This window comes from Halichoerus grypus, chromosome 4 (genome assembly GCF_964656455.1).
Source record: "Halichoerus grypus chromosome 4, mHalGry1.hap1.1, whole genome shotgun sequence".
Lineage (NCBI taxonomy): Eukaryota > Metazoa > Chordata > Mammalia > Carnivora > Phocidae > Halichoerus > Halichoerus grypus.
In genome coordinates, this window is record NC_135715.1 from 144,302,512 (window position 1) to 144,371,651 (window position 69,140).

The 69,140-nt window shown below is 39.6% G+C and overlaps 1 protein-coding gene across 1 annotated transcript; it reads right to left on the bottom strand.

Annotated features, from left to right (window-relative positions):
- Positions 1-562: 562 nt before the first annotated feature.
- Positions 563-33,804, bottom strand: FRZB (frizzled related protein). The gene is made up of 7 exons (XM_036072858.2): positions 33,669-33,804; positions 32,171-32,933; positions 25,913-25,960; positions 10,083-10,148; positions 5,565-5,769; positions 5,109-5,172; positions 563-1,800 (listed from the first exon to the last, which is right to left on the bottom strand). The coding sequence occupies exons 2-7, from the start codon at positions 32,646-32,648 to the stop codon at positions 1,684-1,686; spliced, it is 978 nt and encodes a 325-aa protein (XP_035928751.1). The 5' UTR covers positions 32,649-32,933; positions 33,669-33,804; the 3' UTR covers positions 563-1,683.
- Between the last annotated feature and the right edge of the window lie 35,336 nt (positions 33,805-69,140).

Here is a 69,140-nt window from a genome sequence, read left to right on the forward strand (position 1 = left end):
ACTTCACAACTACCCTGTGACACCCAAACTCACCATTTTAAGGCTATGACAGCAGCATCTAGAAAGAGATGCACCTGCTCTAGCCATTTGAGAATAAAGCCCAAAGGGCATGTGGCCAAATTATCCAATAACAACCATCGGGCAGCTCAAAAGAGCATGCAGTCTTCACGGAGGCAAAGGTGGGAACTCTTCTGGAATTCCAGAAACCGTAAGGGCTTGGGCATCAGCTGGAAAGTCAGGATGTTCTTTTACCTTCAGAAGGGAGAATTTAGAGGAATTATTTACTACTGGGGAAATGTTTGTTCCAGAATGAATTTCATTCTGGCACGATTGCCCTTGTAGAAGGAAGCACAGCACCATTTTGCTTCATAAATGTTTTATTTTCAGCATACCATAGCTTAGAAATTTGATTCTCCTCATATCAAATATGTAAATTGAAGGGAAGAACCCCTCTGGAGGAAGGAAGGCAGGAAAAGTATCCGTTGTTCCCCAAGGTCCCTGGGGATACTGCAGCTTGGCTAGTGAGATTGTGCATTTGGTTCAAAAGTCAGAAAAACCTCTCTCCTGACAACCAGAATTCCTTTTATTAGGCATATTTTACTGAGCATTAAACAGCATAAATCCAAATGATAAAGTACAGGCCTGTAATTCAGTACAGCTTGGGTGTGAGTGCACACACACACACACACATGCACACCCTCACACATTTTACCATCCTGCAAACTACAGCAATTTATAGAGCTATGTATCTTTTAAAAATAACACCCCGGTGCACATGCATACATACTTTCTTTCCCTGGTCAATGCAGCAAGTCAAGATTTATTTTAAAAGATGGGGAAAAAAAGACTTACACCAATGGGTTTATTTAAAGGGAAGCAAATTTAACAGAGCCACACTGATAACAGCAGATGTCTAGTTATAATTCACTTCCCTAATGCTGATTAATATTTCATAAACAAATCAAATGTATTGCCCAAAGAAAAATGCTACTGTTTACACCCCAAAAGCCACTGGTTTCAGTGGTGCTTCTCAATCAGGCGAAATGTTCTTTCCCCAGCTCCTACCACTATTTATTTTGCTTCCTGCCAATCTTGCAAATAATTAATCTTGTGTGTCGTTTCCTCATAAATGCTTCCTGGTGCTTGATTGCTTTGCCTGTGTGGCATTTGATTTCAAACTGCCATTTTACCTTTATAAACATTCAGAACTTTTAAGCATGAAGAGAATGCCCAAAAGGCATGTGAAAATGAGGCAATGGTAATTAGATGAGCAGACTATGTTTTACGGCATATCTAGCTTTCTGTGGATACCAGAAAGCTCTCTTTGCATCCAATATTGCATTCCCAATCTGGGTGCAGAACAGCAAATTAACATTTACTCCAGCAAAGAGGCCCTGGTATCAACATGTTTAATTTATTACTATTGCAAAGAACAGTTTTCCCAGGATTAGTGAAACAGAATGAATATATTTAAGGATCTGCCCTCAGACCACAAAAAAAGGAGGTGGGGGGAGGGAAGAGAAAAACAGAAAACAAGAGAGAAAATAGAAGTAATATCAGTTACCACATGATTTTTGTGGTAAAAAATAGAATATGGCGTGCAATAGTGCAATTTTCCTTTGCTGGTCCAGCAACGCAAGTCTTAATAGGAAGTCCACTGATGTTCTTTCTGCATTTCAGGATTTAGTTGCGTGCTTGCCGGGGGCTGGAGTTCCGGCCAGACTTCTGACTCTGAGTGGAATCGCTATGGCTAGAATCACTTTTATTCAGTCCAAGATGACGGAGCTTCATATCCCAGCGCTGTGAAATTTAAAACAGAAAATGGTCGCATGCGCATATCGCCAGGGTCATCATTTCTATTATTCTAACAACTTAGTGAGACCGCAAAGTCAGATCTCAAAAGCATTTTCCAAAAGTATAACATTTTGTTATCCTGTGATGCTATATGGACATAATTCTCTGATCATAAAAAAAGTATAAAATTTTGTCATCAGATTATGTTTATATGGACATAATTCTCTGATCATAAAAAGCACAACAGTGGCCACCTAGAATATGTCTGTCATGTTTTCATAACAAACCTTAAACTTAAAATTTCCATGTCTAATGGTGACACAAATATCTACCCAAATCTGTGGGTATTTCTGGAGGTAACATACACAGTCTGGCACGCCCCTGGTGATCAACAAATGGAAGATTTACACACAGAATTCAAAGGGCTATTTTTCATTTTCTTCTCCGACGACACATCAGAACACAGCCTTTTAAAACATATGTGATTTAAGCAGCGAAAAAAAATGGAAATCTGGGGGGCAAATAGGATCTCTTAAAAATATATTTCCAAGTAATCTCTACCAAGTGCAACAATCACAACAGACAAGGTTCTGCACTCAAAGTTGGACAAAGCAGACATTACCAATGTTTCTAATAACCACAATCAAGTTCACTAATATTTCATATTAACAATGCCAAGAGTGTCTACATGTAAAATAATAAATTAAAAGGAAGTTCTATCTCAGGTATTATAGGTAGTGAATAAGGACTACAGCAGTACTTCTCAAATTTCAATAAAGATAGAAATAACCGGGAGATACTGTTAAAATTGCAGATTCTCATTCAGTAGGTCTGGGATGGGGCCCAAGATTTTCATACTTAGTAAGCTTCCCTGTGATGCCAGTGTTGCTGGTCCAGAGACCACACTTCGAGCAGCAAGGAACTAAGGTCAGATGGCCCAAGTTCAAATTCTAATTCCATCAGTTACTGTGCAAAGTTTCTTGAACTTATTAAACCTCATTTTCATCATTAACACATTGGAATTAATAATAGAACATACTTACAAGACTGTTCTGAAGATAAATAAAAATACATAAAGGGCTTAGTACATAATAAATTATCATTTTTCTATTACTGCAAATAATTCTTCATTTTAGCATACTTTACTCCACAATCTTACTGTTTTTCCTATTACAAAATAGTCTGATTCTCCGCTGCCCAAGGCAGACCAAATATTTTGATTTGAACAACCTGCTGTCTCAAGAGACTTAGGTAAGCAACCATTTGTATGGCAAAACCGTAAGAAGGTCTTTATTTAATTCTTATTCTATTCACTGAGCAAAAAGAAAAAAAATCAGCTGAAAAGGGCAATTTTCATTTGAAAAACAAAACAAAATAAAACTGGTATCCTCCATAAAACTCTTTTTTACATCCTCAAATTGACTGGAAAACTAAAGTAAGAACCTCAATAATTCTAGCCTAAAGAGATTTTCTATCCAAGATCTTTAGCCATGAGTATCTGCATATGAATTAAAAATTGTTCACGTTATTGGTTTAATTCTTCCCTTTAGCATGTTTAAATCCAGACTGAGAATATAAAAGATTTCACAGTAACTCTGTGAGTCTCCTGTAGAAAGCAATGGAAAATATGTTTGCCTAAGAAATAGGATAAACAAGCCGTGTGTCCTGGGTCTTTACATGATGGTCATTGTTTTGGTACCAAAAGAGAAGCAGCAAGCCTCGTTACATGCTTTGCAGCAGGGATGTTGAAAGCTCTTCCAACTGGTACAGGAATTTAGGACAAATTCCTGTTCTGCATTAGCAAGCAGAAAACCAAATTAAAAGGACAGTAAGAGATTCCAATTTCCTGAAGAAGAGACACTCTTTAATAAACACCAAAGTAATTGAAAAGAGATACAAATGGAGAATTCCCACAAGTCTGAACTTGAAATACATCTCACTTTTGACAAATATACTGGGGGAAAAAAGAACTTACCAAAGGGTAGTTTCTCCCTGCAAAATAATGCCCTTTACATTTTTGTAGGTCACTTAAACTCAAATGTGTCTGCTCTGTCAAGTGCCAGATGTAGAAGATAAACTGCCCAGGGGTATTTAACTTACCCTGTAAATGTTTCCCAAGCCTTCAAACTCACAGAAGGAAGGGGATGTATTATGTTTGGTACAATTCCCACTCTTTCTTTCTCCCTCCCTGCCCACTACACACACACACACACCTTTTTCAATTCTATGCATACATTCCTTTCTTTGAAACAGATTTGTTTAGTATAGTAAGAAGAAATGAAACCTTCTAACTTTCTATAATAAGGTCATTTACTGTGCTTTTTGAAAATGCAACATTTCCAGAATCTAAGAATCATTGGCTTAAAAATAAAGCTCCATTACTGCTCTAAAGGACCTGATTCGGTCAGATCTCTTACCTACAGATGAATGTGGCTTCATCTTGTACAGAGGAATTGGTGTCTCTGAATTGGGACATTGGTAGTTTTCTGCCCATCATTTATTCTCCCTTCTTTGACTCACAGAACTACAATTAGTTCAAGGAAGCAACATGTCCAGCTAAAAAACTATATTTGTCAGCTTCTCTTACAGCTAGGGATGGATGGGAGACTAAAACCTACATGTAAATTGCCAGATGAGGCACTTGGAAAGCCCTTTTCTTTTTAAAGATTTTTATTTATTTTTGACAGAGAGCACGCACAAACAGGGGAAGCAGTAGGCAGGGGGAGAGGGAGAAGCAGGCTTCCCGCGGAGCAGGGAGCCCGATGTGGGGCTCGATCCCAGGACCCTGGGATCATGACCTGAGCCGAAGGCAGACGCTTAACCATCTAAGCCACCCAGGCGCCCCTTGGAAAGCCCTTTTTACCTCCCTTTCTTTCTCCCTGAAATATAGGTGTGATGCTGGAGGTAGGCAGCCATCTTGTGACCTCCAGGTGAACATGAGCACTGAAGCAGTACCCTTAAAAATGGCAGAACAGGAAGCTAGGAGGATCCTGGAGCCCTAATGATAATGTGGAGCCACCCAACCAGGACCGGACTAACCACAGCCAGATTTCTCATTGTGTGAAGTGAGGCAACTATGGCTAAATCTCTGATGCACTTACAGAGAATTCACTCCTTAAATTAAATTGACATTAAAAACAATCTCCGTCCTTAGAATTTGAGACACAGACACAGACAGACAGTCAGACAGACACACACATCTCAGGTTTCAGTATTTCTCATGCCCTTAAGGGCAACTCTTTGTTTAAATGACAAATGGCTGGTTTCCTACTTTTATTTTTATGTATCACTTTGAACATAAAATACAGGCTTACCTTAACTTTTTTACCAAGTCGATCCTTCCATTTCTCAGCAATAGAACCTTCCACCAACAGTAATCTGTATTTTTTAAAGAAGCAACCATTTTTGAAAAATTAAAATATATTACTGAAAAAACACAAGGAATCGTTGTCAAGAAAGATTTACTATTTACTCTAGACTAGCACAGCCAAGTTTTAGAACAGTAATTCTTAATAATTGGGGAGTCATGGACTCATTTAAGAAGAAATGATGTTATGATCCCTCTCCCCAGAAAAATGCATGCCCACAAATTGCACACAGACACTTTTCTATCCAATACACGATATTGAGGGACCCAGAAAAACCTAGCTATAAGCCCATAGAAGGTAGACAGAGCCCCAGGTAAGAAACCCAGAGTGAGAGGTCTAGAGAAATGCAATAAAGAAAGGATAGACACAGCAATTGTTCTGAATCCTTAGGGAGTGAATTACCTGGAACGTTCCTCATCTTCATAGCCCATGATGATATACTCCTCGTTAACATTAAGTGGAGGACACAGGCAGCCAGAGCTGGTATAAAGGTTAATGGTGTCCCGTGGAATGTTTACCAGAGAAGACTTTAAAATCTCCTTCACCTCAACTATTACAGTCACATCATGGCACTTGGTCTTTACTTCTTTAACTTTAGCCCGAATGACTGGATAAAAGAAAATAAAGTTGATGTGGTAATATGAAACACAATAGACGCCCCATTCAAAAAAGACAAGTAGGCTCCTTTCTAGTCAAGTCATAAAAGTCAACCAGATACTTTTGCCTTAGATGGTAGTGAATGACACACTACACAACACACCTGCCCTTTACTCTTCAGCCCTGATCCCCTTCCAATTCGTGTATACACACATATTTGTGTATGTGTATGTGTATGCACACATGTGTGCATGTGAGAAATCCACTTAATCAAAGGCTGAGTGAATCTGATGTGATTTTCCTCCAAAATTTTATTTTGAATGTGTACATATGTGGTTTCAGTTATTAATTTCACTCTATGTAAAGACCTGGTATTTAATATGCTTTGTTTCTATCAGATGTATTAATGGATTTTCTAAAGAGTCGGGGCCTCTTCAGTGTTTTAAAGTCTCTTCTACAGTGTTCCCCAGCTGCTTCTGCGATCTTTCCACCTTGCTCATCTTAGGGACTGTTCAGACAACAGCTCCTTTCTTCCTTCGTTTCAGTACAAATTACCTTTTATACTCTCCTATAGGTATACTACATTTTCTTCTTGAATAAGAACTGCTGGGGCACCTGGGTGGCTCCAGCTCAGTCATTAAGTGTCTGCCTTCGGCTCAGGTCGTGGTCCCAGGGTCCTGGGATCGAGCCCCACATTGGGCTCCCTGCTCAGCGGGAAGCCTGCTTCTCCCTCTCCCACTCCCCCTGCTTGTGCTCTCTCTCTCTCTCGCTGTGTCTCTCTCTGTCAAATAAATAAATAAAATCTTAAAAAAAAAAAAAAAACTGCTACCATGAGACCTTGTTTCCTCCATGTGCTTTGAAGTCAGACCCTCCAACATTCCCTCCGCTCATGTGCTATGGAACATGGTTTACTATGTTCGTTGTATGATGTACCTCTCTCAGTGGAAATACTGGCATGCAATGTAGCTCACAAAAGCCAGCTTCACTTCTCAGTATGAAGATGAACTGCCTTAAAGTAACCAATTCAGCTGCAAAGTCAAAGTATTTGACTCAGAATCTACAAAGTACAGTTCTGCTTCTAATCTGTATGTTCTGTCCTCTGGAAGAGCCACATGTTTTAGATTCCTCCTTCTGATAAATGAGCTTTTCTTTTTTTTTTTTTCTTTCTTTCTTTTAAGGAGGGGTTTGAAAAAGCCTGCAAAGCAAAGAAGTAAAAATGTCAATTAGCAAGAAGCCAGTGGCTTTTGGCCCAGCTCCCTAGTCCAATATCCAGGGATGTTAGAGAGGAAGACACAACGTATCCAAATGAATCCACTTTTTCAAAGCCTCTTAGGCACATATCTGCAAACCACTTTGGTCTGAGTTCCTTCCCATGGATTTTAGGGTTTTTTGGACTACAAAGGAATAGAAAAAAGTAATCCATGAAAACATAAAGCCAGCTAATAAACCATTCCTCCTATCAATGCACCAACTTCATATAGAAACGAGAAACGTTAACATTCCACCAGTAGGTTGGGGCGCCTGGGTGGCTCAGTCGGTTAAGCAGCTGCCTTCGGCTCAGGTCATGATCCCAGGGTCCTGGGATTGAGCCCTGCATCGGGCTTCTTGCTCAGCGGAGAGCCTGCTTCTCCCTCTCCCTCTGCCTGCCTGCCGCTCCCCCTGCTTGTGCTCTCTCTCCCTCTGTGTCAAATAAATAAAATCTTAAAAAAAAAAAAAAAAAAAAATTCCACCAGTAGGACATATGGATGATAGAAATTAAGTTGCTTGTTCTAAAAACTTTAGGACAAAACCTCATTTTTGCTCCACGGGTATTTCAATTTCCGGAGAAAGTGTGAGGACTACCGTGAATGAAAGAGAACTACCCAGCTGTCCCTGCTTGGTGCAACTTGTGAGCAAAGGAATCCCTTCTTCATGTTCTCTCAAGTCTGTATTTTAACAAAAAATAAGATTGCCTTTTTGAAATGTCGTTTGGGAGATTCAGATGATAAATTGACAAGCCCGGCTAGCAGACATTTTTTTGTGTCCTGGTTTATGTAAATGTGCCTCAGAGCATCCATCAACTCTTAGAGATCAGCAAACTGTGCAAATGTTCTCAAATTAATGATTTATCCAGTGTGTCCACTACTTTCATTAGAAATTTTTAGCACATGTACCCACTCCAAAATAAATATCTCTCTACAAGACTTACTTTATTATTCAAGTAATTTTGTTAAAGCTCAAGAGCTTTTACTGAATTAATCTGAATGAAGCAGAGGTTGTCTGAATTATCATTTACTCTCACCCCCACTCCCACTTTGTTTTCTCATGAGACACAGGCAGAGACTAGTGATAAAAATCAACATATTTTAGAATTTAAATTGCATTTTCCTTTCAGAATTCTTCCTTCTATTTAATCATTTGAGTGCCTGCTTTCTCCCCAGAGAAGCTCTAAGTAGACTACAGATACATGAAAATCCTTCAACTATGGGCAACCTGGTTATTGTTTGGCTATGAGGAAGAAATGATCTCCTTCCCACTAATTGTGACCTGTATTCCATTTTACGTTATAATATTCACTCGGACTTGTAACCACTTGTATTTTAACTCTTAACCAAAATAGCAGCACCAACCGTCGCAGCACTAAAAAAGTGTGATAAAGTAAAAATTGATTATAAGAGAAGTAAAATAAATACGAAGTCAACTAAATTCCTCGAAATAACAATTTTTATTATGATTTTGTTTTTAGTATACCTATACTTAAAAGTTCACATAACATTTTTCACTCTTGAAAAACCTAATCTCCTCAAAATCAAGACCTCCATTTCCCTGTGATTTTTCACATCAGTTTTTAGAGGAATGGGTTCTCAGATGAGCAGCCAGGCATTTGACTTCTCAGAAAAACATGACCTTTCAACCTTAGAAAGTGCATCCACCACTGGCTAAGAGAAATTAGATTCCTCTTAAGATGAGTTTTAAGCAAAAAAATAAAAATTGATTCCATTGAAGAAAAACTTGGGAAACTAGTATATTTATTTCAAAAAGATTGATTTACACTGAGAATTTTCTACTTTATACCTTCTAATACACAGTATTTTCATAGATATCAAAGATTACTCTTAGAGTCTTACCAATTTCTCTCCTTCCAATTCCCAACAGTATAGAAATAAAAATAAATCTGTGCTATATGTCCTCTGTCCTCTAAAATAAGGCACAAAAATTCAATAATAAAATTCTCATTTTAATAATAAAGTTTCCTTTAAAAATCTATTTGTCATGTTTTTATTCATTGACTCAGCATCAACAATTTTCTTCAGAGATAGTCACACGACCTTTATTAATCTCACAGATGCTAGGGAAAAAAAATCACAATAAAATGCCTATGGATTACAACAGATGTTGATTTGTCCCTTATTTTATCAGCTCGAAAATTCTAACTGAGCCTTCCAAATATAATAGTAATTGATATCTGTGACTCTCAAGCATGCCAGTACCCAAAAATACATTTTAAATAATTTAAGAAAGGACAATCTGGGTTCAATAACCGCTGATAAAAATAGCACAACAATACATCTCCTGGGGCAGTTGAGAAAACTATAAAAGAGAGTGTATAGGAACCACCCAGCACAGTACCTGGTACAGACAGGAGGCTTTTCCTCCTGCAGTTAAGTCTGCCAGCTACATTTGGAGTGGTGGTTCTTCAATTAATACTTTAACAGAATGTCACTTTTCTTGGTCAAGCTAGACAAAAAACATTTCCTTAATTGAATTACTAACAACTTCTGTCAGTGTTATCTTCCAACTCTGCCAATGTGTTCCATGAGATGGACTGATTGGAGAAACCAAGCTGTACTCTATTACCCATCCCTCTCTGATGCATCAAAGCACTCCTCCGTTTACCCCAGTGAAGGGGACTTTGAAGCACGACTGAAAACCCGTGCAGCTCCAAACACTCAAGCTCAAACCCTCTTTAGCACGTCAGGGAAGGAAGAGTCCCTCCCATCTCCTTTGAAACGCAGCTCTGGGTACTTACTTGATTACAGAGTGCTAAGACAGCAGGAGTGCTGCCCGAGATGCTGCAAAACCAAGCATTTGTTAAGAGTTCTGCCCATGAGAAAAAAGAAAAAAAGAATTTTGCCCATGAGACATTTTAACTGTTCGGGAGGAACAGGGCACTTGTGCTTAAAAGTTGTCCTTGTTTGGTTTTAAGCCTTATTTTTAAACTGCTCTACGAATTCACACGTGCATGGGCGCGTGCGCGCACACACGCATGCACACACACACACACACACACACACCCCTTTCTTAGCAAAGCAGTTTATAGGTCAACCATGAAGTTATCCTTACCATAGTTGTAATTGTTTCGGAAATAGGTCTTCTGTGTAGCTCTAATAGGCTTACATTTGCAGCGTTCTGAAAAATACAACATTTTAGCTATAATAAAAATTCAACATGAGCTTTCTTTTATTCGTTCACATTTGTTGATAAGATTCGATCCAAATTTGGTGGTGAGGTGGCTCTTCATAATTCTGTGTCTGATCTCTTTCTCCTGGGATACATTCATGTTTATTCTATTTACCCAGCCTCTTATTTAATGTCAATATGCTCATAAGCTCCTAGTCTTCAACAAACCACCTGAATCCTGAGGAAACCCTGTTCACCACCACGCATGAAGAGGGCATCAACCCCAAATCCTGAAAGAGGCATGTTTAGTGCCTATGGAAGTAGAATCAATGCCTACTGAAAGGCAATTTCCTGCTGATGCTCAGGTAACTGGTTTACCTCTGTGGGGTACCACCTGCATTCATATATGCCTTACAGATCACATGACACTTTTCCAAATCCTAGTTCCTGATCTAAAAGAAGCAACTCAATGAGATAAGCAGGTATGATTACAACCCGGTGAACTTAATGAAGTTCTTAAGAGCAGCCACAAATCCCACCTAGAGGCCGAATAACCATTATTTAACTCAATGGTATTTTTAAATTTATTGGAAGAAATTACTAATACATAATTTGAAATGAGAAGTTCCATGCTTTTCAAATCTGGTGAGTAGTGACAAGAATACATTTTTACATATAAGACAGGTATATGTAATTAAAATTTGAATTGTCTCAAAATGTTTCATATATAGGATAAATCACTTAACATCTTGGAAAGTGGATTACTATACTGTTCATAGATTACTTAGCTAACAAATATAGGTCATATATGCATCATAACTGTAAGTTGTTAGTCATTAAAGCCAATATAAAAATAGAAAATAATACACAATTATCTCAGGAGGCATTTTAGTTCATGTAAAGATTTCTTTAAACTAGTGTCCCTGAGAATGCTTCATTAAGGATAAATGGCATCTGTTTATGCTTTGACACAGAAAAAGGAAAAAAGAACACATGAATCACAGAAAGAAAGCCAATAGAAGTATTTTAAGAAATGTTTTATGTTAGCATAGACCAATAAAAGGCAGAAGCTTTTGATGACCAGCTGATGTTTTCTAATCAAAATAAATTTTACTTCCAGTTGAACTTATGGATAACATGCTTTAAAGTAGCAGTCCCAAGAAGAGTAGCAAGCACCCTTCCTAGCAGCATTTAAGTTCTAGAAATCACCATTACTGGGGATCGGTGCTATTCTACAAAGCAATAGTGGCAACATTATTCTCATCCATGAGAGAGGTGAGGATTTTCTCACACTACACACAGCACTTCCCTTGTTCTGCAGATAATTTTTAACACACAATTTCCGTGGAATAAAGATCTCAAATCAATACATTATGGGTAATTTCAGTGTTGGTTGCTATTCTAAAGAAGCCCACTCCAATAATAACTTTCTTTCTTTTTTTTTTTTTTAGATTTTATTTATTTATTTGACAGAGAGAGAGAATAGCGAGAGCAGGAACACAAGCAGGGGGAGTGGGAGAGGGAGAAGCAGGCTTCCCGCCGAGCAGGGAGCCCGATGTGGGGCTCAATCCCAGGACCCTGGGATCATGACCTGAGCCGAAGGCAGACGCTTAACGACTGAGCCACCCAGGCGCCCCTCCAATAATAACTTTCTTATTCGCAAAACATTTATATTCCTATTTGTCAAAAAAGGAAAGTTATCTAGTTCTATTGTATAGTTGCTTTATTTTGTACTGAAATGTTACAAATTTTTTTAAGGAGATAATTCTTTTTTTGCTGAAATATAGTTGACACAGAATGTTACATTAGTTGCAGGAGTACAACACAGTAATTCAACAAGTCTATACATTATGCCATGCTCACCAAAATTGTGGCTACCATCTGTCCCCATACATCACTATTAGAATACCATATTCCCTATGTTATGCCTTTTATCCCTGTATTATGTTGGGATATGTTGACCATATTCCCTATGTTGTGCCTTGTATCCCTGTGACTTACTCTCCCATAACTGGAAGCCGATACCTCCTACTCCCCTTCATTCCTTTTGCCCATCCTGCCCATCCCATCCCCTCTGGCAATAATCAGTTTGTTATCTGTATTTATGGATCCATTTCTGCTTTGTTTGTTCATTTGTTTTGTTTTTTAGATTCCACATTTAAGTGAAATCGTATGGTATTTGTCTTTCTCAGTTTGACTTATTTCACTTAGCATAATACCCCCTAGGTCCATTCATGTTGTCACAAATGGCAAGATCGCATTCTTCTTTTGACCCAGTAATATTCCAGTGTGTGTGTGTGTGTCTGTACACACCACATCTTTATCCATTCCTCTATCAATGGACACTTAGGTTGCCTCCTTATTTGGCTGTTATGAATAATGCTGCAATAAACAAAGGGGTGCATATATCTTTTTGAATTAGTGTATTTGTTTTCTTTGGGTAAATACCCAGTAATGGAATTACTGGATCATATGGGGTTTCTATTTTTAATTTTTTTTTTTAAGTAAGCTCTACACCCAATGTGGGGCTTGAACTCACTACCTTGAGATTAGGAGTTGCATGTTATATTGACTGAGCCAGCCAGGCTCCCCTCTATTTTTAATTTTTTGAGGAGCCTCCATACTATTTTCCACAGTGGTTACGCCAATTTACTTTCCCATGAACAGTTCACAAGGTTTCCTTTTTAAGGAGAGATATTCTTTTTTTTTTTTTTTTTTAAGATTTTATTTATTTATTTGACAGAGAGAGACACAGAGAAAGAGGGAACACAAGCAGGGGGAGTGGGAGAGGGAGAAGCAGGCTTCCTGCCAAGCAGGGAGCCTGATGTGGGGCTCGATCCCAGGACCCTGGGACCATGACCTAAGCTGAAGGCAGACGCTTAACGACTGAGCCACCCAGGCGCCCCAAGGAGAGATATTCTCGAGATGAGACCATTTCTGAAGAAATAACTGCTATGCTCTGATTTACAAATTATCCTCACTGATATACACATAGGGATTTGTGCTTTTCTAGCATTTAAAAATAGATATTTCTCAAACATAATGCATCTACATAAATTATCTACATATTTGTAATTCTTTAGAAATTTGCTCATACTCTAATAATAATTCTTGGCAAAACTATACCAACCATCACTGAATTGAGTCTAATAGGATGTTGTTACCATACAACTTTGCTTGAAGCATAAACAAATAGATCCCATAACCTTCCCAAGCAGAGATTTTTCAAAAATTAAGTCATAAAGTGATTTAGGAAGATTTCAAGTAGGTATTTACATACCTATATATACACAACTACATATACATAGCTAGACCATTTCCTAATAGCTAAGGAGCAAAGCAGTTTATTCTTGGGACTAGATTTGATTCATCTAGAGTGCACTTATCTCTGCTAGCCTCAGAGTTGGCAAGGCCATGCCATAAATGTGACCCTTGTCATGCTTCAGTTTGTAGCTCTTGCTACAAACAAACATCTGCCTAGTTGAACTAATAACTCAATAAAATAACAGAATAAAAGGAGAAGTGGAAATTTGTATCTATAAGTCTCAAATATGGAAGGACTTCCTTTCACTTATTTATGCTAACTCAAACCAAACATATTCATATGAGAGTGTATTCATGAAAAATATATCTTAGATCGATTCTTCTTCCTCTAAAGTACTTTTACTCACATCTACATATATATCCCTGAAAGCCCAGGAACTGAGAAATTGCAAAGAATCATGGAGGGATATAGTACATGCATTATTCAGTATGTTTTTTTTACCTGCCACCCTAAATCAGAGTAGCAGCCTCCTTTTTTTTTCTTCTTTTACTATAAATAGTTGATTTCTCAGACTTTTTATGGAGCCAGTAATATTATCATCATTTCTACTTTAATTTGCTAATAATGTTGCTAGTAGTGTCCCTCTCTCAGCTTCCCAACTGCACAAGGTTCTTAAATTTTGGTTTCTACAGTGGCAAAATAAAATCTATTATTTACTGAGCTTTGCACAAAAACCATTAGATATTGATTTGGTTGCATTCCAAAAACCATTAGATATTGATTTGGTTGAGAAGAAAAGGTTGTAAAGGAACTGCCTTGATGTTTTTATCTCAGGAAAAAAAATACACGAACAAGTTAAAGGAGCTGGCTGCAACAAAAATAAGTGACAAAAGAATTCTTCAAATGTGGGGAAGGTTTTATCTTAATAATTCATTCGCCTCAACATCTAGGATCGAATATAACATCCTGAATTGCAGAACAGCATGGCGTCCTATATCCCACAAGCATTCATGGGCCTCCATCATGAAACCACCTCTGGCAGCTCTCCCTCACGTTTTTGCTTGGTTCTCTCAGGCACTCTCCTAGAATCAATGATTTCCTACTTCTCTGCTAATGAAACTGAAGATTGTTTATCATCCTCATACAAACATGAGTTTATCACCCTCATGCAAACATTAGTTTGCAAAATTAACATGCCTGAGCTCCACAGAATCTGGTTTGCAACTCAGAGGAGATACCCCCCCGTTCCCCACACCCACCATGCACTGTCTCAACAACAAGGCTTCTTATAAAGATAGTTCAGAGAGGAAAGTAATCACATCCTCCTTTATTCGAATTTTTGTTCATAAAAATGGGCTCATTTATTGAAAACAGTGATAATAGTATTTTTAGAGTCATATGGTTTCATAAGATCTAAAGAATTATAAGTACCTGATAAAACTATGAAATTTGATTCTCAGTGGACCTTCACTACTTAATGCAATCTGTTCAAGTTCATGCTTAAGGGTGATACAATTTTCTATTCTTGACCTTTGCTTGAGATTCACTACTGCTGGGCCCCATCCAGAGCCATAAGACTATAACTGACTTCCTCTGCTGGATTCTAAAACCCCTATAGCTTTTCAGGTACCATGACTTTGGAATACTACTATCTATGAATTAGTATTTTTCTGCGTTTTCTAGGAGAAGACATCTTATATCTGTGTGCAGGATCTATTGTCAAAAAGTATGTGGGGATTAAAGAAAATATAATTCTATTTGTTTTACAATTTCTACTGTAATTCTTTCAAGATTGACTCATTCTAATCAGATTAGAGTTTAAGTAATTTTAGTTTGTACCAAATGTATTATATGTTTTATATCTTGGCATTTGACCCTACAAGCCCACTTGCCCTCTTCCCTCCATTTTAAGAAACAGGAGCAAACCACAAATTTTAAAACAGGCATAAAAAATAAATTTTTACAATTTGAACCTCTATATTCTTAACTATGACTTCCTTACTGAGATCCAGCTCTCACCTATAAGAGGTGTCAATAAGTATGCCCTTAGGTAATTTCAGACTTACCTTTTACAGAATTACTGGGAGAAATAAATGAGGGAAGACACATAAAATACTTATCACAGTACCTGGTATACCTGCCTCATAAATGTCAGATTTAATCAAGATTCACTGGGATTTTTAATCCATTATATATAAAGACCACCTAATGAATAAGAGAAGGACTATTTGTCCAAGGTTCCTTGCCACCTACAGAACTGTGGTGCCCACCAAAATTAAGCAATCAGGCTTTTCAACAGTACCAGATTCTGCTATTTTGATTCAGGTAGACCAAGCTAATTTCTGTCCTGATGTAAGGAGTCCATTTGAATTGTCATGTACATATTCAAAATTGGAAGGATCAAACTTAGCAAGCCAAAATGATCACATATGTAACCATTCTAATAAGTATTAGCATGCAAGAGAATATGACAAAATGATTAAGGGCACATGGGTTTGAATCCCAGCTCCATTCCTTCCCAGTTGTGTGACCTTGGGCAAGTTACCTTTGGCAAAACCTATTTCTAAACTAATACTGTCTACCTCATAGGGTTATTGTTAAGAATTTAAAGAATAATTCACTTAAAGAATTGGGCACAAAGCCTATTACTTAGTAAATCATCCACTGAATGTTAGCTCTTAGCAGTAGTAGTAATATATAAACAAAAAGATCTGAAGATATTTTATGCAAATTCAAGAGCAGATGATGAAACAGAAGAGATGATTTTCTAACCAAAATCATCTGCAAGTTGATTTAAAAATTAAAGTTTAAAGTTTATACTTAAAAGTTTAAGTTTAAAGGGGTGCCTGGGTGGCTCAGTCATTGAGCGTCTGCCTTCGGCTCAGGTCATGATCTCAGGGTTCTGGGATCAAGCCCCGTGTCAGGCTCCCTGCTCAGCGGAAAGCCTGCTTCTCCCTCTCCCACTCCCCCCTGCTTGTGGTCCCTCTCTAGCTGTGTCTCTCTCTGTCAAATAAATAAATAAATAATCTTTAAAAAAAAAAAAAAAACTTTAAAAGTTTAAGTTTAAAGATAAAAATTTACTAAATTTTTTCCTAGAGATAGAAACTTTTATATGTATTACATTTAGTTTGGGGGGGAACTATATAAAAAAAACAGCATTGAGAAATCACATCGGTATTATGCTCCCACAAGGGTTTACTATTCCACAAAAAAGAATGAAATGATACACAGAAGTGGATAAATCTCAAAAACGTTACACAAAAACAAAAGTAGCCAGTCACAAAAGAATATTGTACTATATGATTCCATTTACATGAATCTGAAAAACAGACATTAATCTATGGTGATAAAAATAACATCTGTGCTTGCCTCACAGTGGGGTGGGTGACTGGGCCCAAGGGAATTCTCAGGGGTGATGGAAATGTCTTTATTTTGATCTGGGTGATAGCTACATAGATGTATACATTTGCCAAAATTCAGTGTGGCATACACTTAATTATGCGTTTTACTGTAAGTGAATTATACATCGATAAAGTACCAATAACATAAAAATTCATGAGACATTCCTTTCATTTTTCCATAAACTGAACTGTGCCATGACTTAGCAGCTGTTCATTACATGTTTAAAATAATATTTATTTCCCAATCATAAGCATAAGGCAAAGAATCTATTAGATTTTATTTTGGATAAGAGCAGTATGTGGAAAATGCAATGCAGTTGATTGGTGAACATAGGTAATAAGGCTTTAAAAAGCAAAAATAACATTTGCTCAGTTTAAGTTAAAAAACAAACCTCAAATATTGTAATAAAGGTCTCTATTCATAGTAATTTGTACTTTGTAAAAGGGAACTGTTTAAGATTGAGAGGACTAACACTGTATTAATAAGAAAAGGAAATTTAGTTTATTCCTTTAGGATTTAGGTCTTTGGAAATTTTTAAATAAACTGTCCTTCACAACATTTCTGGATCCAAGGGTCATTCAGGATATACAAAATATAATCAATGAGATTTGCCCATTTTCTCCTGTGAGAGCTGAAGTATTATGTTCAGCGATATACCCTAAAGAGCTCAATTAACAAAAACATAAAGTGGGCTTCACAGTCTTTTAGAACATCATATATCAGGGTGCCTGGGTGGCTCAGCCGGTTAAGCGTCTGCCTTCAGCTCAGGTCATGATCCCAGGGTCCTGGGATCCCAGGGTCCTGGGATCTCAGGGTCCTGGGATGGAGCCCTGCGTCTGGGCTCCCTGCTCAGTGGGGAGCCTGCTTCTCCCTGGCACCTTTCCCTGCCCCTCCCCCACCTGGGCTCTCTGGCATGCTCGCTCTCTCTCTTGAATAAATAAAATCTTAAAAAAAAAAAAAAAAAAAAAAGAACATCAGGTATCTATCTAGCCCTCTCAAGCACATAGAAAAGAGGGCAGAAAAGGGAGGTGCGGTCACTGCTCACTCCCTCACCCCATGTCCCGGGTATACAGTATGCCTGGCAAGAGGAGGCGGCCATGACATTTCTAAGGAACAGTGGGGTGGATGGACCAATTAGCGGACTATGAAGTTTTGATACTGGGGACCTGAGAAAACAACGGTGCCACATACTAAAAAAGAAAGTTGCAAGGAAGAAATCTGTGATACAAAGATAACTTTAATTATTAACTAGGTTGTATTTGAAGTACAACTAGGTGGCCCGGGTAGAAGTGTTTACTGAAGGAGAAATGTGGTGCTCTCCCCGTGGCAGTGATAAGACCTGGAGTCACGAGAGTGATAACTAAGCCCATGGAGCTGGCTGCACTCCAGTGGGAAGAAACCACTGCAGAGAGATAGGGGCAGAGACCAAGCACAGAGCCTCAGGGAATGCCCACTTGCTGGGGGGGCAGGAGAAGCACCAGCAGATTTGGGTAACAGCTCGAGGAGGAGAATGCTTATGAATAAAAATGAGTCAAAAGTGTCAAATATCGCAAAGTAATAAAATAAAGGATGCATATACTTGTAGGCTACTGTAAAATTGTAAATATACTACTTTTTATCTACCCTAATTTTTTTCCAGCAAAGGGCAGAAGTTGCCCCCAGGTTAATTCAGCTGCTATTGTCAATAAACATTTGCACCAAAGGAAAAAAAAACAAATTCCTTCTCTAAATTAGGAGGAAGTCAAAGGGGAAGAAAGAAGTTTGGAGAAGGAGAGAGAGAGAGAATGAATCTATACTACCCAAGCCAGGCCTAGGCCATCCCCAAAAGAGGGGTAGCCGGGGCAGACCTGGCAGGTGCAGGCAATCAGGAATCCAGTTACTCAGCAGCTGCCCCTCAGCCCCCCAGAAGAGTTTCTCTGAAGCACCTTTGAGATAGGGGCAGGAAGATGTTAGTGAAAACTTTGTAGAGCACCCAACTTACACTGGGGATACTGCTAACGTTTCCGTGATTCGAAAATACATCCGATGGAAACTCAGAGGTCAATACAGCCTGATTTTGTATTTGGAAACAAATCAGAAAAGTAATTTGGTTACGCTTCTATAAGAGAACAGAGAAAAGAGAGAAAAAAGAAAAGAATTCTTAAACTTCCAGACAAAGGATAAATTAACTGGAGTTTCTTTTCCAAGTTCCAGGCAGAAATAGCTTGACACTTTTGAAAGTGAGGTTATGTGGGTTACAGTGTTTTTGTACCTTCCTCATTCCCTGTTTTATCAACCTCGGCTGCTCCATTTTTCCAAAGCATAAAATTTTGAGGGTGAATAATTTATATTTTTTTTACAGAACATGTGACTACGTCAGTGCATTTTTTTGCAAGCAGAATGATCTTGGTTTTGCCTGTTTGTTGGTTGGTTTTCATCGTTCCCATTATACCAGGAAACAGGGAAACATTTGTAAAAGAGGAACAGTAAACACTAAACCCAGGAAATGACATTCATTCCAGGTTGTTTTACACATTGAACTGTTTTTGTATATTATTTATAGTATTGTTTATGCCATCTTCTCTTGTTGACACATTGAAGTGCTATGTTATTCTAACCATAACTTCTGGACAATTTGATAGCACATGCCTGCACTTGGCCAAAAATGTTGACTTACCAATTATACTATACAAGTGAGCCTTGTGGTTTGTTTTGATCAAATATAAAGTAGGAGTGATCATTAAAACAGAACCAAGGCTAGACACCGGTAATTTCCAGCTGATTTTACGACACTGCCAAAACATTCTCAATTGCATCAAGAAGGTAATGAAATAATTCTAAATAAGTCATTTTCATTCACTTACGTTTTTTCACAAGATACATGTTTGTTGGGCACCTTTGGCAGACATTGCCTCTGGCCAAACCCTTGTCACTCTGACAAGATTCAATGGAAATCAACAGTGAAAACTGCTGCAGTCTAATGAAAATTCATATCTTGAACTTATTTACAACTCAATAAAATAAATATTCCACTTCCACATATAAGTCACCTTACAAGGCAGAGGCACCTGGGTGGCTCAGTCGGTTAAGCATCCGACTCTTGATTTTGGCTCAGGTCATGATCTCAGGTCGTTTCAGTGGAATAATTCTTATAGAGGATGAGCAGGTAAATTAACAACTAAAGTAATTCTTTTGGTATCAATAGTTTGTTTTGTTCTGACATTAATAGTTTAAAGATACAGGATTCTCAATAGAAAAGGAATGGTATTTTCCCTCTAAGTTTCCATTTTCCCTTGAATTTGGAGAGAAGTATAGAGTTAATAGTATTTAACAAAGTCAGGAAGAAAGTTGAAATTCAAAGTTGAATGTTGACTGATTATCACAAATAAAACCAGATTGGCTACTTTCTACTGAGAAGTCCCGTTTCCCATTCTTAGACCTTCCCTTAAGCCTTCCCACCACCAGCATCCTCCACAGCCAAGAAAGAAAATCTAATTCCTCCTGCTTTTTTTTTCATTAAATATTGTTATTATGACAGAGATTCAACACATTGAAAGACAACTAAAGCTGGGTTTTTTTCTGGGGGGGGTGGGTAAAGTGCAACCGTTATTTGTTGTTTCTACTTTGAATGGTGGATGTTGAGAACTCAAGGAGCTATAAAGAAGGAAAGGATGTGCTCAGGGAAGCTTGTCCAGTCCAAAAGGAAAGAATGTGTCGACTGTGGAGGCTAAATCAGAAATGAAAGCAAATATAAAAGAATTTCCCACTAATCTCAAGGCTGTGGAGGGGAATGACACCTCTCTCTCTCTCTCTCTCTCTCTCTCAAATAAAAAAATAAAAAATCTTTTAAAAATAAAGAAAAGACACCTTACAAGGCAGGACACACAGACCCAAATCAGTGCGAATTCCTAGAGGAGAGTGAAATAGAAAAGGTATACAGTAACTAATTGTAGTTATAATGTTCTTGTAAGAGCAAATACAGCATTAATCATAGAAATAAAAACTAGAAACAACCCAAATATCCAAGAACATTAGAATAATGTGTGGTATATTCATATGATAAAATACTACACAGCAATGAAAATTCAGAAGTACTACTATACACAGCATAATAAGGAGCAGAGGAAGCCACACACACACACACACTATATATATATATTCATAAAAGATCAAAATTAGGCAAAATTAATATATGCTACTGGAATTTCTGCTAGTAGTTACCTTTGGAAAGAAGGGTGGAAGGAGCAATTTGGAAGAGGCACAAGGAGGCTTCTGAAGCGCTGGTAATGGTATACATCCTAATCCGTGCAGTGGTTACACAGAGTGTTTACTTTGTGACAAGTCACTGAGCTGCATGCTTATGATTTGTGGGGTTTTTTTTCACATACATCATACTTCATTTGAAAGCTTATTTTATAGTAAGATGGAGTAACTAGACTCCACCCTGTCTCTCCCACTGAACACAGTTACAGAATGTATGAAGCAACTACTTAAGGACTCCAAAAAGTAAATAGTAGCAGGAAGATTGGGAAAGAAGACCAATACTATCAAACTGGTAGTAGGATCATCAATTTTTCCCCTCTGGTACCCTCCAGCCTAGTTTCAACACAGCCCATAGCCTGTAAGTGGGCATTAGGCAGACAGAATTCTTCAGGAGAAGCCCTCTAGTTCTGACTCAAGAAGTCGGAAAGGGTCTTCTAACACTCCATTCTCTTGTATCCCTCAAGAAATCCTGGGGCAGTACTGACAATAGCTGCACCAAGGGAGGCCCTCAGAAGCCTAAACTGCTGATGTTAGAGAACCTTTTTTTCTGATTGAACATGTAGTGTCAAGAGATTGGGGCAAAGTCCCATTGCTTTGTCCTCCCACCATCTGGCCTCGATGCAGAGTCAGTCACAGGAAGTACATCAGAGAGTGGGATAAATAAAGCTCCAGCTTTCTGGCCAAAAGCCCAAAGCTGGGGAGCCCCCAACAAACTGAAAAGTACTGAGACGACCACAGAGAGGGAGGAACTTAGAAAAAATTCCATAAAATTGTTTATGAACTGGTAGGTTCACCTGTGGGTATATATGAATCTGACACTAAGCAGTATACCATAGACTTTGAAAACTAAATTATGGGATAGATATTGCCCTGATCTCACACTGGCCACTGGGTAGGATACACATGGAATGGATCTGAAAGGCATTGCAAAGACTGACAATTAAACGGATACTGAAAGCACAACCCACAGAAGACAAGTCAGAATTTGCTACTTTAACCCAGCAAGATTGACTCCTGCTAAAATAAAAATATCAACATTTTTCATAGAACTTTAAATAAGACCCAAATTCTTAGAACATAATAATCAAAATGACCAGGATGCAATAAATTACTCCACAGATGAAGAACCAGAAAAATCTCAATATGTACAGGAAAAAAAATCAGATGACACAAATGTTAAAGTTATCCAACAATAATTTCAAGGCAGCTTTTATAAAAATTCCCCAAAAAGTAATAGTGAACACCCTTGAAATGAATGGAAAGATAGAAAGTCTCAAGAAAGAAATAGAAGATACAATGGAGAACCAAGTGGAAATTTTGAACAGGGAAAATTGTAATAACTGAAATTAAAAAATTCACTGGATGGGCTCAATAGCAGAACAGACATGATCAAGGAAAGAGTCAATGAACTTGAAGACAGACCAAAAGAAATTATCTAATCTGAAGAAACAGAAAAGATTGGGAGGGGAATGAACAGAGCCTCTGAAACCTGTGGGATAATAACAAAAGCTCTGACATTCACATCATCATAGACTTGGAAGTAGAAGAGAATGTGCTGTAAAAATAAATATTTGAAGAAATGGTTGCTGAAAGCCTCCCAAATTTGACAAATGCAAAAACTTATAGACTCAAGAAACTCACTTAACCTTAAACAGGATAAGCCCAAAGAAATCAAATTCCAGACATAGCATAATCCAACTCCTAAAAACTAAACACCAAGAAAAATTCTTGAAATCAACCAGAGAAAACTGATGAATTATATAGGGGAACAATGATTTGAATAACTACCAATGTCCCATGAGAAACACTGAGGACAGAAGTAAGTGGAATAACTTTTTTAAGCCTGAATGAACTGCCAACCCAAAATTCTATATCCAATGAAAATGTCCTTTAGGAATAAAGGTGAAAGGTAGACATTTTCAGATAAAGGAAAACTAAGAGAATTTGTTGCCACCAGAACTACTCTAAAAGAAGTGTTGAAGGATGCTCTTCAAGTAGAAGGAATACTAGAAATTGGGAAAAATGATAGAAATTAAAAATATCTGTGTAAACATAGTAGGCTATTCTCCTACTGAGTTGTTTAAAACATTTTTAATGTCAGGGTGCCTGGGTGACTCAATCAGTTAAGCATCTGACTCTTGGTTTCAGGTCAGGTCATGATCTCAGGGTCATGAGATCAAACCCGCATCAGGCTCCACACTCAGCACAGAGTCTGCTTGAGATTCTGTCTCTCACTCTCCCTCTGCCCCTCTCCCCCAAAATAAATAAATCTTTAAAAGAAACATTTTTTATGTCTGAAAGAAAAAATATAGGTATATATATTCTCATGATACATGTATCATGTGAAAAAAATATATAACACAGACATATACATGTGTGTGTGTATGAGAGAGAGAGAGCGAGAGACATTCACATAATCTAAAATAAATTAGGAAATAGAAAACAGGAATGAAAAAGATAAGGAACAAACAGAAAACAAATAATAAAATGGTAGATCTAAATACAAACATATCAATAATCACATTAGATGTAAATGGTCTCAACACACCAATCAAAAGACAAAGATTGGTAAAATGGACAAAAAAACAATACCAACAAAAAAATGACCCAATTATACCAGGTCTACAAGAAATTTATTTAAAACATAATAATATAAGTATGTTAAAAATAAAAGGATAAAGATTACCTTGCAAATACCAATCAAAAGAAAATTGAAGAAGCTATATATTAATATCAAAGAAAACAGACTTTTTTTTTTTTTAAGATTTTATTTATTTGACACAGAGAGACATAGCGAGAGAGTGAACACAAGCAGGGGGAGTGGGAGAGGGAGAAGCAGGCTTCCCACTGAGCAGGGAGGCCAATGTGGGGCTTGATCCCAGGACTCTGGGATCATGACCTGAGCCGAAGGCAGACGCTTAACGACTGAGCCACCCAGGCGCCCCTGAAAATAGACTTTAGAGCAGAGAAAATTACGAGATAAAGAGGGACATTACATGATGAAGGGTCAATTCCCCAATTAGACATAAAAATACTGTGAATGCACCAAATAACAGAGTTTCAGAATACATGAAAGAAAACTGATAGCCCTGAAAAGAGAAATAGAAAAGTCTACAATATTTGGAGACTTAAATATTAATCTCAAAGTGATCAATAGATGTAGCACACAGATAATGGGCAAGAATATAAAAGTACTAAACAACAGTATTAACTAATCTAATTGACATTTAAAGAACATTCCACCCGGGACGCCTGGGTGGCTCAGTCATTTAAGTGTCTGCCTTTGGCTCAGGTCATGATCCCAGGGTTCTGGGATCAAACCCCGCATTGGGCTCCTTGCTCAGCGGGGAGCCTGCTTCTCCCTCTCCTCCCTGCTTGTGCTCTATCTCCGTTTCTCTCTCTCTCAAGTAAATAAATAAAGATCATTCTACCCAACAACTGCAGAATATACATATTTTTCCCCAAGTTCAAATAAAACATTCACCAAGATAAATCATATCCTGGGTCACAGAAAAAACCTTAACAAATTTAAAACAATCAAGATTATACAAAGTATGTTCTCTAATCATAGGGGAATTAAAATAAAATACAACAACATAAAGAGAAAAATCTCCAAATAGCAGCAAATATAACAGCACAAGTAATTCATGAGTCAAAGAGGTAGTCTCAAGGGAAATTATAAAATATTTTAAACAGAAGAAAAATTAAAATAAAACCTATCAAACTCTGTGAGAAGCAAACAAAGCCATCCTTAGATGGATACTTATAGCATTAAATTACTATACTAGAAAAGAAGAAAAGTCTCAAATCATAATCTAAGCTTCCAGCTTAAGGGGGGGGGAAAAAGACAGCAAAATAAATCCTACGCAAGCAGAGGAAAGCAATACTGAGCAGAAATCAATAAAATTGAAAACAGAGAAACGATAGAGAAAAATCAGTGGAACCAAAACATGGTTCTTTATATCCAGAATACAGCACTACTTCCATAGATGTAAGCTATCACTCCAAACCTATTAAAATAGCTAGGATTGAAAAAATAAAAACCTGAAAATACCACATGCCAGAGAGGATGCACAACTGGAACTCTAACACATTGCTAGTGTAAAACTGAACAGCCATTTTGGAAACAGTTTGGCAGCTTTTTACAAAGTTAAACATACCCTTACCATATAACCCCAGTAACTCTATTCCTAGATATCTACCCTAGAGAAATGAAGAATTATGTTTATACAAAAACCTTTACACAAATATTTATAGTAGATCTACCCATGACTGACAAAAACTAGAAACAGCCCAATAATCCTTCAAGACATGAATGGCTAAACAAATGGTAATAGACTCAAGTCATAAAATATTTGGCAATTAAAACGAATCGATACTGCTACATGCAGCAACAACTTGGATGAAGCTCAAAGACATTATGGTAAGTTAAACAAGCCAATCTCAAAAGGTTACATACTCTACCATTCCATTTATAAGATCATCTCAAAAAGACAAAGCTGGAGTGGGGAATACATCAGTGATGACCAGTGGTTAAGGGTGAGAGAAGCTTGTAATTATGGAGAGATAGCATGAGGAAGTTTCTTCTGAGGTGTTAACAACTATTCTGTATCTTTATCATGGTAGTGGTTACACAAGTCTACCCATGCATTACAATCCACAGAACTCACGAGATCCACACAATTTTTAAAGACCAAGAGAAAAGGTCAATTTTATTATATGCTAATTTTTAAAATAAAATATAATTTTTAAAGTTTACTTTTAAAACATAGGGCATAAATGTACCCATATAAGAGTTGAGTATCTAGGTTACAAAGACTAATTTGAAAACAAACGAAAATTAGGAAGATAGTGAAACACTCACCACTGCTGGCCCCTCTACAGTTTCCATTACTAGAATCCATAGGAAAATCTGAAAGGTGATAGAATAAAGAAAGAATTATACTTTATTCATTATTATTTCAAAAGTTCCCATATAAAAATCCAATTCAGTCGTGAATTTAATTTGGGTAAGAACCCAGGAGTCTCAAGGAAGTGGATTCTTATTAGTGCCATGAGCTTGGCACTCTATTACTTTTAGGTCAAATAAGAACAAGATCTTTTCTTTTGTGTGATTGAGAGATGATACACTTTCTTGAATCCTCATCAACTGCACATAAAATTTCAGGATTTAGTAAGTTTTTGAGTCTCATGAAATTTCTGACACAATAAAGTCCACGTACATATTAAGCATTCACCTAACACTTGTGTCTTAACTAAAAGAAGCAAACACATCTCTTCAATAAATAGATGTATCACACGTGACTAGCATATATTTAAATTCTTAGTGCGTCAGGAAAGCATTCAGAACACATTCTCATGCCCTTTGTTACCTGTAAACCAAACAGTTCTTCAGCAGAAAGCAAGCATACCATGCAAGGACCAGTGCGATAAATAGACATGGTAATAACTGGAAATTGCCAATGACTCTACCATAATCCCAGAAAATGGTAGTGATACACAGTAAATAGTACTTATATAAAGTTCTTCTGTGTTCTATTTAAGAACATAGCCTCTAGTGAATAAGAGTGCCTCAGCAAAACAGCATGCTGAGACTTGCTGCACCTCGCTATCTATTCTTATTGATACTTCACCTCCAAACTTTTATATAAGTTTTAATTTTGTAGTAACACTTTGTTAAATGAGTTTAATATCTGTTTATCCTAACAGAAAATAACATTCTTCCCCTGTCCTTTTTCCTTATAGGATGTATCATGAATAAATTAAAAAGGAGTGGCTAAATACCATTTTAGGACAATAGCACTCAAAATTACAATTAATGAATTACCTTCACAGGCTTAGTAATGATCATCTGGGATTTGATTTTTTTTTTATCTTTTTTTCATTTTTATTCATCTGGTATTTAAAAAGCTATATACAAGGAAAGATAGTAACCACCAAATAAACAAATAGGCAACAAATACTTGATTCTAAAACATTAGTTCAACTCAGTCATATACTATTAATTTAATGACTTTTACCCTATTCAAAGACTTTATTCATGATAAATGTATCCAAGTGTTAAAGTAACATGCCAATGGTTTTATTCCTGAACAAGTCCAATAATCATAACACACAAATGATCTATACAGAAATGATCTCTCTGGGGGTGCCTGGGTGGCTCAGTCTGTTAAGCATCCAACTCTTGATTTGGGCTCAGGTCATGATCTCAGGTCCTGGGATTGAGCTGCGTGTTGGGCTCCCTGCTCAGCAGGGAGTCTGCTTCTGCTTCTCCCTCCACCCCTCCCCCCTGCTCATGTTCTCTCTCTCTCTAATAAATAAATAAAATCTTAAAAAAAAAAATAAGGTAAAAATCAAAGCTGACTCCCAGGCCTGGAGCATGGGTATGCTGGGGCCTCATAACCATATAAAAGATACTAGAAAAGTATAGGCAGATGAGGATAAGGAAATGAGGAGTTCACTTTGTGGCATGATGAGATTGAGGGGCTCTGGGTTAGATGTGAGAGTCTGGAATGCACTCTTATCTCAAAAGGGCAGTGAGGTAGTTATCTCTAATCTCTTGGAATCCCTGTCCAGGGCTGTCTTCTATTCTCTTAAGCTACATATAAGTGGGCTTTCAAAATACAATGGACAAAATTTGATCCTTTAACTGCAATCTGATAGTCAAAAGACGCCGATTCTTTCTAAAGTTATGAATCACCTCTTTCTTCATGAGACAGGAAGTGTAGTGGAGAATGGCTTCTGGCTTGAATCTTTTCTCTTAATAGCTTTATGAACTTGCACAAATCACTTGTACGCCTCCGCTTCCTTTTCTTCAAAATACCTACCACGGAGTTATTATAATAAGTCGATATGCATAACACACTTAAAACAGCAGACAGAATATGTTGGTACATTCTGTTGCTGCCCAAGATCCCTCTCCTGAGAGGACATATTGTTGTTTAGCTGTTGTTGCTAAACACTCACACTCTGCTTGGCCATTTGTCAGTCACTTCATATGAAGAGTTCTTTTGTTCTTCTCTATTCCCAATGTCAATCTCAAACAACTTGCTCAAGGTCTAACATTAATGGCAAAACTGGAATTCCAACTTAGGGCGTCTACCTCTAAAACTGTGAAACTGCAGAAACAGAACCAATTCTTAATGATTCAAAACTGTAGCTCTTCTTTCTATACACCTCGTGGAAAGACAAAGGCCAAACAGAACGGAGTCGATTTTGTTATTTATAGCAACAATGATTTGGAAGTTTGGTAGTAGGAATGAAATAGAAAAGGAGTTATTAAAATAAGATTTGGGGACTACGCAAGATTCTATTACCACTAATTAGGTTAGCTATAATGAAATACCAGAACTCGCGGAGATACCCTCTTCCCTACCCCGTCCAGAGTGCCTTTCAATATTTTATGGAATGAGGGATCCTTAGAACTGGGTTCTCTCCGGCCTTAATCTAAAATTTCCATTTCTCCTTTCCACTCCATTTGCCTTCCTATCACACTAAATAATTCTTCCTTCTTGGTATTCGGCCCCTCAAATATTTGCAGACCAGAGCTAAAGAAAAGGCTGCCTGTTCCTCAGAGCACGGAGAAATGAGTGCACAGCGGTGCCTGCACCTGAAAGCTGGTGCAGCACAGGCAGGCGAGAGAGATGTGGAGACGTGTGTTAGCTGGGCTGACGAGCTAACACCGCCACGGAGAGCAGCAGTGACTGAGGACTGATTATAAAGCCCTTGGCATGGCGAACCATGGGTGTTGAATAAATAGCTGGTAAATATCATACCATAAGTTTTCTTAAATTCTTGATCGCTACATTTCCAAGATAAACTACTTGTAATTGACCGACATCCCTCAGACTCATTCCTTCTTCCTGGTGCCCCCAAAAGGGATTTATTCTTGAGCCTGAGGTCCAGGTTCATTTGTGGAAAATGCAATATTAAGCTTATGTGTTCAGAAGGAAGATCTGCTTTTCCAGTTGGGTCCCGCCCGGCATAGAGCTTGGTTTCCAGAGCTGAAGTGATCAAACTTCTAAGCTGTATCTGCGTTGACCAGCATACCACTTCAAAAAAGAACACCTCACTTTGCTAGAACGACGATCATCGTGGCGAAAGAGCAAAGCAGCCGCACAATCTGCCAGGGACTACGTCCCAGGTACGATGCTGCTTCATTTCATCTTCACCAGGCCCCGGGGGGACGTAGAGGCGGGCTGTCTCCATGGTACAGATCAGAAACTTTCAATCAGAGAGCTTACAGAATTTCCCCATAATAACACTCGAGAGGAGGCAGAGTCCAGATTCAGCACCTGGTCTGCCGGGCTCCCGGCCCACACTCCTGACTTGCCACACGATCCTGAAGCCTGGACTCGAGGTCTGAACTGGCCAAAATGAATTCTCAGATGAAGCAGTTGTGCATGAAGTCACAGCTCCATAGTAAACAGACAATGTGGAAAAAGAACAAATGTCATAGGAATTTGTTGGTAATGGTCAGGATAGGAGCTTTTTTTTTTTTTTTTTAAATGTATGCTGGCCCTTAGTATTTTGAAAGCAAAACATAGTTTGAAGCACTACTCCATTTCAATAAGACTTTGCTTTGTAAATGGGCCTAAACTTGTTTGTGGAGGGAACAGACCCCTGTGAATGGTAGGATTTAAAAATCCTCTTGGCATTGAAGGAATGTGAAGGTGGCCCCTTTTATTCAGGGAGACCTCATTTTTGTATTCGACTGGTTTTTAATCATAAAACATAAACAATTCTGTTTATACCTAAAGGAAGGGAAAAAAAGGGCTTCGTGAACTATCATATCCCACTGAACCAAAGAGTATATTGCATCGTAAATTAAACTGGCCACATATGGTAGTTACTAAGTAATTCCAGGTGCCTGACAGTTTGACCCAGGATAGGGAATGCAATTTTCAGCAAGCTGGCCTGGGAAGCCAGGAGACCCTTGGGGGTAGACTCCACCTCTCCGTTCCCCATCCCCACCTCCCCTGCAGCTGCCTCCTGCTGCTGGTGTCTTGGACTTACACTGAAGGTTGTGGTAAAGGGAGACCATCACAAAAATACGGTTCCCACTGCCACCTAACCCTCCCTATTTTTCTAGCAAGGATGCTGTCAACAAAGCAGATATTATGGCATTTTAAAGCAGCTCAGAAACCAGGTCTCACGTACTGACAAATTGTTTCCATGCATGGCCTATTTGAGTGCTTCAATGAGGCAATTGTTCTGCATTTGGTCCCCAATGATAGGTAATTCAGGGACACTTAAGGAAACTGCTTCCCATCCATATTGACCATGGTTTTTGAAAGCTGTTACCCTTGCCAAACCTCTCTCATTTGAGGTCCATGTCTAAGAGAGGTTTCAGAGCAAGTCTTTTCCTTTAAGGGGAGGAAAGCATTTCAGAGTGAACCACAGCCACCTCATTCCTAGTCCTTGGCCTGAGTGAAGCGCCAGCATTTAACTGATTCTAAGTGCCTAGCAAACCAGGGCAGCAACTGACCAAGCTCTTCCAGATTCTGCGCAGCCTGTGACGTTAGTGAGTACAAAGGCTCAAGAGTGCTCTTTTAGCCCAAAGATTAATAAGAAATACATTCCTTTCTGCTTATAGTATACAACCAGTTCTTAGCTCTTGATTAAAATCAAGAGGACAATAGGTCTATATAAGACCGATTCGCTAAGTGAGAGGACGATGGAAAAGCTTCTGGAATCTTTCTGTTCAGTGTTGGTTTTGCAGCTATTTGTACTTTTTGCCTCTTCACTCACTTTCCGTTAAGCAGGTCAATGTGCACAGAAAGCAATTTTCCTACGTCATTTTTCTGACAACCAAGAACTATTACCTAGAAATGGACTAAGGGCATGAGCATAGGTTGAGCAAGTTGAGAGGCAGAAGAAGGAAAAAACTGATGCCCAGGAAATGAACAGAAGAGGCAATCAAGTCATCACATCTAATAACAGAGTTCCTCGGTGGGGGGGGGGGGGGGGCGGATATGAAAAAGGACCAACCATAAAATATGAAATTCTATGAGGGTGAAATTTGAGTTCAGGGGTAACTGGTAAGAGTGACATTGAGTGAGAATTAAATGAACCATAATGAACTAGGTCTAGCTGAGGTCTTCAGAGTTATGAGTGTCAAAATTAGACCAAACACTAGTGAGAAAACAACTTGTGACTGATTCCATTAAATGTAGAACTGCAATCCAGCTTTCCGGTAAGGAAAGATTAAGATGAATGTGTGGTTGATGCACACACAGAACAAAGGGCATGAAATAAGGTATTAAAGACATACTTGCAGAGCCTAACAATGGGATAAGGGCTGAGATTAAAAATAACATTACATGCGTGAATGATGATAGCACGCCTTAAATATAACTCCTTTCATCCATATGTCACTTACAAAGGGACTTGAAGGCATGTGGGAATGTGAAAAGAGCCCAGCAATTTCACTTCGCCAGCTCTGTGGCTGGGAGCAAGTCACAGAAGCCAATTAGCAGTGCATAGCAATGTTTCACAGCTGTTTCAGTCCGGAATGGAAGAACAATTTATCTCATTGAAAGGAGGAGGAAATTTAAGGTGAAAGTAATTGCTCAAATTGGACTTTCAGCAAACACATACCACTAACATATGTGGATTGGAGTAAGGTTACTGAAATTATCTAGGCATTTCTAATGATTCGAAGAAAAGGGTGCTTCGGTTTTCTGTTTTCACCACACAATCTTGACAAGCGGCTAAAACAGCAAAGCTATGGAAAATGGATGCTTGAGAATGCAAGAGAATCCGGGAAGAAAGTGCAGTGACTGTAAACAAATTAAGACAGTAAGAAGGGAGCATCACTCATACAAGATGAGGCTACGTGGACATGTAAAGCTTGGAAAGTGCAGGGTCAGTGTTGACAACAAGTGTAACCGGAGTGGAATGAAGTGCGTGTTGTAGAAAGACAGATTACCTACTGGCACGGAGTGCATCAGTCTGGAAGACAGAAGAAAGAAGTGGCGCCCGACAGAGGGGTGATTAAGAGAAGCGATCCCAAGAAAAAAAGGCAGAATTAGAAAGTAAAAGGCGAGTAGCAAAAACTCCCAGAAGCGAGAAGCGGGGTGGCTGGAGGTCAGCAGAGAGGCTGGGCCAGGTCAGGACTCACCGGCTCCGTCCGCGGTGACGATAGCCTCGGGAGAGATGCACACGCCACGGTCATAAACAGGCAGCTCCTCGCAGGCCAGACTCTCGGGCCACGAGTGGCGGTACTTGATGAGGATGGGCTCGCAGCCCTGCCGGGCCCGCTCGCACACAGACTTGCAGGGCTTGATGGGCTCGTGCTGGAAGTCAATGGTGCAGATGGGCGCGTACATGGCACAGAGGAAGAAGAGCAGATCGGGACTGCAGTGGGTGCCCAGCAGACCTTCGAACTGCTCGATGGCCAGGATGGCGTTGGCCTGGGTGCTGTGGTGCAGGTGGTTGGGCATCTTGGTCATGTTCCAGGGCAGGGACTTGCACAGGGGGATGCGGACGGGCTCACAGGCTGCAGCCCGAGCTCCGGGCACCGAGGGCAGGCAAAGCGCAGCCAGGGCGAGCAGCCCAGCCCGCAGCAGCAGCATCCCTCCTGGACTGCCGCAGACCATGATCCCGGCAGGACGGGGCAGGGTGGAGCAGTGCCGAGCACGCCGAGAGGCCCGCTCCGCGGTCCCCTCTTCCCCTCCTGCAAGTGGACACAATGATCTGGGAGCTTCTCCTCCCCCGACGATCTCAGTTTCCTTGGATCAAATTCCCCCAATGGGGTCCCACGAGCTCCGCCGACCTCCTGCCGCCGCCGCCCCTGCCGCTCTGGCTCTTCTTTCCCGACGTCTAAGCCTTCTGGGGCAGCAGCATCTCTTTATTCCTTGCTCCCTCTGGCAGAAGCGTCAGACCTCGCAGATGAATCAGATTAGAGGAAAACAAGAGGAAGCGAGGGAGAAATAAAAACAAAAGTAGAATTCAGCTGAGGCACTTGGAGCTCTGGACTGTCACGTCCCCTGGATTACGAAAAGGTGCTAACAGAAGCATGAAATTCTCCAAGGGGGGAGGTCGGGGGCGGGGGATGGAGGGGAAACCAGAGGGAAAAGACTCTTAATGGGGGAGGAGGGTGCAGTAAGAGTTTTCAAGTCTTGCAGGCTGAGCAAAAAGATCCAGCTCTTGGTGTGAGCTGCCGCGGCTGCAGCGACCGCCGCAGGCTGGAAGGACCCGCCGGCCGCAGGAGCCCCGACGCGAGGTCTGTGCCTCGGACCCGCTGCTCTTCACTTTCCCACCTCCTGGCCAGAGAGGCAGCTCCGCCCGCCCCCCGCGCCGGGTGCAGTCCCAGCCCTCCAACGCCGGCTCCTCTTCCCGGGAAGGGAGCGGGGATGGAGGAGAGAAGGTCTGCGGGTTGGAGGCAGAGGGGAGGGCAGCCTGGAGAAGCAGCCCGGACGCTACAACCCCACACGGCGCTGACTTGAGACGTGCATTCCTTCCCCATCCCCACACTGGCTCCAAAGAAGAGGCCCCAGCCCCTCGCTGAAAGCCAACCACAATCCCTCACGGAGGAGTACCCCAAGTTCCCCACTTGGGAGCCCGCCCAAGCACCCTCGCTCCCTGGAGGTGGGTCTTTAAGCAAACTACAGCTTTACCTCTGCGGATCACCAGCTCTGCACAAAGTCAGACCTGAGGAGGATGGACTGCAGCAATGTCGCTTTACATGTCCAAGTCACAGAAAACACAGCCCCCTGCATGCAGCAGTGGAGGCTTATCAACCCAGAGGTCAGGTCTACTCGAGTCTGCGTTATGAATAACGAAGTGGGGGGCGGGGGGGAGACTGCCTTTCAAAAAAAAAAAAAAGGAAGAAGAAATGCTGTACATAATTACAAGTAGGCCACCAGAAGCAAGAAACAGGTTTAAATTTTTTCTTCTTTGCCCTGCAGAATTAGAATTTTTGAATTTTGCTTCTTAAGAGTAAAAAACTACCTGCTTAGAAGTATTTGGATATTTTTTATTCTGATTTTACTCACTACAATAACATGACACTAATTATTTATCTCTTGTCACCAACAATTTCACCTAACACTTGAGAGAACCGCGCAGGAAAATTACACCACACAGGTAATAATAATCATGATGATGATGGCAACAATAAAACCCTTCCCATCCAAATTAGCTCAATCTAGAGAAGAAAATAGAAAACAGATCCCCTCCTGGTCTGCTCCTTCCACTAATGAGCCGCCCCTTTTCCTTCCTCTCCCCCTCTGCCTTCTCAGGGCATATTGTAAATGGAATGACCTACAGAGGCCCTGCACCCTGCCCTTTCACCCAGCAAAAGGATTGCAGACTGTCAGAAAACACAGCCTTCATTGAGAAGAGAAGGAAACAAACCCTAAAACAAAACAGGAAGTCACCTTTGCTCTGCATCATTGAAATATTTTGCTGCTTTAATCCAGCCATTTCTCACAGTCAGTAAGAAGCCGAAAAAAAGATGCCCCCACTTCAGAGCACTGGGAGATGCTGGTTTCCATTCGCCAGCATTGACCTGATGGCATAACAAAACAGCAGTGCTCACTTGGGTTTATGGAATTTTCTCTCTAAAATGACCATAAACACCAGTTTGTGACTAAAGTAAATTTTTGCAGAAGAAAGTTTGTTCCACTTAGGAGGGGGAAAAAAGAACACAACAGCTGGTAGATAGGGAGTCATTGAATTAGTATACAAACTTTGCCTGGTCTACAATCACTTAATGTCATGTAAGAGAACAAAGCCAAAAATTATAGACATGTATTAGATGAAAAATGATATAGCAAGTACAATTTGGAGGAACAAAATTGAAAACAGTCAATATTAGAGCATTTGCGGGCTAATCTGCAATTAAAATGTAGCTGGGATTTTCAATAAATTGGAAGAAACGAAGAGTAGCTGTAATAGATTGTTTGCTATATATGTACTCCTATTCATCCTAAGTCTTACAATGTAAGAAAAGACAAGCTAATTGTTTTTATGGTTCCACATCTACCTGAAATAAAAGCTGCTTTCCTTACCCTTCACAGAAGTTAATTATCCACTTTGTCTAACATGTCCCCTCACAAGTTTTCTCTAATCCAAATGTGTCTTTATCAAAACCCAAAATAAATTTCACTGCCTCCCAGAAGCCTTTTTGAGTACACTGCCTGGGTCTGTTCATTTTTCTAACTAGTTGCTCTTGAACTTTGCTCATTTTTGCAAATTATTCTTTAGCACCTGTCAATTTACTGCTTTAAAATTTTTTCTTTGGGGCACCTGGGTGGCTCAGTAGTTAAACGTCTGCCTTCAGCTCAGGTCATGATCCCAAGGTCCTGGGATCGAGCCCCGCATCGGGCTCCCTGCTCCACAGGAAGCCTGCTTCTCCCTCTCCCATTCCCCCTGCTTGTATTCCCTCTCTCACTGTGTCTCTCTCTGTCAAATAAATAAATAAAATCTTAAAAAAAATTTTTTTCTTTTATTATTTCATCTGGGTGTGCTCTGCCTTCCTAAATGGCACGTGTGATTTTTTTCAAGAAGAGAATTCATCTTCTCCTTCTTTTAAACAGACATTTGAGAAATGTGAACTGGTATAATTAGAATGCAATATTTTAAATATTAAAATATAAATGTCTAAAAAAGTAAAAAATAATAAACATCTAAAGAGAAATAAAATACAATTTGAACAAATAGTGATAATGAAGTTTGAACAATAGGCCATGTGATCCTGAAGGAAACACCAATTAGATATGACAAACAGTCTCCACTAGTGGATGAGCCATACCCCTAAGAATGAGTGCCTTCCAACAGCCCCACAGTTAGAGAAAATTAAGGGAAGGTTGAAACCTGGTTCCTCAGAGGAAATAGGTCATAGGTAATTTGTTTCTCTGATGTTATTTTTGCACGGTTTTATTTAACCGGTGTTGAGCTGACAGAATCCTTCTGTAACAGCGGGACTGGGCTGCGTGAAAGCAGCGGACTGCTTTAGACATCTCCCCAGATCTGCCGAAGAAACCTTAAAGAATTTGCAGGCAACACATAAGTGGCTGGAGAATTGAAGCTTTTTAAATGATATTCTGATGGGCACAGCAATAGGGATCTTTTAAAACTCACTTTTTAGAACTAAGGAGGAAAATCAAAGATTTTTGCAGTGGATTTTATATTTGAGAAAGTTGTCAAGGTGGCAAATGCAAATTATTAATGAACCAAGACCGTACTGAAAAACATCTATGAAGACCAGACTCCAAGACCTTAAAAGGCTCCCCCGCTCCAAAGCACATCCAGTGCCTCTTCAGGGGGTGAGGGCACTTCAAAGTAACCTCGTGTGCATGGCCCCTGACTCTCTGAGAGCAGCATAGCACCTGCCCCCAGCACCTACTTGGGGCTGTGAGTCAATTCTGGGCTCTCAGCTGCTTAGGAAGTGCCCCCAGACCTATGCATGGCCAATAAGCCTTCTCAGAATGCATCATGGCACTATGGTCATTGGCATTTCATCTAATTTCCTAACAAGGGTTCCAGTAGTGACTTCAAGAAAAGATCTTCCTATATACAATTGCTGAATCACTATATTGTACACCTGAAACTGATATAACATTGGCTGTTAATTACACTGGAATTAAAATTTAAAAAGATGGGGCGCCTGGGTGGCTCAGTCGTTAAGCGTCTGCCTTCAGCTCAGGTCATGATCTCAGGGTCCTGGGATCGAGCCCTGCATCGGGCTCCCTGCTCAGCCGGGAGGCCTGCTTCTCCCTCTCCTACTCCCCCCTGCTTGTGTTCCCTCTCTCACTGTGTCTCTCTCTGTCAAATAAATAAATAAAATCTTAAAAAAAAAAAATTAAAAAGATAAAAATAAAATACCAGGGATGCCTGGGTGGCTCAGCCAGTTAAGCATCTGCCTTAGGCTCAGGTCATGGCCCCAAGTCAGACTCCCTGCTCAGTGGGGAGCCTGGTTCTCCCTCTCCTCTTTCTTGCTATCTCTGACTCTCTCTCTCTCAAATAAATAAATAAATAATCTTTTTAAAAAATAAAATGAGGGCGCCTGGGTGGCTCAGTTGGTTAAGCGACTGCCTTCGGCTCAGGTCATGATCCTGGAGTCCCTGGATCGAGTCCCGCATCGGGCTCCCTGCTCGGCAGGGAGCCTGCTTCTCCCTATAACCCTCACCCCTCTCATGTGCTCTCTCTCTCTCTCTCATTCTCTCTGTCTCAAATAAATAAATAAAAAAATCTTTAAAAAAAAAAATGAAATAAAAAATAAAATACCAAACAGAAAAAAAAAGAAAGATCTTCCTAGAGGTTTTCACTGTGAAATAGCCATCTTTCCAAAATTTAAATTTGACCAATTTATTTTATTTTATTTATTTTTTTTTTTTAAAGACTTTATCCATTTATTTGAGAGAGAGAGAGCATGAGAGAGGGGAGGTCAGAGGGAGAAGCAGACTCCCCGCCGAGCAGGGAGCCCGATGCGGGACTCGATCCTGGGACTCCAGGATCATGACCTGAGCCGAAGGCAGTCGCCCAACCAACTGAGCCACCCAGGTGCCCTAAATTTGACCAATTAAAAAAAAAAAAGAATTTGTAGTGTCTTGTTTTTGACAATAATTTAAGTATCAACATTCTTTTTCATCTGTTTAAGCACACTTTAAACTTCCCCTGGGTTTGGGTTTAAAAGAGGATCGACATCTGTCCCTTAAGAAAATGTGCTTATATTTCTACAGTCAGGGCTGATCTGTGAAATAACTGTCAACTAGTACAGCATGGACATGGATCAGTCTGAATGAATGTACCAACTGGGGATCAGCCTTACATACCCAGGGAGCAAGCGAACCAGTGTTTATTGAGTACCTACTATCTGTGAGCCACCTAAGCCATTCGATGCTTTGCAGGAGGTATTAGTTGCAAAGACAAAGAAACCGAGGCTCAGAGGAATGGAGGAATTTCCCAAAGTTCTCACGACTAGAATAGGACCTGTCGGAGGTGGGACTTGAATCCACGCTCCTTTCCCAACTCCAACAATCACATTTCCTCCTAGGCAGAGAGGATCTGGGAACAGGATGGACCAGGCTCTCTGTGGACCTAGGTTTTGGCCTGAACCCTGTCCACACTGGTTGTCAGACGCTGGCTTTGCCCTCCCAGGAACAGAATGTGAAGCCTTGCTCTTCGAATGGGGAGATCTTATTGCTTCGTGGCCTCATTCAAACTGTTCTGCGGACCTTATAATTCCTCAAGTTCCACTTTAGGAGGGTATTACCTTTCCGGTCTGCAAACAATCCAATAAAAGCTTCCGGCCGGTGAGCTACATCAGCATCAGGGCAGGGGCTCTCAAACTGTGGCGTGCAGCAAAATCCCCTGCAGGGCTTGGGGAAACGTGGATTGCTGGGCCTCATCCAGTTTCTGGTAGAGTAGGTCTGGGGTGGGGCCTGAGATTTTGCATTTCTCATATGTTCCCAGGTGATCTGGTATTGCTGTCCAGGGACAACACTTTGAGAATCACCCTTTTGAACAAGAGATAAAGCCCTGATTTACCCTTAGTAAACTTTGCATATTATAAAGATTCCATTATTTTATCTCCAGGTGATCTTTTCTTAGGAGGAATTTAGAAACAAAATTTCAATAAAGCAGTCTACCAGCTAAATGACACTCTGAAGGGGGGTGGCTAGGGAGGAAAAGAGGACTAGATTTCTCTACTAGTTACTCAAAGGCAAACCTCAGAGCCCCAGTGAGACTTGACAATAAAATCAGCTGGCTCTCTGACCCTCACGTACTTTCCTAAAGGAAAATAGCACCACTCCACCCCCACTTACAATAAAAGAACAATAGATCCAGCTTCAAAGAAGTTCCAGGAATAACCAGAGTATCTTAGTAATGGAATGAACCTCAACAGTCTAGCCCACCCACTTGTTCCTCCCCCTCTAATCTCCCAGTCTTCCCTACCTAATTTTGAAAAAAACTCAGAGATAAAAATCACTTCTGCAAAATCATGGAGTCAGCTAATGGCAGTTAATGGGTGCTCAATTCAATGGTCTTTCTATTTACACCATCCTTCTTTGTTGGAAGTGTGTGTTTTTCTTTCATTTGGAAGCACCAATGCCTATATAAAATACGTATGATAATTAAACATAATGGTATTCTGTTTTCACAATCGCATAAAATCATCCAAACCTTCCAAACAGCCCAAATGGTTTTGGGGCTTCAGAAGGAGAGGTATGGGACACATCCGAGTGGACCCCAGACTGTAGTGACCCCCCCATCTAACGTCACTTGAAACTCAGGTGATCCTGAATTTCTTTCTAATCTCCCTTTGACAATATTTAATTACAGATGATTTCTAGAATACCCTTTTGCCATCTTACTCTAGAATAGACCTACGTGTTTTGCTACATCTTACATCTTATACCTTTAAAAGTCTTTGATTTCCTCCCTAGTTCCCCCTCTGTTGGTGAAGGGAGATCAAAAGGCATACAGGTCATTCCAATGTGGGCTTTAGGCCTATGGCTGAACAACTGAGCAACTGACTGTGACCATCAAGGCCAAGTCAGAAAAGCCTTAAAATAATCCCCACAATATTAGAAATCCTGCAAAGCAATCAATAAGAAGCAATAACCCAGCTAGTCCTCAGTCATCTGTGAATTGTTAAATGTGAGTCGTCCATCTCATGTTTAACCTGGAAGATGAATTGTTCTCTTCCATGGATATAAATAATGAGAACATGAATCTGCCAACTTGGCAAATATATCAGTTATCAAAGCCAATGAATTTTTTTTTAAGTCAATTTTTGTTTCCTCGGTCTTGAAGAGTAAATGTTCATCAGAGTATCAGAAATGGCTACTGGAAAATTTCTAGGGTCAAAATGAGGTATTTCAAAAATAATTTAGCCAATGTTAAGGCCTAAATCTTAACATGGATCCTCCTAGTGTTAACAGAACCGTTCCTGGGACTAGGTTTATTACCCTTATTTCACCAATCAACTAAATTACCCCATGTCGGGATCCTGGCCTGCTGACCTTCTTGCTACCCCAAGAATATTAATCATCCTATTCAATTTTTCCCCCGATCCTTTCTAATTGATGCCCTTGACCCTCAAGGTGGCCCTCAGCTACTTTATTCATCCCATCACTAGCTAATAACTCTACCTCTGGCTGATGCTCTTTCAATCATTCTCTCCATTTTTCCATCATAAAGAACTGGATCCTGAGGAGGCAAATGCAGATGTTATTTTATTCTTCCTCTGTATCTTGTTTTGCTATCTGTCTGAAATTTGTCCCAGGAAATCTATTTTCCTTACTCAAAGTTGGGCTCCTTTTTTAATGTATTTATTCCCTAAGTTGGAAACAGGACGAGCTGGAATTCAGTCAGCACCAGAGGATGAAATTTTGAAATTTGTAGACTCTATCCTAATAACAAATACTTACACAGCATTGACTGATTTACTGCATGCCCGGCACTATGAAAGCATCTCACTCATTTAAGCATCACAACTACTCTATACCATAGTAGCATTATTATTCCCATTTTATGAATGAGGAAGCTGCGCCACAGAATGAATCATTTTCCCAAGATCCCATGACTTAACAAAAGGTCATATCAGGATTCCGATTCAGACAGTCCTCTGCATGAGAAGTTACCCCTCCCTAGGCACAATGCCTACAAGGAGCAGTTTGGGATGCTTTAATATAATGTAGATACTCAAACTACTAAATCGCATGCCATTCCTCAGATATCTTTTTTTAATAACAGCTGTATTGAGATATAATTTACATAAAATTTATAAAGTTCACTCTTTTAAAGCATACAATCCAGTGGTTCTTAGCTTATTCACAGAGTTATGTAACAATCATCACTATCAATTTTAGAACATTTTCATCACCCCAAAAAAGAAACCCAAACCCATTAGCAGTCACTTCTCATTTTCCCCTTAATCCCTTCAGCCCTAGATAAAAACTAATCTACATTCTATCTCTACAGATTTGCCTATTTTAAAAATATATGTGCATATTCATATAAATGGAATAATACAATATGGGTTCTTTGTGACTGGCTTCTTTCACCTCCTATAATGCTTTTAGGTTAACCTATGTTGTAGCCAAAAAGTGGAAAAAAACAAATACCCATCAGCTGATGGGCACCTGTTTTTTTCCACTTTGGGGCTATAATGAATAATGCTGCTATAACATTTCTGTGCACATTTTTTGTGTGTGGACATATGTTTTCATTTCTATTGGGTATATCCTCAGGAGTGAACTTGTTGGATCACATAGTAACTTCATGTTTAACCTTTTGAGGGACTGCCAAACTCTTTTCCAATTAACATCCCATTTTGCATTCCTACCAGCAATGTATAAGGGTTCCAATTTCTCCACATCCTCGTAATCATTTACTATAAATGTCTGTCTTTTTTATTATAGCCACCCTAGTGAGTGTGAAATGACATCTCGTTGTGGTTTGGGTGTGTATTTTCTTAACGACTAGTTATATTGAGCATCTTTTCAAGTCCTATTTGCTACTTATATATCATTTTCAGAGAAATCTCAATTCAGACCCTTTGCATTTTTTAATTGGGTTGTCATTGATGATTTGTTCTTGTTTTGTTTTGTTTTGAGTTGTAGGGGTTCTTTATATAGTCTAGACACAAGTCCCTTATCAGATATATCATTTACAAATATCTTTCCTCACTCTATGGTTTGTCTTTTCATGTGCTTAATAGTGTTCTTTGAAGCACAGAAGTTTTTAATATTGATGAAGTTCAATTTATCTACCTTTTTCTTTTGTCTCTTGTGCTTTTTAGTGTTATATCTAAGAAGGCTTTGAGTAACCCAAGATCACAAAGATTTACTCTTCTGCTTTCTTCTAAAAATGTTATAGTTTCAGCTCTTGCATTTAGGGCTATCATCCATTTTTAGCTTGTTTTTGTTCATGGTGTGAGGAAGGGGTCCAATTCCATTCTTTTGCATGTGCCTATCTAGTTGTCTCAGCACTGTTTGTAGAAAAGATTATTCCTTCCCCATTTCATTGTTTTGATATCTCTGTCAAGAATCAAGTGAACATAAATGTAAAGGGTGTTTCTGGATTCTCAATTCTATTCTACTGATTCTCTTGATATCCTGATTCAATCTGATGATAAGTAGCAAAGACCTTAATACCAAGATTGGTTTTATCTTAGGAAATTTGTCCTGTAAAACTTGTCTTCTTTGAGCAATCTCTCAGAAATAATAAGGCAAGACGGGAAGATTATAATTTTCAAATCCTACCCTGAATGTATGACTGATATGTTATTAATACAATATTATTAATTGAACACAGTAGCAAGTAATTTTTCGAACCCAAAGGAAAAACACCTGGTTAAGCCCATTACTTATAATGTTATGATACATGACAGTCTCCAAAATACTTCTGGGGGAGAATTATACTTTCTATCTCTTCTATACCTTCTATCTAGATAAAAATGTGTTTTTACTTATATCCTTTATAAGAAATAGATTCTAAGCCTATTTAGAATATATTTAATAATTATAATTCATAATAAGTAATACTTATTTTGATCCTCAATATGGGCTGTCAGTCTGATCATGTACATTATTAAAGGAACAGAAAAGTAAGAGTCTCTCCAATTCCTTGCTTGACCCAATGAGGTTTAGGATTTGATAGGACTTTGCACACAGGTCTTCTGCGAAACCATCTTTTTCCCCTAGTTACATGTCCTCTGAAAGGCAGCAGGGTACATGGGAAAGTTTCCCAGTGAGAATTAGGCAAAGATGTTATACGGAGTTAACATCATTCAATTATTCCATCTGAGGTGAAAAGGGAAATGGGGACAAAAAAATCAGCCATCCTTCCTCTTGGCCTGCCAAAAATAAAAACCTGCAAAGTTATGAAAACAACAACACACGTGAAGATCAGTTAAGGCCATCCAGATACTTTCTAAGTACAGAATTTCTATAAATCTACCTCCTGTCTTGATGGAAGTTCAGATTTTGACTTTTCACTAGTAACTGCCAAACAAAAACATTTTGAATTCTTTAAATATTTTGCAAGAGTAAGACATAGTACCTCTTTTCTTAGATTTTCTTTCTCAGCAATTTTGAAACTAAAGAGATTTTAATTTGTAAGCATAATATAATCTCCTTTAAATGAAAACAGTTTATAGATCTTTAAGAGGGCCTTGGAGGGGAATGTCCATTGGCATCCACTTACACTATTTTATAAACAATATAAATGTTTTCATCTTTTTTATTACAGTGATGAAGATGGTGATTAACACAATGACAACATAGCTATTAAAGTCTAGAAATCTGTGTCCAAAAGCACCAAACTGGACAAGATACAGAGGAAATATGAAACATCTTCTTTGGGGGGCAGGGATGGAATGTAATCTCTGGAAAAAGTTTAAAAGAATATTGTTGTTCTGAAGAAAAAAATTCATCCATTCATTTACTAAACACTTACTGCTGGCTTGTTAGGTTCCAGATAGTTTTAGGTGGAATAAAGAGCACAATAAACAAAGCAAAGTCAGGGCCATCATAAAATGTGCATTCTGATAAAATTTTTCTCTACAAAATGGAAAGAACCGTAAATGGTCAGCCCTATATCTTAACTGAGGAAAGACTAAGTTACAACATTATGTTACAGCAAGAAAGAGTTACAATAGATCTAAAGAATGTTCAAGATAGAGGTTGGTGAAGTCCTGAAATGGTTCCCTTAAAAATTGTTACTATTGAAAGACAGAATATCTTTCCCTTCCAAGAGTGTAGATGACCCCACCTGCAAACCAAGCCACAAATTTTCCTCATCTTCAGACAGGCCCCTTGCTTAATGTGGAAGATGGAAGGGCTGGGAGGTGAGGTTTAGAAAGAACTAGCAGGTAGAAAATGATTAACTAGGCATTTTTGATAGTGCATATAAACAGCTTTTGAAAAACTGCTTACATTTCACTGACATGCTGTCATGTTGGTGTATATATTTATTTAGTCACCTTGCATATAATAATACCCTAAGGGTGTACACTTGAGATGATTATTTGTCCTGCCGGTGACATTTAATGTTTCATTTCACCAAATTAAAAGTCCATATATTCTTTTTATTTTTGTTTCTTTTCCTACATTATCCGTGGACATGTTTGGGGTTTTTTTTTTGGTTGGTTGTTTTTTTGTTTGTTTGTTTGTTTGTTTGTTTTGTTTTTGCAAGAAATTGCATTTCTTCATCTAGATATAAAAAATGTTCACAGAAGTATCTGTAAGACCCTAATTGCCAGGTTTGCACAAGCCACAGGAACTCTCAGTCACCCAGCACCGCATCAATAAGTCAGTGTGTGCTGCCTAGTGTTACAAATATCATTTATAGTAAAAGATTAGCTGGGAAACTTTGCAGCAACTTTGATGCATTTTGTTTTAGAACTTGTTTTTCTCTGAGGATTGTGGTCAACAAAAGGCTTTTTCCCTAAAGTATTTAAGAAGAACCAAACAGAAAACCATAAAAACTGTAGCACTTAATTCCTAGTAAGATTATAACAAAGGAACCAAAGGCAATCAAGAAACTACTTTACATAGAAATGAAAAAATTACCCAAATAGATAGCCAATCAATGGCTTCTATCTAGCTATTGCTACCTCTAGGGAAACAAATGTCTAGGTTCTGTATATAAATAAACTTATTCTATAGTTTTAACAGATGTAATGTTCCTTAAGCATTCACACATTCCATGTTTTTAACCAAAGTAAAAAGTTAATTTTTCTTTCCTGAATATAGATAATTAAGATTTGTGTCATTTCATATAGAGATCTCAAAATACATAAAATATGTGTTCCCATGTTTGCATCGTAAATGGGTATAACTGATGTTAATACTATATCTCTAAGCCTACAATACATGATTGAAATAAGTGATTAGGAGAAAATGCAGAAAAAAATGTCTGATGGCTGTGCAGGATCAATACAGGAGGCAACCACCCCCCTCACCCCAGGGAGGTTAATGAGAACAAAGGAAAGCACAGGAGAACAAGATGGTAGGATGCAGGGGACGAACTTAATACTAGTAGAGAGACAAGAAGATATTTCAACAGAGAGGAGGAGATGTCCACTCTTCTCTCCAGGATGGAAGATCATGGGAGGAACCTGGGCAAGGAGCAGTTTTTCTGACCTGTGAATTTGAGCAAAGGATGCTTCAGGCTTCCCCCCTCCCCTTGGGCGCTCTTCCACCCTCTCTGGTGCCCCATGTGGTCACTGCTAGGGGTGGCTCAGCCATTGCGGGGAGGCTTCGCCTCAGGTGGTCCAGCACTACTGTGACTGGGTACTTAATTCTTACTAACCGGGAGTCAAAAATTAGCAAGCCCTGTTAGCCATATACCTAAAGCCACATTCCCCAATCAACTTTGTTGGTAATAACATCCATTAGTTTCTCTGCTAGAACGTATTTTCCAACTGGTTCCTAATTTGAATTGGTAAGAGAGGGATTTGTTTATTGGACTCCTTCAAGATGTACCAGAAGTCTAATTTCACCCCATCAGCCTCAGGGACAACTGTATGCCACTGGAATCTAGTTCCCCTATAATATGGATGGTAATGGGACCTCTGTGTGGTCCCTCAGCAATAATACACCACCAAAAAAGGTACGATTCCAAAAAGATGTTTTGATGCCAAAGTACTACTCTTATTAATACTACTGTTTAATTTTATAAATAGGATTATAAAGAATAAATAGGTCACAGATGAAAAATATACTGTTTTACCAATCCTTCAACTCACACCATTTTTATTTTTCTCATGTTTGCCATGACCCTCCCACTAACTTTTCTCTCTTGTTGCCTGTTCTTTGCCCATCTATAAACAGAAATGCCCTGGGGATGAAGCATTACATAAATATAAGACAGAACAGATGGTGTGCTCAATAACCTTTCCCCCCTCCCCAGAAAACCCAGGACTGAAGGTGCTTTTAGCATATTGTATGTTTCTATAAGGCCAAAATTATGTTGTACCTTTTTATAATATGAGTACTGTTCAGGAATCTGATCTGTACTGTAGCTAAAGCCATAAAATAGTATAAGTTTCTGAGGCAAGATCCATGAAAACCACTGAGCTTCTGTGTAATCTGCTTGTAATTTACCAGCTTTATCATGTCCTATCACCAAGATTCCCCTGCTTATTTTATTTGCAACCCTCATTGATAGAAATAATCAATGAGTATGTTCACGGGAGCCTGTGAACCAAGACTCGAGTCAGAACATAAATATGTTCTGCCATGATATGGAATGGTTACAAACTATGGGTGTCTTAGGAATAAAAAATTCCTGTACATTTCCATTATTAATTAGTTTATAAATTATTTATAAAAATTTACATCTGTTGAACCCTTAACTGATCTGTCCCAATTTCTTTTTCTTTCTTTCTTTCTTTCTTTTTTTTTTTTTTTTAAAGAATGTCCACACATAGGTACCGATTTACTGGGTAACAATAGCATGTAATTCCAAAGGTGTGGTGATTAGTGCTAAAGCATTTTAAAGTCCTTTATTGTTTGGAAGGATTATTTGATTGTCTAATTATTAACATTAGATTGTATTAGGTTAAATTTGTCCTTCAAAGTATCTAAGGTAACCACTACAAATGTAACTTTCAAACTAATAAAGGGGAAAACACAGGAGTGGCAGAGAAGAAAAATGAAATTAAAAACTTCAAAATGGGGGCACCTGGGTGGCTCAGTTGGTTAAGCATCTGCCTTCCGCTCAGATCATGATCCTGGGATCATGGGATCCAGGGATCAAGCCCCGCTTCAGGCTCCCTACTGAGGAGCCTGCTTCTCCCTCTCCCTCTGCCACTCCCCCTGCTTGTGCTCCCCCTCTCTGTCTTTCTCTCTTTCTCTCTCAAATAATTAAATAAAATCTTAAAAAAAAAAAAAAAACAAACTTCAAAATGTATCTCTGTACTTAAGAGCAGACAGGGTCTAGGAATTATTTACATTTGCAAATATTCCATAGAATGCATAACTTCTCCACCTGTGACCTTCAAACCCCATTCCCTTACCAAACCAAAAGTTCCGTGTCTCTCTCTCCCCTTCATCCCTTCTCCCCCCCTTCCTTTCTCTCCCATTCCCCTCCTTTTTCTCTTTCTCGCACTATACATACACATATGTACCTATATCTATATACTTGATTTTATTTTTATTTATTTATTTTTATTTTTTTTAAAAGATTTTATTTATTTATTTGACAGAGAGATAGAGAAAGCCAGAGAGCACAAGCGGAGGGAATGGCAGAGGGAGAGGGAGAAGCAGGCTCCCCACTGAGCAGGGAGTCAGATGCGGGATTCGATCCCAGGACCCTGGGATCATGACCTGAGCCGAAGGCAGATGCTTAACCATCTAAGCCACCCAGGCACCCCTACTTGATTTTATTTTTAGATCAATGTTATGCCTACATTTTAAGCACATAGAAAACAGAAACAATTTACCCATCCCTATGATTGAATCTATATATTAACAAACAAATTTGACTAATTAAGAACAAAAAGCCAGATTGAATATAATTGAAATTTGAATTATCTGGTTGTTGGTGGGGTTGGGGCTTTTTAATCCTATTTTCAATGATAAGAAAATTCAATTAAATTTATGTAACTTAAATCGCTCTATTAGATCAGCAGCACATACTAATTATTTTATTGATAATGATAATTTAGGGGAAAAAGAGGAAGGAGAAAAAAACCCAGATCACTGAGATATGCAGAGAAAACATCGAAGGTTCAGAATCAGTTTGCAGGAAGAGAGAGAGGAGAGCCTTCTAAGCCGGTTTCTTCAGAGATTTCTCAACACCACCTCTTTCCCTCTTTCCAGCTCTGATTTAGATGGCCTTGATTTGACAAATGAAGCACCATAAGGTTAGAATTAGATTCAGTGTCTCATTATTAGGGCATCTAGCAAAGACAAGACAGTCTACACTTGTGATAACGCCGTCAACTGTAGCCAAGATCTGCCCATAGCCTTTATCTGTGCAGCACAGCTTGATAAGAAGACAGGAGTCTTTGAAATTGGATTAAACACGAGCAAAATACAACTCTTTGGAAAAGCATTCCATTCTATTCTAAAGAATACGATTTTCAATTTTTAATTTATAGAGCTCTTCCAACTTATGAATATCCACCAACAAATTTTAAATCCATTGATTTAAAGCAAACGAACTAGAAAAACTTTAGAGTTAGACTTTCCATTACAGTTTGATTAATTTGCCAATCTAAAATAGAAGACTCTACAATAATTTACATTAAATATTTCCCAGAAACCCATAAAATGTTACATTGACTTGAAAATTCTCCTCGGTCACCATTTTGTTTCAAGATGGCATACTGAACTACAAATTTAACTTATTGTGTGTATTGTATGCTCTTTGGCAGCCTCATACTAGGCAACTTTTTTCAGACAAGCATAAAATACTAAGTGGCTAAGCTTAAACAAAACTTTACTGCTACCAATTAAAGGTTCCTTAGTGTAATGTTTTGGAAATATTCCAAAATTCTCAGTTTCTTTAAAAAAAAAAAGTTTCTGCCAAAGTCATTGTTGCTGCATTTACCCCGTCCCAAATGGTAAATATAGCCCTAACTGTTAAGGAAACAAACAAACAAAAATAAAACAAATTTTAGATGAACTATACCAAAGTGCTGGAGTTCATTTTTTCCCTCTTGACTTTCTTCTGCAGCAAAGACATAAAATGAACATTGAAATTTATGAAAACAGCCACAGTGTTTATCTTTTTTTATTACAGTGATTAAGTCACTTAAAATACATTCTGAGGTTCAATATGGTCTTTCCAAAAGAAAGCTTTCAGAGAAAATCTGATGTTGTTAATATGAAATAAAAATCCTTTGACTAGGAAAGTCTCGAAACCACCTATCCCACTAAATGCCTTATGCCTCTTTTCTGCTTAGTGAAAACCATCACTTGTTAGTGGAATAAAATTATAAAACTCAATAATTTTAGCACTAGGTTTTTCTGTAGGCTCTTAACCTTCAAGGAGAGCACATGATGACTGCAGCTAAAAGAACAGTTTGGCTTTATTTAACAAAATGCTGGGTCATTACTTTCTCCTTTGAGGCACACAGGTGCAAAATTAAACTAAACCCACTATTTGAGGTTATGAAGAGTGGATGTGATGGGGCACATGCTTAAATGACTTTTTTTCTACCAGAAAGTATTCCAACTATAACATAGTATGATGTGAGCACAGGCCAGAACCTCCACAGAAGGCAGAAATTAGGCTCCATCCATTTTATGTCCTCAGCACGATGTCTTATATACATGTTCAATAAATGTAGACTGTGAAAGCAGAGAGGGAATGAAAAAATAAACAAAAGAATATGTGTCACTTTTTCTGGTATAGCAACTTTCTGTTCTTTAAGAATGTTTTCATGTAAAAAAAAAATCATGTTTTTAAAAATTTCACAACACATTTTCCTAGTGAAATTAAATCTAACACTAGTGGGGGTGAAGGGAAGAGAGAAAGCAAACCTTGGAAGTCACTCCTGTGCCCCTCACGTGCTGAGATTTAGGAAGGACCCAGAAGGTCAGTGAGGTTGCTCAGCCTCCATCTCCAGTATGAGAAAGTGCCCAGAGTCCCAATGTCCCAGCTTTCCCAAATCCATGTGTCTTTAAAGCAGCGTAAGTGGTTAGAGACTTACCCTTTGAAGTTTTAATCAAAACCCTTTAGACACTTGGCCCAGGATGGCCAGACCCCTGACCTTCTCCCACTGCTTAGGCCATGCTCCCCTCCAAACCACCACCACCCCAAGACTTCCTTGGTCCCGGTCTCTTCATTACCCCTTACTTAGATCTTACCTACTCCTCTCTCCAAGTGAACACAGAGCTGCCTTTCATACATATGCTCTGTTCCAGGAAAGCTGTTGTATAAGCATGACCTTCATGAACTCTTCCCCAACCCTGGCCGCAGGAAGTGACTCATTCACAACCATATCACTTAATCAGATTACCCCTTGCTATAGAGGCATGTAACAATTTGTGAGGCCTCAAGGTTGACAGCTATATTGTAACTCTTTTGTATGTCTCACCATACTTCCCAGTGTGCTGCTCCCATAGTACCTGGTTAGTATTGTAACCTAAATGAGAACAGATTCTTTTTTTTTCTCTAGAATTACCTTATGTAGCTTCTTTAATCATGGCATGTTAATCCAGAGCAAAGCCCTTTCTGAATCAATATTCTATAGTAGTAGAATAAGAGGTATCCATTATCATATGAAAGTTGGCTAAGGAATTTCTCCACTCAGCAATTTCACCACTCTCATGGATATGCAAAGAGATCACTGTTGCTGTGCAAAGCGCTATTATGGGAGATCTAGTGCACCTAACCAGCATCATATAACAGCTATGTGGTCATGGAAGTAATAATAATGATGATGGTGGTGGTGGTGGTGGTGGCGGCAGACTATTTGTATATGTAGGAGAGTCTTGTTATGTTCTCTACCTAAAAGATGATCCTGGAAATCCTCATCTTCCTCATTTCGTAATGTTGGGGAGCCTCAGAGCTCAGTCTTTGATTCTATTCTTTTCCCTGTATTCACTCCCTTGGTGATCTCACCCAATCTCATGGCTTTTTATGTTCTATCTAGAAACTGATCGCTGCCAGGTTTATGTCTCTTAGCCCAAGTTTGGCCATGAATCCCACTCAACTTCCTACTCAACATTTCCACTTGGATATATAATACACATCCCAAATTTAGCATGTACCCAAATCATGCTCCTGATCTTCACCACCTGATCTTTCACCACCAACAACCCTCACAAATAATAAAATAATAAAAAATTAAAAAGTTGGCTCATTCACAATCTTTCCAATCTCAGTGAATGGCAGCTCCATTCTTCCAGGTAATTCAGGCCAAAATCCTTGGGGCCATTCTTTCTTTCGGTCCTACCTTCAAAATATATAAGGAATCTGACCACCTCTCGTCACCTCAACTGTTAGCACAGTGGGACAAGTCTAGATTATTCATAGAGCCTCATGACTCGTCTCCCTGCTTCCACTGTCAGCTCCTTACTGTCTAATCCTGACACCACAGTCAGAGTGATACTTTAAAATAGAAGTCAGATCATGTTACTTTTCCAATGGCCTTCATTTTCACTTAAAGCAGACATCAAAGTCTTTAGAGTAGCCAACCAGACTCCATGGGATCTAACTTTCCCTTTCCTTTCTGGCTTAATCTCTTACTACTCTTAGCCACATTCACTCCACTCTGTCACATATATTTCCTTGCTGTTTCTTGAACATGCTGGGAATGGAAATGCTCCTGATTGGTGGATTTCTCTGTCTGAAGTTCTGTAAGTTCAAATGTTAACTTCTTAATGAAGACTTCCGGGACAACCCTATTTAAAAAGGTAAATGCTCAACCCCATGGCCCTCTTTATCCCTCTTGTACTGCTTTTTCTCCATAACTGTTAGCACCTTGCAATAAACAATATTATATATGTGTATATTTTATTGTCTAGAATGTAAGCTCACAAGGATAGTAATTTGACCATTTTGTTCTAGTGCCTACAACAGAACCAGGCATCTAGTAGACATTCAAAACATATTTGTTGCATGAATTAATGAATGAGTGTGAAAAAGAATCTTTGCTGATTGTTCTAGAAAAGAACAGCAACATTGAGAAGTTATTCATTATAATAACCTTACTGAATATAAAGTCTAGCAAGGCATATTTGGTTTTAGTTCTGGTTCCATCTCCTACTAATATCTTGACCTTGTCTAAGTCGTTGAACTTCTCTGATCCTCAGTGTCCTCATCTGTAAAATGAGCCTAATAGTCCTTTCTCACTCTATATCAAAAAGCAATTTTGAGGGTGAAATAAGATAGTGTGTATTAAAACAGTATAAATTTGTAAGTTGTAGTTTTGACAATGTTAAACAAATCATTTTAACAATGAAATTGCAAGGACAAGTTGACTCAATTCCTTCATTTCTTCTTTATTAAACTTACTGTCTGACTTATTTAGCATTCATCACATACTGTTCTATGAATTGTCATTTATATTTATTCATTCAACTTTTCATATGTTGAAATTAAATGAAATATGAAATTTTTCTGACTGCTTACAATAGTAAGATTCTTAAGGGCAGAAATTTTGGGATATGTATTTTTGTATTTCTCGTTTACAAATAGGTTTTCATTACATATTGGATGGCTAAATTTTTTGTGAAATAAACTTATTAAATAGATTTCTAAACAGGGTAAGCTGTGGGGGCAGTGGCTCAGAAACACTGGCTTACAGAAATCAGGTCCAACTGACTTAGACTTGAGGTACACAGCAATATATCATTATTAAACTATATAATACTACATAATTATAATTAGATTATTCCAATTATACAACAAATTATAATATAACTAGAATATCAATAACTGATTGTAATCTTACGTAACATCTCATTCTTCATCCTACCCTGAAACAGGACTGTGTTCAAATGATCTTAAGACTGGTAAGAATAGGGGCGCCTGGGTGGCTCAGTCAGTTAAGCGTCTGCCTTCGGCTCAGGTCATGATCCCAGGGTCCTGGGATCGAGTCACTCATCAGGCTCCTTGCTCAGCGGGGAGCCTGCTTCTTCCACTCCCTCTGCGTGCCACTCCCCCTGCTTGTGCTCTCTCTCTCTCTCACTATCTGTGTCAAATAAATAAATAAAATCTTTAATAAAAAAAGACTGGTAAGAATATAATAAAAGATCCTAACACTTCCATAACCCTTAGCAGACCAAGACATACGGCTACAGTTAATTACATATACTAGACTTATTTGTATAATTATCTCACTCTAACTAATTCATCCCACAATTTTCAGGAGAAAACACAGAATTTTGGTCTTCACAATTCTTGTCTCTACCAGTGTTCAGAAACAATAGCTTTGCACACTAAACTCATTCATAAAACCATGCTCTAAAATTCAAAAACATGCTCATAAAACCATGCTCTAAAATTCAAAAAACATGCTCTAAAATTTAGCCCTGCTTTTAAAAGGACATTTGTTGCTGGAAGGTTATAAGAGAAAGTTGGAAAGAACATAAATGCTATTAATAGGGGCCTGCTTCAATAAATGATGGTAGCTACCCAAAGGTGACTCTGTAGAGCAACTGAGAAGTACAAGGCAGATTTGCACACTGTGACTTGAAAACAAATCCATGATGTATGAAGTGGGAAAGAAATGCAAACAAATATACATAGAACTACTCCGTTTTGTAGCAAGAAATAGTTGCATATATCTGCAGAAACCACTGCATCTCCGTAGGAATGAGCTGGAAAGGATAAGCCAAAAATCTAAGAGAGGGTAAAATTTTCCCAGGAGGATGCGATTAAATGTGGGTGCAAGCAGACGGAGGGGGAATTTAGCCACTTTATACCATGACATTAAAAAGATCGGGTATGTGGTTCTTATGTTATTGCAATCCCACTATTTTTCAAGTAAAATTTAAAATTTTTGTTTCCACAGAAATGCTTCAGAAGCATGTAGGGGAAGCAGCTGCCTCCATGAGACCAAACCACCTAAACAGGGAGTGGTCTGCGGGGGGGTGGGGGAAAATCTTTCAGGTGCTGTGGCCAGGGGACAGGAAACCACACCGTCTTTTTAGTGATAACACAGATCTCAGAAATGAAGCCTGGAAGTTTCCAAAATCTAAACACGGTCAGAAAATAATATTCCACAGCCTCCCTCAGTGAATCAATGTCATAATTAGAAAGTGACTGGATACCTAACCCCCTTCATACCCAGGCCCTACTCCCTCTGTAGTGAATATTGAATAAACCCTTAGTAGGTCCTAGACTCTCCCCACACAACCCACCACTTTCTCTTCTTTCTTCCCTGTCCCTTTCTTTTTTCGTCCCTCCCTTCTTTTCCTTCCTTCCTTCTCTCCTCGACTCTCCTCTTCATTTGCCCTGTTGATCACTCTACTTCTGTCTTGCTAAACACCACACTAATAACTTGCCCCTCATTCGCACATTTTTTCCAGCCAGTTCCAAGTGGAAGAGCTTCTTGGCTCCCGTGTCAATAACGGAGCTGACGAGCCCTGCTGAGGTAGGGCTTAGGTGTCCCGGAGGAGAGCCGTCCCTGCTGGAGCCTAGAGATGTTCGTCTTCCACAACTACTAACGAGTTAGAGCTTACGGAGTTCATAAACATCATTCATTCTCCTCCTTCCTTTCAAGGAAGGAAAAACACAGGACTATCTCAGTTATCAGGCAACATCAGGAAAGGCAGAACAGATGTCAAATCCGTGGGTTCTGCCGATGGTGAAAATTGATTTTTGAGTTCAAAGACTTATGTAAACGTCCCCTTTCATATAAAATATCCTAAACCGTATTATGCCCGAGGCTAGCAGAATACCTACAAGACTATTTAAAAGGCCAAATGCATCCAAAGCTGTCGAGAAAGGCTCACAAGGATGAAAAGCGCCCCACCCGCACCCCCGCCCCTCCACACACATCCGGCCCCCTGCAGCAGCGCGGTGCACACCGCGTACAGACACACACACACGTTCTCACACTCACACAAGCAGACTCGTGCGCGCACACGCACATACACTGGCGAACCTTCCAGACCACCTGCTCCCACAGCAGGTGTCTTCAGCCCTCGGATTGTTGGGAGCCAAGCTGGGAGCAAGCTGCGAGCTGCGGCGAAATGTTCCCAGAATGCCCCTCTGCCCGTGGGCTCAGCGGGGGCAGACAGGTGGCCTCTCCGTGTAACCATTGTCACCCCTCCACCCCTCTGTGAGGGGGCGAATGAATTAAGCCTTTCCACGCTACCTTAAAAAGATTGCAGGCTCTTTTTTCAGAAATACTTTTCTTCCTTAGAACTAAGTATACTCAGTATTGTTCAGTCTCTTCATTTAATCGGCTTTTTTTTTTCAAACAAAAGTTCTCACATATTTATTACTGAACCACTCTATTTGTGCAGAAGTATGAAGAAAAAATTATTTTCCCAATAAAATATGCCCAACTGTTCTGATAGTGGCAGTTTTTCAGTTTGATAGGGTAAAATGCTAGTGACCTTGATATAGCATCATGTGAGCCATCCGATGTGTGATTCCTTACAGACACGGCTTGGCTATTCTCCAGTGTCTCCTCTTGGAGTTGTACCTGATTTATCATGAGTTTTCAAGGGAATTCATTGGGGAATGAAAATGACTCTGTTTTTGTTTCTTGGCCAGAAATCACTTGATCCTGAAAGTCTTATAGGAAACAGGACAAGGAAAGGTGTCAGCTGCACACACCACAGTGGTGGAGAAAGGGAGAAAAGCAATCCATTATTATTTATGACATCCACCTGCATGCAAGTCTCTGTGTCAAACCAAAATGAATCGGACACGACCATGCCATCAAGGAGTAAATGTTCCTGTAACAAAGACAAGAAACACACTCTTCGGTCAATAAGTTACTTGGGTACCTAGTAGGTATAGATTGTTTAGGACAGGAGGATGAATGTGATTTGAATCTGGGATATACGTGGGATTTGCCTTCTTCAACAAATTTATTTTATAAGCTTGAAATATGTAAGTAGTAGGGCAAAGAAACACACACACACACACAAACCATGTTATCTTAACAGGTGGCAGCAGAATTCTTCTTAGAAAGGGAACTGTCTCTGTTTGGGAAATGTTTTCATAAATACCTTGGATGAATGCCAGAGCTAAAGGTTGGCAGCTGCCAAGACAACAAACAGGAATGTGGCTGGCAGAAGAAAGTGACGGGACACAGACAGAAGACGACCAAGTCACATGGTGGCAGGCCAGGTATCGATAACAGTGAGAGTAATGGTGAGAGTAAAAGCAGCTAACCACTTCATGTTAGGCATTGTTCTAAGTGGTTTTTTTTTGTTTTTTGTTTTGTTTTTTTTTATTTTTAAAGATTTTTATTTATTTATTTGACAGAGAGAGACACAATGAAAGAGGGAACACAAGCAGAGGGGGAGGGAGTGGGAGAGGGAGAAGTAGGCATCCCGCGGAGCAGAGAGCCCGATGCAGGGCTCTATCCCAGGACCCTGGGGTCATGACCTGAGCCAAAGGCAGACACCTAACAACTGAGCCACCCAGGCGCCCCTCTAAGTGGTTTTTTATGGTTTATCTCATTTAACCCTCACAACAACCGTGTGGTTTAGGTATTATTATTCACCATCATTTTAACAAAAGCTCCCTTTTCAGAAATGGCCAAGGCATTTTCAAAATCAGAAATATCTGATTTTGTAAGCTCATGTGTCTGTGATATAAATCCCTCTACCTGAAACTCCAGTCAAGTTTTCTATACAGACATAAATATCCTTGGTGAGTAATTTTTGAGTGTATATGGAAATGAAAGAAAATCACTGGGTGACATGTCAGGGTCAAAGTGGCACAGAACATGAACAGATTCATGGGAAAGTGAGCAATCTCTTAACGAGTAATTTGGCAGAAGCAGGAGACTGGAGCCATAAGTGACCATGACCATATGCTTCTTGGGAATTCATGGACATAGGTGAAAAGGCATTGGATTTTCCGCAATAAGTGGGAAGGTGTTTGACTCTTATGGGGGCAAAGTAACCCCCAGTAACACCGAGTGGAGTCAACATAATTAATGGAGTCCCAAACAATTGTCTACTCTACCTCCTAAAACATTTTTTCCTGCATGCCAAGCTAAAAAGGTTTTTTTTCCTGTATGCTAAGCTCTGCGCTAAGTACTCGAGATACATTATTTTATTTAATCCTCACTGAAACACTCTAAGTTCTAGGTCAGCCCAATAACAAAGAGCTGGCAAGTAATAGTCAGATTTGAACCCAAGGCTTTCAGACTCCTGACACAATCCATTTAAAATCACCAACTCCAAAGGCAGTATTCTCTTTTACCACCTACAGTTAAAGGATGGCATTGCAGGCTAATGGTATATGAAGGTTCTCTTCCATTATAAGTTTACCTGCTTTGTATTAGAGAAACACATAACAATGTTCCATTGGAGATAAAGTGAGTCCATATAAGGAATTACATTTAGAAGCAGATTCTCTTGTTCTCCTCCATTGAATAAGGCTATGGAAACCTCCACAAACCTAAAATTATGGGAGAGAGAAGATAAAAGAGTAAGAAAGATTGAAATATACAGAAAAGGGGAAATAAAAGAAGGAACACAGAGGTCAGTGCGAAAGACAACAAAATTAACACAGGCAAGTACATACCCGAAATGGCAGGCAGCATTCAGGGACAGAAGACTTGTAGACTAGACTCATACCTCTGCCCAGACCATGCCTGCCTCCGTCATTAAATGCTTTCTTTCCATATTGCATTTTCATGTGTTTTTGTTGATATGCTACATCAATCCAATGCAGAGTAGTCTATTTTTACAGTAACTCCTGGAGTAAATCTATCCTTAACTGTGCAACATTGGTGTTACACAGTTTATGTAGCAAGTTCCTTTTAGATGCAGATAATTTGTGAAGATACTATAAATACCATAGCTTATTATTTGGAAATGTAATAATAATTAAAGTTGAGTAAATTCTAGCATATTGCTTCAAGCAATATTAGCAAAAGCTTCAAGCTATTTTTCAAACAGTTTGTGTTTAGCAAAATACATTTTCCAACCAGGACAATTCCCTTATGTCAATGAGTATTGTCAGAACATTTAATCTTTATGTTTTTTATTCATTTATTACTCACCAACTTTATTTAAAGGATAGTTTGATATCTAGGAATTTATTTTAGTTTATTCTTACAGGTCTCTTTAAAATCTCTTTTGTCCTGGTAATGGGAAGCTGCCCTGCACTAATGTCCTGTAGATTAGAATTTGAAACCCTAAACTGAAGGAATTTCTGAGTATTATAAAATGAACCATGCCACTCTTCACTAAAATAACAGTTCTTTGAATACATAGTTAAATGAAATGTTTGCAATACAGCTAAAAGAAAGAACTGTAAGTGGGCAGTCAGCTGACTAGGAGTCAACTCTACTCTTAGTTTCCTACCTCAAACATATAGTGATGCTCTTTGCTAAACCAGCATAACAACCCCTTTCACTCCATTGCCTAACATAGAAGACATTGTTAAGTGGATGTCTGTGTGGCCCTTTGAGCTGTTCTGATAAAGAACAGCCCATAAAAGCTTAAACAATGTTTGATAATGAGGCAGGGAAGCAGATCCTCCCAACACTGCTGGTAGAAGTAGAAATAGGAACATACCATCTAGAAGACAATGTCAGTGAATAGCAGAAGCTTTGCAATATTGACTCATAATTCCACTTCTGTGAATTCATCCTAAAAAACAACAGAGAACTGTCAAACATATGATCTATGGAATACTATGCATTATGCCATAAAAAATGACTTTGTAGACTATATAGTAGTAGAAGAAATTGGCATGGAAAACTGTTCATGATATGTTAAGTCTTAAAAAAATTATCAAGTAGTAGATCTTGCATGATCTTATATGAGTGCATATAAATATAGATACTGAGATAAATTGATAGATGATAGATCAGTGTATAAGGGTAGATGTAGATATATTTGTAAATATAAATGTAGGTACAGAAATACATATAACTCTAGGAAGTATGCATGTGTATCTGGATATCTATACAAATATCTCTTTATCTATCTAGATAAAATATTAATAAAGATGGGATTTGAGGTGATTTAACATTTGTGTTTATTGCTGTCTGTATTTTTCCTGAATAAACATGGACTTTCTGCAGTAAATATGTAAGTTTCCTTCAATGAACGTGTATTACTTTATAAATGGAAAAATATTTAAGTGGATGAAACAAGGAGAAAACAGCATCTCTAGACCAATAAGAGACCATGCCATATTCACTCTACAAGCAAAATATTATTATGCAAATCTCCATGTGATTGTACTTTTTAAGCCCCAATTCTACCCATGCTGTCTCATGTCCTATGGGCTTTGTCGCAGGCAGAGCCATACCTTCTGTGCCACGTGGCCAGGCTATGTGGGAATGAAGGCACAGCCACCACCCGGTCCCCAGGCCAGGGACACCTGCATGGGCAGCTTTTGATTTCCTAGGATCTCTGGATCGTTATGTGACTTTTCATACAAATTCTAGGACACTGAGCCACCTATCATCTGAAATATGATAAAAAAGGCATTTAATGGTTGCTTTGATGCATTCTAAATTTATCTGGGAAACACCTACTGATTTTTGAAGTGAAGATGAACCTAATTCCACACTGTACTTTTATATAGCAAGCAAAATGGGAGTCAATCTGTCAACCCAGGTCCTAATGGCTGGGTAGTAGAAGGAATAGGAAAATGTGTTTTGGCATCCAATTCTTTCTTGTTTTATCCACCTAGGACTGCCTCCCCAGTTTAATAACAAAAAAGGAAATGTGGTCACCTCCACTAGGGAATATCACTTTAGAGTCAAATAATAATATCTTCTGCAGAATGCTGGCTCTTAAGAAGAATGCTTTAAAGAAATAAATATAGAAATGTTCTCTTTAAACTATGGAAGATTAGGATTCAACTTGATACATGACAGAAGGCCTAGATGTTGTGCATGAAAAATATAGGAAGGAACAATTACTGAATCCATTTTTGCATTATTATTTAAGTTACAGTATCCCTAGTGAACAGCACATAGAGTGTAAATGTATACATACTAAAGGGTTCAGTGCAACCGTCTCACGGAAAGAGATTCTTTTTTATTCTTTAATTTTCTTGAATTTGGTTTGTGGGCTTTCCCCCTTTTTTTATGAGGCCCTCCCTAATTTATTCATAATGCATGTAACCACAAGGTAGTTTTTCCTTCAGCATTCAGGAGAAAGGAGTCTCACTCAAGGCTGAATCCTCTAGCTAATATTCTGGCAGTTTCTGGTATTTGCAGTCTATCCTCTGATTTACAAAATGCCTCACTATGATTGTAGCCACAATCACAACATTCAGAGCAAGGACCATGAACAAAAACAGATGCAGAAGATTGATTCTGAGTTTCTTCTGCATTCCCTTCACTTCAATCCCTTTTCAGATAAATGGGTTCTATGATGAATTAGTCTTCCATTTGTATGAAGAAATGTTTCTTTTCCTTTTAGACACAGCCTGGGTTACAGTGAGACTGATGGTCACTAATATCACAGATCAAAACCTTACACTGGAGATACAGCGAGCGCAGGTCTCTCAAGACTTTAAAGACATTAAACTGGAATCTTCAATAGTGTCGAGATAAGGGACACACCTTATAAGTCTCATCTTGATGACATCTACTCTTGAACAGGTGATAGGTCGGAGATGCAAAGTGAGACATGGGAGATGTGCTACAGGTATTAAGAAACACCACTAAGTTTGGATCTCAGGTGGATAGACTGACTTGAGCAAAAAGAGTTTGGTTCAAATGCACATAATACGGTGACCCCCAGTATAGGCTTTTCAAATAAACTGGATTTTGAAAACTAAGATCGTATCTTGTTTTCTTTCTCTTTTAAAAGTTAGCTTTTTGGTAACAGTAATCAAAGAATAACTACTCTGAATTTTTCTTAAAAATGGCAGAAGAGGGGCGCCTGGGTGGCTCAGTTGGTTAAGCGACTGCCTTCAGCTCAGGTCATGATCCTGGAGTCCCGGGATCGAGTCCCGCATCGGGCTCCCTGCTCAGCAGGGGGTCTGCTTCTCCCTCTGACACTCCTCCCTCTCATGCTCTCTCTCTCTCTCTAATAAATAAATTTTAAAAAAATCTTAAAAAAAAATAAATAAAATGGCAGAAGAAAGACTCATAAATTAAAGACTCCTTGAAAAAAAATATTGAGCCAATAAACCATATTCTTGAAATATTCCTAGGTTTTAAGTCACCTAACTTTTTTCTACTCAAACTAATAAGATACAATATATCATTGTTGGTCTAATTTGCTCATGGGAAATCTCATTACACATAAGCTTTCACAAACTCAGTGTCAAATGCCTCTTTTCTCTTCATTTCAATATCACAGTTGATTATGTGCTACCTACCGGGCAGACACCGGCTGCAATTACAAAGAGGTGGCAAATATACAAAACAGGTTATTATGCAGCAGAGACTATTCAGTAGTACATAACTTACAATGTGATTTACTTGTTTCCCCTACAAAGTTACATGACTTGCAAACACCATAAAATACTTCACTTCCAGTCATAAAGGGGGGGATTTATTGTATATTTCCTGTTTCAGCGGCGATCTCGTTATAGCTCCCACAGGTAGACAAAACACAAGAGAATTTTAGCTTCCTTTAATAATTGCTCAAACATGAACGGAACTAATATAGAAGGAAATAGGAACAGGCTGTAAGCACATTGTACCCACTGGGTGTTTGGGAATCTCTGGTTTGTATTTCTAAGTCGATATTTAATCATTTTGTGTTTTTAAAAAATTTTTAATTGTGAGGTTTCTCTCCCTAGGAAAACAAATCAGCTAGCTTGTTAAATTTTACATAATAGATTCGACTGTATCATCAAAGCTAGATTTCCTAAGCCACGTTTTGGATCCTTTCCTCAGCAGTGCACACTTGCTTCTTATAAAATGATAAATAATAATAAAAATCATTTTCCCAAGCACCTCAGTCTAAAGTTACAGCTGTATTTGGTTACTCTTTGGATGGGAAATAGGCCGGTTGCTTTTCTTCTTGGCCTGCAAGCCTTGCTCCTGAATCCTTTCCACACACACTCCTCGTATTTCAAAGAGAGCCCCCACTGGGAGGCTGGAAGACCTGACCGTGAGAGAAGGAAGTTATGCTAATTTCCCACCCCAAAGACACCAGTGAGCATTTCAAAGCCTTGCAGCTTAGGAGGGAAAAAAAGGCTTCATTCTGGATCAATTCAAAGTTGATGTCACTTGCAGGTTTTCAGGCTCTACCATCTCGTCCCTCCTTCCCCTCCTGCTTAGCCCAAGAAATCACGACGCTGCTTGAGGCTGAACGGGACGAGGTGTCCTCACGGGAGCCTGGGCTCTGCGCTAATTGAACACATGGATGGCTGTGTTTCTGGCCACAGAACAGCCAGGGCTCTATGTTTGGGGGAACTCATGGCCCCTGAAATGTTCGGGCCACAACCATCTGTGTAGCTTCTCTGACATTCAGGAGTACTTTGCCTCTCAGACTTGAAAGATTCCAGAAGAAGGGAGCAGGGAGCTCTGGAAAAGGAAACAATTTAAAAAATTTTTACACATCTGCTGACAGAAAAGTAACAGACTCTCACCTTTGTTGGTTGAGGAATTTCTAATGGAGAAATCTTTCAAGAAGAAATGATACATATTAAAAGAAATTTTTCAAGAAGAAATACAGTCCAATGCAAGCATCCATTCAGCGAATATTTTATATATGTCCAGGGACATAATTCTTAACCTTTCCCCCACCCTCTTTGAAAATCTGAGGAACAATATGATCTATGGCCCCAGGAGAAAGAATACACATATGTCAATACAAAGCCTAGGTCACAAGCCTCCTGCAGTAGAACCCAGAGGCCTCCCCACCTCCAGTTAAGAGCCCAGGTTTCCAGGTTTCAGTGGGGGCAGGGGTACTTGGGTCTGCTCCTCACCAGGGCACCTACAGCTTTCACGGTGCCCAAGGAGTGCCCAGAAAGCCTCGCAGTCCCTGCAGTCCCTGTAGGTGAAATTGCTAAGCAGCATCATGGGGAAATGTCTTGCACACCCTCTTGTGCTAACCCAGGAAAGTCCGAGAATAAAGGTTTTTTGGAAGAAAAACCTTACACTGGGCTGGGACTCAGGAGTTCTGACAGGTTTTTAAAGTTGCTGCTCCTATTTGTGTGATATCTCTAGAGCTCAGATCTTCTCGTGTAAAATGGAAGAAGTGACGAGTACGAAAGCAGAGGTCCCCTCTATAGCCATAAATTCTGTGAACAAATTAGCTATTCAGACCATCACTAGGGCACAAGTCTTGTCTCTTTACCAGTTGCTAGCTGTGTTACTGGGTGGACAATTGGAACCTGCTTCCTTACCTGTCTACTACACACGAGACTGACTACTCTAGGAATCTCATGTGAAAGAAATCATACAATATCTATCCCTTCATGACTGGTTCATTTCACTTAGCATAATGTCTTCAAGGTTCATCCATGTTGTAGCATGGATTGAATTTTCCTTCCTTTTTAAGGCTGAGTAATATTCCACTGTTGGTATATGCTACATTTTGTTTATCCATTCCTCTGTTGATGAACACTTGGGCTTATTGTCTTTTCTTACACATAAGTTGCTGTTTTATCCATTTAAGTGAAAAACAACTTTTAATGCCAAATTTTCTCTGAGAACATATTAATGGCACAGAGCATCAGAATACAAATTAATTTGACTAGAAACAGAGTTTTCAATGCTCCATTTTGAATTTGATTGGAGGTGCTAAGTATAAAGGAGGGAGCCCACCCTGAGATGAGGTTCAAAATGAGCCTTCTGGTTACTCCTAAGAAAAACACTTTCCTCAGTTCCATTTCCAGCAATTGATGTATATAAAGGCAAAGTAGCTTTCTGGTCAAAGACAACAAATTCTGTCATGTTTGGTGTTCAGACACATCTAAACATGCCTGTTGGCATAGGGGTGGAGTGGGAGAAGGGATCCAGTGAAGACTAAAATACAAAAGGAAACTATAGAGTTCCAAAGAGAAAGTTTGCTCTAAGGAATTCAGCCACTAGGCCCTAGAGTTAAGGACAAATAGTGGTTTGTGCAAAGCTGTGGTAGATAGTTCTTTAACCGGTCCAAATTCAACTACCCTGGTAGTCCAGAGGTGCCCTGGAAGCCAAAAGGTCTCTGAATGCAAACTCAAAGAGCTGCCTTACTAAACTGTCCATTTGGGGTTCACATAACCCTACTGTAGGACAACCCTAGCCACTCCAGCACCATCCTGAGCCAAGCATCACCCAGAGGAAGGGTGAGGTTCTGCTCATTACACAGGAGACTAGCCAGCTGTCCCAGCACCAGTGAGGGTGCTTGGTACGGGTCTGTAGCTCAGTGGTGAGGGGAGCAGCCCGTTCGAGCCGCAATTTTTGCGTGAGAGCCCGTATGATTGCGTCTGTGCTCAGGTAAATATGCCATACCTTACAAAGGCAGAAGGGAGTCTCTCTCAGAGGTTTGGAGGTCAGGGTGAGCACATGAGGGGAAATGGTGATTAGAACTTGGGCATGGACGTTGATGTGTCCGCGTATGCACACAGAACATTTGGAGCCTTGGGAAATTTGGGTTATGGTTCCTTGGCAAAAAGAAGGTGCTTTCCTCCACTTGACTGCAAAGGAGAATCTCAGATCTAGGAGAGCTCCAGACCAGTTAGGATTCAGAAACTAGATAGGCTGTGTTGTGAGGACTGTGGCTGGGTTCGGCAGTGACCCAGAAATGCCAGCGGCTTTGGTTTCGTTCACTGATATCAAAGCACCGTAGCATTTCACTAATTTTGAACAGTGAGCAGAAAACATTTTGTGGGTAGTTTTAGTGGAAAGGTATAGATAAATCAATGTTTCAGATAAAGACCTTGGGTTTCTAAAGTGAAGAAACCCAGTGAGAAGAATCTTTTGTCAGGTTCCTTCATCTTGGCCAGAGGACTGGGCCAAGAGTCAGAAGGATAGGTTTGGGTCCCCACTGCCCCACATGTTAGTCATTTGCCTAATGCAGTGACTCTCAGAATTCTCACTGAGAAGTCAGAATAGGGGCGCCTGGGTGGCTCAGTCGTTAAGCGTCTGCCTTCGGCTCAGGTCATGATCCCAGGGTCCTGGGATCGAGCCCCACATCGGGCTTCCTGCTCGTCGGGAAGTCTGCTTCTCCCTTTCCCACTCCCTCTGCTTGTGTTCCTGCTCTCGCTATCTCTCTCTCTGTCAAATAAATAAATAAAATCTTAAAAAAAAAAAAAAAAAAGAAGTCAGAATAATTCCTGCTCACCCTATTTATAGTACTGCTGTGCACATCAAATGAGACAATGAGTGTAAATGAACAACCATGAAGTTAGTCCACAGTTTGTGGGAAGGGATCCTCACGTCCTCAGAGGTAAAACATCCTCAAACACATTTTTTTTTCTAGGACATCCCTGGCAATCCAATCCCATTTCCTCATTCTTCATTTTGAGGAGGGGGTAAGCAGACATTGAGAGCATCTGAATTGTTGGCCATCTTCAGAGGTTACCAATAAGGAGGTGTAAGTATTTATAAGTATTCTGTAATTATAAGTATTGCTGGGTATTTATAAATTTAAGACTTAATCTGAGTTTATGTCCTAAAGGCCCAAAGTTACAGCCAACACGTCAGGCCAAGGAAGACATACCTTTAATTTGGTTCAGGCAGATGCCATTGCAAGAAGGAATTTGTTGGTACTGTCACATTGAAAATTACTTAAATTTATCGAACACTTGCTTTGTATTCACCCACTTTGTAACATTTCTGTAAAGTAAAATTCATCATATTTGTGAATGAGAATTTTACCAGGATAAGTAAATTAAGCAATACGTGAAAGTTGACCATTTTTGCACTATGATATACCCACACCATCTACTATATTTGTGTAATATTTAACCATGTTCAAAGGAATTTCATGTACAGTTTTATGTTGCCTCTTGGAAGGATTACATTTGGAGTTCCAATGATTCCCTTCCCGCTCCCTAGCTGTGTAACCTCTTCCTGCTGACTCCCCTACAGCAAGTATCGGTCTTTGTTGCATCAACACTGCAGTGGCGTAAACTGCACAAACAAGTCCAGTGTGGTGGACCATGCATTATAAATGTACAAAGAGAGCTGATTTGACCACGATATGGGTTTAGCAGTCACAATCCTCAAGGTTGCAAGAACAAAAAAGGACAACTTTGATTTAAGCAAAGGGGGGATTTAGTGAAAGGATATTGACTAGCATGGCACTGAACAGACAGGGAAGTTAGAAACCAAACTTGGACACTGGGCAACCAGAGCCATCCAAGCCAAGCCATAGAAATGATCCAGAGAGAACCCTACTGACACCCCCTCGAGCAATAAACAATACAGCCTGCCAGAGCTGAACACTGGACACCACTGTTAATAATGCTGTCTCTACTGGCCCGGGTAATAGGATGAGGGTATGACCGGCTCTACCACCAGCAAGGGTTCTTTGTATCCTCACCGTCTTGCATCACTAACCCCCAATTCAAATCCAGAGTAGTTGCTTCTGACTAGATGAGCCTGAGTCACATATCCCACAAAAAGCACAAGGGAGGCTAGGAGAATGGACCTGTAGGGTAGGAAGTAGCCTCTGCACCCCACCAAGCCTTAGGCTATGGAGAATTCAAATACATAGAAAAAGGGTGAATTCATAGGACAGCCTAGAATACAGAAATAAAACTGACAAATTCATGACTTTATTAATTTATTTAGTTAATATATTTTATATAATCTGTTATAAACAGACAAATCTAAAAAAATTGAAACCTAAAATCTTAATCCATGAAAACATAAGTGAAATCAATATTCTGACACTTTAAACCTCAAAATGTTAGGTCATCAATGGAGTGGCCATCATTCTGATTTAAAACCAGCAAAGTCCCCTGTTTTGATATTTCTTTTTGTCTCCCTCAGCTCTTTGAACATTTATGCTGAATAACACCTACTTTTTCATTTGGAGCACAGACGGCCATTGATGGAGATTTTTCTTCAATGGCAGGAGTGACATCACCAAAATGGTGACAGATGAATCCTAGCCCCATTCCCCCACAAAGAGCAACAATTAGACAGTTATCCAAGAACCAAACAACACTGGGAGAGCCCTGGAGTGCACTTGAAGTTAAGCAGCTCAGTGAAACAAAAAATCCGAGAATAACCGCATGAGAAGAGAAGGAAGACAGCTTCATTTTGCGTGCATCAAACCATCTTCCCGGCCAGCACTGCTCAGTGTGAGGAGAGCACTTCCCATCTAGAAAGAGTTCCCGCACCAGGAAAGGAAGAGCAGGGTGGTGACCAGCTTCCCCAGCCTCGGGGCTCCTCGTGGAAGTCGCACATCAGTTTCACTCCATCCAGAGAATGGCAAGGCGGAGACATACAGAGACAGCTGGGACCCAGGAGGAAGAGCAGGGGATTCCAACACAGCCACGCAGCAGGCCAGTCATGGTCCACGGTGACCTGCTCTGTAGACAAATCCAGAAGATTCTGAAGAAAGTGATTCCAGCACAGCTGCTGCAGACCCTCTGCTCATTTCACCACCACTCCTTGCATTTGCTGACACCAGCCTCCTGCGGCCATCCCTGCTGCCTCCTCCCTCACCCACACCAGAGCCCGGGAACGGTACTAGCAGCCCAGACTTGCGTGGCTGCATGAGCGCGAGATGCCGGCATCAATTCCTGCAGCTGAGCTCCATCACCTAGCAGGCACGGGGCCAGCCCCTCCAGCTGTGTATTTGCGGGCCGGCCGCTAGCCCGACACCCGTTGCCAGCCTCCAGTGCCGTGGAGAGCATGCCAGCACCAGGGCCCCCACAGCTGCCAACGAGCCCCTAGTCAGCCTGGCCCTTACTGACGGCCCCGGCCCCCACCATTACGTGTGTGTCTGCATCTGGTCCCAGCCACTACGCAGGTGCCTGCTGCCGGCTCCATAGCCAAATGCGTGCACACCAGCGGCTCCAGGCTCCCTCGCTGCCTGCCCTGGTCAGTAGCTGCTGGACCTGGAGGAACCGCTAAGGATCCCCACAGCCCTTACAGCCACTGTATTCCCCACACAGTGCTGACCAAGGATCACATGGGTGTTCATGCTGTCTACTCCAGCAGCCCAAGCCAAAGAGACATCATGCACCCCCGTACCCATTGCTGCCACAGGCCCCCACACCTGGTGCCCTGGACGACTAGACCCAGGGTCACAGCACATTGTGTTTCATGACTAAAGTCAATCCATAAAGTCCAGAAGAGGTGACTGGTTCTGCAAATGCACAGACACTCAAGGCTACAGGGTTCATGAAGAATCAGTGAATCATGACTACACCAAAGGAATATAATAAACCTTAAGTAACTGTCTTCAAGGAAATGGAGATCTAGGAATTGTCTGACAAAGGATTTAAAATAATTGTTCTAAAGATGCTCAGAGAGCTACAAGAGAACACGGATAAATAATATGACAATATCAGGAAAACAAATACAAGAACAAAATGAGGTCAACAAAGAAACAGAAAACACAGAAATAAACCAAACAAAATGTTGGAGCTTAAGAATAATACAATGATTGAACTGAAGAATTCAATAGAAAACTTCAATAACAGACTTGACCACGCAGGAGAATGAGCGAGCCAGAAGACAGACCAAGTGGAATTATCCAGTCCGAAGACCAAAAAGAAAAAGGAATGAAGAAAGCTGACAGCACTTATGGGACACCAGTAAGAGAAACAGCGTATACAACTGGAGTCCCAGAAGGAGAAGAGAGAGAGAATAGGGTAGAAAGCTTATTTAAAGAAATAATAGCTGAGAACTTTCCCAGTCTAGGGAAAGATTTGGACATTCGAGTTCATGAAGCTAACAGGTCACCCTAAAATTTCAATCTAAGATAACCTTCTCCAAGACTCATTATAATAAAATTGTCTAAAATCAAAGACAAAAAGGGAGTTTTAAAAGCAGCAAGAGGAAAAAAAAATCTCTCATATGAGGAACTGCCATAAAGCTAACATCAGATTTCTCAGCAGAGACCTTGCAGGCCAGGAGAGGAGGTGATGCCAGCACAGCTGCTGCAGACCCTCTGCTCATCTCACCACCGCTCCTTGCTGCGTACCACTGTATAATTACAGTGTGGAAAGAAACAAGCTCCCAACCAGGAATACTTTACCCAGCAAAGTTGTACTTAGGAAAGGAAGATGAAATAAAGCTTTTTCCCTAGCAAACAAAAGCCCAAGGAGTTCGTTACCAGTAAAGCTGCCTTATAAGAAATGCTGAAAGGTGTTCTTCAAGCTGAAATAAAAGGATGCTAATTAGAAACATAAAAATATATGAAAATATACAACACATTGGTTAAAGTAAGCATGGTCAGATTCGGAATACTCTAACACTGTAATACTGTGGTATGTTAACTCCTTAACTCTAGTATAAAGGTTAAAGGACCAATGCATTAAAAAATCCAGGTTACAGGGATGCCTGGGTGGCTCAGTCGGTTAAGCGTCTGCCTTCGGCTCAGGTCATGATCCCAGGGTCCTGGGATCGAGCCCCGCGTCGGGCTCCCTGCTCAGCGGGGAGTCTG

Excerpts from the sequence above, each read along its gene's own strand:
- FRZB (XM_036072858.2), bottom strand. The coding sequence starts at position 32,648 with ATGGTCTGCGGCAGTCCAGGAGGGATGCTGCTGCTGCGGGCTGGGCTG. Across the intron at positions 25,961-32,170 it reads CGTCACCGCGGACGGAGCCG|ATTTTCCTATGGATTCTAGT; the intron begins GTGAGTCCTGAC and ends ATCACCTTTCAG. Across the intron at positions 5,173-5,564 it reads GAAGATGAGGAACGTTCCAG|ATTACTGTTGGTGGAAGGTT; the intron begins GTAATTCACTCC and ends TAAAAAATACAG.